The sequence below is a fragment of the Aegilops tauschii genome, chromosome 1 (assembly GCF_002575655.3).
Source record: "Aegilops tauschii subsp. strangulata cultivar AL8/78 chromosome 1, Aet v6.0, whole genome shotgun sequence".
Lineage (NCBI taxonomy): Eukaryota > Viridiplantae > Streptophyta > Magnoliopsida > Poales > Poaceae > Aegilops > Aegilops tauschii.
In genome coordinates, this window is record NC_053035.3 from 337,963,818 (window position 1) to 338,035,585 (window position 71,768).

At 46.4% G+C, this 71,768-nt stretch overlaps 3 protein-coding genes and 1 pseudogene across 4 annotated transcripts; 3 read left to right on the forward strand and 1 right to left on the reverse strand.

The window, feature by feature from the left end:
* The first annotated feature begins 10,478 nt into the window (after nucleotides 1–10,478).
* On the forward strand, nucleotides 10,479–19,334 carry LOC109737587 (diacylglycerol kinase 1). 2 transcript variants are annotated; one of them, XM_020296716.4, is made up of 8 exons: nucleotides 10,479–10,729; nucleotides 11,829–13,120; nucleotides 17,476–17,842; nucleotides 17,917–17,993; nucleotides 18,179–18,298; nucleotides 18,374–18,538; nucleotides 18,628–18,765; nucleotides 18,850–19,334. In XM_020296716.4, the coding sequence occupies exons 2-8, from the start codon at nucleotides 11,972–11,974 to the stop codon at nucleotides 18,997–18,999; spliced, it is 2,166 nt and encodes a 721-aa protein (XP_020152305.1). In that variant the 5' UTR covers nucleotides 10,479–10,729; nucleotides 11,829–11,971; the 3' UTR covers nucleotides 19,000–19,334. The 2 variants fall into 2 exon arrangements, with proteins under 2 accessions (XP_020152305.1, XP_020152306.1); XM_020296717.4 differs by having other exon boundaries at nucleotides 10,479–10,698.
* A 1,233-nt stretch (nucleotides 19,335–20,567) lies between these two features.
* Nucleotides 20,568–34,264, forward strand: LOC109737586 (threonine--tRNA ligase, mitochondrial 1-like; annotated as a pseudogene).
* LOC141031387 (uncharacterized) lies at nucleotides 33,702–36,549 on the reverse strand. Its single transcript, XM_073506210.1, has 4 exons — nucleotides 36,541–36,549; nucleotides 35,381–35,536; nucleotides 33,998–34,096; nucleotides 33,702–33,905 (listed from the first exon to the last, which is right to left on the reverse strand). The coding sequence occupies exons 1-4, from the start codon at nucleotides 36,547–36,549 to the stop codon at nucleotides 33,702–33,704; spliced, it is 468 nt and encodes a 155-aa protein (XP_073362311.1).
* A 362-nt stretch (nucleotides 36,550–36,911) lies between these two features.
* LOC109737585 (eukaryotic peptide chain release factor subunit 1-2) lies at nucleotides 36,912–39,264 on the forward strand. Its single transcript, XM_020296715.4, has 2 exons — nucleotides 36,912–38,779; nucleotides 38,910–39,264. The coding sequence occupies exon 1, from the start codon at nucleotides 37,345–37,347 to the stop codon at nucleotides 38,668–38,670; it is 1,326 nt and encodes a 441-aa protein (XP_020152304.1). The 5' UTR covers nucleotides 36,912–37,344; the 3' UTR covers nucleotides 38,671–38,779; nucleotides 38,910–39,264.
* Nucleotides 39,265–71,768: the final 32,504 nt, after the last annotated feature.

A 71,768-nucleotide genomic window follows, 5' to 3' on the forward strand; every position in this document is an offset into this window, starting at 1 on the left:
GTCCCCGGTAGAACAGCTCCGCGAGAGCCCTAGATTGGTTCCGCCAAGGTTCCGCCTCGTGGCGGCGGAGTCTCGTCCCGAAACCTTGCTTCTTATTTTTCTTCGGACGAAAGACTTCATATAGCAGAAGATGGGCACCGGAGGGCCAACAGGGGGCCCACGAGGCAGGGGCGCGCCTAGGGGGGTAGGGCGCGCCCCCCACCCTCGTGGCCAGGGTGTGGGCCCCCTCTGGTATTTCTTCCGCTCAGTATTTCTCATTATTTCCAAAAACAACTTCCGTGGAGTTTCAGGACTTTTGGAGTTGTGCAGAATAGGTCTCTAATATTTGCTCCTTTTCCAGCCCAGAATTCCAGCTGTCGGCATTCTCCCTCCTTATGTAAACCTTGTAAAATAAGAGAGAATATGCATAAGTATTGTGACATAATGTGTAATAACAACCTATAATGCAATAAATATCGATATAAAAGCATGATGCAAAATGGACGTATCATCACCTTCCTGGTAGTTTCTTATTTTCCTAATTTTCTTAAATATTCCAAAACTGATAAAAAAATATTTTTGCGGATTTTTCGGAGTCCGTTTACTTACCGTATCACGTACCTCCTCTTTGTTCACAATTCTGGAGTGTTCCGAAAGGTTTCCTTTATGTGTTCTTCCGGTGTCATAGTTTGGATAATATTGCTTTCAACATTAATGGGTGTACCTGAAATATAATGTTTTATTCTTTGCCCATTGACAACCTTCGGGTTAGTACCCTCGGCATTATTTATTTTGATGGCTCCAGATTGATAAACCTCCTCGATAACATAGGGTCCTTCCCATTTGGTGAGGAGTTTTCCTGCAAAGAACCTGAAACGAGAGTTGTACAAAAGAACATATTCTCCAACTTTGAACTCATGCTTTTGGATTATTTTATCATGCCATCTTTTAACTTTTTCTTTAAATAACTTGGCATTTTCATAAGCTTGGGTTCTCCATTCATTTAGTGAGCTAATATCAAATAACCTCTTTTCACCGGCAAGTTTGAAATCATAGTTGAGTTCTTTAATTACACAATATGCTTTATGTTCTAACTCAAGAGGCAAATGACAAGCTTTTTCATAAACCATTTTATAAGGAGACATACCCATAGGATTTTTATATGATGTTCTATAAGCCCAAAGTGCATCATCTAATTTTGTAGACCGATTCTTTCAGGACCTGTTGACAGTCTTTTGTAAAATTAATTTTATTTCTCTATTGCTAAGTTCAACTTGACCACTAGACTGAGGATGATAAGGTGATGCAATTCTATGGTTAACATCATACTTAGCAAGCATTTTACGTAAAGCACCATGAATAAAATGTGAACCACCATCAGTCATTAAATATCTAGGGACTCCAAACCTTGGGAAGTTAACTTCGTTAAGCATTTTAATAGAGGTGTTGTGATCAACACTACTAGTTGGAATAGCTTCTACCCACTTAGTAACATAATCAACAGCAGCCAAAATATGTGTATACCCATTAGAGGAAGGAAAAGGTCCCATATAATCAAAACCCCAAACATTCAAATGGTTCAACAGCAAGAGAATAATTCATAGGCATTTCCTGATGCTTACCAATATTACCAATTCTTTGACATTCATCACAAGATAAAACAAACTTACGGGCATCCTTGAAGTGAGTAGGCTAATAAAAACCAGATTGCAATACCTTGTGAGCAGTTCTATCTCCCGCATGATGCCCTCCATAAGCTTCGGAGTGACATTTATGTAGGATTTGTCCCTGTTCATGCTCAGGTACACAACATCTAATAATACCATCTACTCCTTCTTTATAAAGATGTGGGTCATCCCAAAAGTAATGTCTTAAATCATAGAAGAATTTTTTCTTTTGTTGGTATGTGAAGCTAGGTGGTATATATTTAGCAACAATGTAATTAGCATAGTCAACATACCAAGGAGTGTTATGAGAAACATTTATTGCAGCTGATTGTTCATCAGGAAAACTATCATTAATAGGTTGTGGGTCATCAAGAATATTTTCTAGCCTAGACAAGTTATTAGCCACGAGGTTCTCAGCTCCCTTTCTATCAATGATATGTAAGTCAAATTCTTGCAGCAAGAGAACCCACCTAATAAGTCTAGGTTTAGCATCTTTCTTTTCCATAAGATATTTTATAGCAGCATGGTCAGTGTGAACAATTACTTTAGAATCAACAATGTAAGATCCAAATTTATCACAGGCAAACAACACTGCTAAGAATTCTTTTTCAGTAGTAGCATAATTTCATTGAGCACTGTCTAGAGTTTTACTAGCATAATGAATAACATTTAATTTCTTATCAACTCTTTGTCCTAGAATAGCACCAACAACATAATCACTAGCATCACACATGGTTTCAAACGGCAAGTTCCAATCAGGTGGTTGAATAATAGGTGCGGAAATCAAGGCTTTCTTAAGTGTTTCAAAGGCTTCTACATAATCATCATCAAAAACAAATGGAACATCCTTTTGTAAAAGATTTGTAAGAGGCCTAGAAATTGTAGAGAAGTCTTTAATAAACCTCCTATAGAAACCAACATGACCAAGGAAACCACGAATACCTTTGATATCTTTAGTACATGGCATTTTCTCAATTGCATCAACTTTAGATTTATCCACCTCAATACCCCGTTCAGAAATTTTATGTCCCAAGACAATACCTTCATTAACCATAAAGTGGCACTTCTCCCAATTCAAGACAAGATTAGTTTGCTCGCATCTCTGCAAAACTTGATCAAGGTTGCTTAAGCAATCATCAAAAGAAGTTCCGTAAACGAAAAACTCATCCATGACAACCTCAACAATCTTTTCACAAAAATTAGATAATATAGCAGTCATACATCTTTGAAAGGTAGCAGGTGCATTACATAAAAGTCATACGTCTATAATCATAAGTTCCAAAAGGACAAGCAAAGGTGGTTTTCTCTTGATCAGGTTGTGAGACAGGTATTTGAGAAAAACCAGAATATCCATCAAGGAAACAAAAATGTGTGTGCTTTGATAATATTTCTAGCATTTGATCAATAAAAGGCAGAGGGTAATGATCTTTTCTAGTAGCTTTATTTAATTTTCTAAAATCAATTACCATTCTATTGCCAGTGACAATTCTTTATGGAATAAGTTCATTCTTATCATTAGGAACAACAGTAATACGTCCCTTAGGGACACAATGAACATGACTTACCCATCTACTATCAGCTATAGGATAGATTATACCTGCTTCCAGAAGCTTCAATATTTCAGTTCTTACCACTTCTTTCATTTTAGGATTTAAACGTCGTTGGTGATCAACAACGGGTTTAGCATCAGGTTCCATATTAATTTTGTGCTGGCAGAGAGTGGGACTAATGCCCTTTAAATCATCAAGAGTATACCCAATAGCAGCTCGGTGCTTCTTCAGAACCTTTAATAATCTTTCTTCTTCATGTTCTGAAAGGTTAGCACTAATAGTAACAGGATATATCTTCTTCTCATCAAGATAAGCATATTTCAAAGTGTCTGGCAATTGTTTTAATTCAAACACGGGATCACCTTTAGGTGGAGGAGGACCTCCTAGAGTTTCAATAGGCAAATTGTGTTTAAGCAGAGGACATTGTTCAAAGAAAATCTTATCTATTTCATTTCTTTCATGCATATGCATATCATTCTCATGGTCTAGCAAATATTGTTCTAGTGGATCAGTAGGAGGTACAACAATAGAAGAAAGACCAATTATTTCATCCTTACTAGGCAATTATTTCTTATGATGCTTCGTACTAAACTTAGAAAAACTAAATTCATGAGACTCATCACCAAAACTAACACCGACAGTTTGTTTCTCATAATCTATTTTAGCATTAACGGTGTTCAAGAAAGGTCTACCAAAAATAATGGGACAAAAGTCATCTTGTGGGGAACCAAGAACAAGAAAATCAGTAGGATATTTTATTTTCCAAGAGGTGTGATGGTGTCTCTATTAGCAAGTTTAATAGTAACATCTATGTCTTCTATCTCAGCGGGTGCTATATCATTCATAATTTCTTAATATAAGGTAAAAGGAATATCACTCACGCTAGCACCTAAATCACATAAACCATGATAATAGTGATCTCCTATATTTGTTCAGCTGGTTTAGGTGTTCTAATATAAATTTTATTGACCACAGTTGAAACTTTAGCATGTTTCTTCATCCTAACAGGGAATGGTGGGTTTTCAATATAAGCAGTAGGAACAACTGGATCAACATTATAGATAATAGTTTCATCTTTAGCTATTACCAATTCTTTAAATTCTTCTTTAATAGGTGGGTGATATTTGAACCACTTCTCCTTAGGGAGATCAACATGAGTAGCAAATGATTCACGAAAGGAGGCTACTATCTCAAAGTCAAGTCCATATTTAGTGCTAAACTTTTGAAAAGCATCGGTATTCATAAATTTTTTAACACAATCATACTTCAGCTTAATACCTGACTCTTTACCTTCGTCGAGTTCCCAATCTTCAGAGTTGCATTTAGTTCTTTCTAAAAGATCCGACCGGAATTCAATAGTCTTCTTCATAAAGGAACCAGTGCAAGAAGTATCGAGCATGGATCGATCATCATGAGAAAGCCGAGCATAAAAATTCGGAATGATAATTTCTCTTGGGAGCTCATGGTTGGGGCATGAATATAACATTTACTTAAGCATCCCCCAAGCTAGAGCGATACTTTATCCTTCACGAGGCCAAAAATTATATATGTAATTCTGATCACGATGAACTAGATGCATAGGATAATTTTTTTGGTGAAACTCCAATGTCAATCGATTCCAATTCCAAGATCCAATATCATTGCATAGCCTATACCATGTCAATATTTTTCCTTCAAAGATAAAGGGAAAAACTTCTTCTTAGCTTCATCTCCGGGTAAACCTGCAAGCTTAAATAATCTATAAATTTCTTCCACATATATCAAGTGCATATTAGGACGTTCGGTTCCATCTCCTGCATAAGGATTAGCTAGCAGTTGTTCTATCATACCCGAAGGAATTTCATAACCAATATTTTCAGTAGGTGTAGTAGGTTGAGGGGTAATTAATTGTGGTTCCGGTCGAGGTGAAGATACCCCGAACAAACCCCTTAAAGGATAGTTTTCCATAGTAACAAGTGACAGTAAATTTCAGCACGTAGTAATAATTTTTCCTTACCAAGAGCGCTTCACTCCCCGGCAATGGCGCCAGAAAAGAGCCTTGATGACCCACGAGTATATGGGATCAATCGTAGTCCTTTTGATAAGTAAGAGTGTCGAACCCAACGAGGAGCATAAGGAAATGACAAGTGGTTTTCAGTAAGGTATTCTCTGCAAGCACTGAAATTATAAGTAACGAGTAGTTTGATAGCAAGATAATTTGTAACAAGCAAGTAACAGTAATAGTAACAAAAGTGCAGCAAGGTAGCCCAATCCTTTTGAGGCAAAGGACAGGCCAAAACGGTCTCTTATGATAAGCAAAGCGTTCTTGAGGATACACGGGAATTTCATCTAGTCACTTTCATCATGTTGGTTCGATTTGTGTTTGCTACTTTGATAATTTGATATGTGGGTGGCCTGGTGCTTAGGTGCTGTTCTTACTTGAACAAACCTCCTACTTATGATTAACCCCCTCGCAAGCATCCGCAACTACGAGAAAAGTATTAAGAATAAATTCTAACCACAGCATTAAACTGTTGGATCCAAATCAGTCCCTTATGGAATAGCGCATAAACTAGGGTTTAAGCTTATGTCACTCTCGCAACCCATCATCTAATAACTACTCCACAATGCATTCTCTTAGGCCCAAATATGGTGAAGGGTCATGTAGTCGACGTTCACATGACACCTCTAAGGGAATTACAACATACATACCATCAAAATATCGAACACATATAAAAATTCACATGATTACTTGCAACAAGATTTCTCCCGTGACCTCAAGAACAAAAGTAACTACTCACAAATAATAATCATGCTCAAGATCAAAGCGGTATTAAATAGCATAATGGATCTGAACATATAATCTTCCACCAAATAAACAATATAGTAATCAACTACAATATGTAATCAACACTACTAGTCACCCACAAGTACCAATCTATAGTTCCAGTACAAAGGTTGAACACAAGAGATGAACTAGGGATTGAGAGGAGATGGTGTTGTTGAAGATGTTGATGGAGATTGCCCTCCCCAAGATGGGAGAGTTGTTGGTGATGATGATGACGATGATTTCCCCCTCCGGGAGGGAAGTTCCCCTGACGGAATCGCTCCACCGGAGGGCAAAAGTGCTCCTGCCCAAGTTCCGCCTTGAGATGGCGGCGCTTCGTCCCGAAAGTCCTCTCCTTATTTTTTCTAGGTGAAAATGACTTATATACCAGAAGAGGGGAACCGGAGGTGGGCCGAGGAGGGCACAACTCACCAGGGTGCGCCTGGGTTCCCTGGCGTGCCCAGGTGGGTTGTGACCACCTAGTGGGTCCCCTCTGGTACTTATTGGCTCCAATATTTCTTATATATTCCATAAAAATTCCCCGTAAAGTTTCAGCTCATTTGGAGTTGTGCATAATAGGTAGCCTAACGTAGCTTTTTCAGGTCCAGAATTCCAGTTGCCGGTATTCTCCCTCTTTGTGTGTACCTTGCATATTATGAGAGAAAAGGCATTAGAAATACTCCAAAAAGCATTATTATACATAAAAACAATATAAATAACAGTAGGTAAACATGATGCAAAATGGATGTATCAGGTGACGATGGGCGTGGAGGGCGTGGCAGACGAGGCGGTCAGCGAGGCCGTGGCGGACGCCGCCAGACGGGTGCGCCCATAGTATAGACGGCGCTGTGGCCGGAGGATGAGCTATTGTGCGATGCATGGTTGGCTACTAGCCTCGATCCTGTCCATGGCACGGAGCAAAAGGGTACAACCTTTTCGAGGAACATTCACATATGGTTCCATGAGCACAAGCATTTCGCGCCCTACTTCGACGCGTTGATCCGCAACCGTAAGTGGAATTCCCTCAACCATCGGTGGTACACCATCCAAGAGGCCGTCTCCAAGTATTGCGGGCACTTGAAGCATCTCACCGCACGGTGGCCTAGCGGTGCACAAATCACCGAGCAAGTAAGTTGATCACTAGCCGGATATGCTTTAGTTTCGTTCATCACTTGCCGGACATGTATTGTTTTTGTTGCTCACTAGACGGATATGCATTGTTTCACTTTGTAGCTTACTTGTGCTTGTGTGGTGTGCAAGAAATTGGAGAAGAAGTCATTTACCGTCATGCATTGTTGGTTGAAGTTGAATGGGCAACCGAAGTGGAACCTTTTCATTGCCAAAACCGCCGCCCAAGCCAACGAGGAAGAAACTGGTGACCCTACCGACCCAGCCCAAGAACCATCGAAGAAGGTTAGAAGAAAATTACGGGCAAGAAGTGGGAGGAGGAGAGGTTGAAGCAAGAAGGTGTGGCGGCCAAGCTGACGGAGAGGTTCGGGGAGATCTTGGCAAAGAAGGATGAGGCATGCATGAGGCGCACTTAGACATCAAGGAGGAGAGGAAGGTGGAGAGGTTGAAGCAGTTGATGGAGACGACAGAGAAGAAGATCAAGCTCAAAGAGAGGAAGGCGACGCTCGAGGTGAAGAAGGCCGCGCTCGAGGAAAAGAGGGTGAAGATCGTCGGCAATGCGGAGGACGCCAAGATGTTGACCTTGAATATCGACTCTTTGGACGCCAACGCTAGAATTATCATGCAATCCGTCCGCTACCGGATGTTGGGGTGGTAGAAAGATGAGTTGGCGGCGCCGGAAGATGAGGACGTGGCGGAGGCGGACGCGGAGGCTGCCTACGTGGCGGCGACGGCACCTCCTTGATCGGGGAGCAGCTTGCTGGGATGGCCGGTCCGACACGGCAGAATTGCACGGACTGTGGGACTGATGTTCTTTTGGATTCGGGCATATAAAAACTAAGCATATTTGCCTCTTTTTGTTTGTGGTCGGAGATGCGATCCGGTGCGTTGTGCGGATCAGCGTACGTTTGAATTTGAATTTGCTGGCGGACATATACAGGCTACGGTTGGATGGCGTCCTCCCGCATCTGTGTCCGCGAACTGGTCCCCCGTCCACGGACAGATGCGGGAGGAAATTTACGGTTTGTCGTTGGAGATGTCCTAAGGTAATATCTCTAAAAAAACCTAAGGTACTCTCTGCTTTGACCATCTTGGTATGTTTTATGTATATTAGAGATTGTCCTCTAACTGATGGGTATGTCATACAATGAAAATAGTGTGTCTTCTTGTGACAAGGAAACCCATAGTTTCTTCAAGTTCTCTGTAAAAAAATGAAGCAATTAGAAATAGCATTCGAGAGGATGAGCAACAATGTAAAATATGCTTCATGGCATTGCTAGATATAGCACAAACTAAGTTCTTTCGGGATAATATGCAGCCTTCAGTGTGATTCTTCTCCTTGTGCTGACATAATTTGTGCACATATAATTTTTCCAGCTGATTGATGAAGGAATTAATGTAAGGTTCACTATAAGAGCAACAGATGATCTGATTATGCTCTTGAGATGACTAAAGAACTAACTTGGCAAAATTTCTTCTATTTGGAATCTGTGATGTTAAATGAAGCCCTTACATGTGCCATGGATTTCAAACTAGCATGGCAGCTGTATGGATTGAAAGTTTCATCTGATGCCCATTGCATCAATTGATATTTTTTCTTAGTTGTAATCAGATTTCACTTGGCCATCCAAGAACTTATATGATTTGGTGGGGGGAGTTTATCTTGCACATGCACTGGTTATTTGTAATTTGCAACCCATGATGTGCAAATACCATTATTTATCTTCTATCTTATGGATTTGCAAAGAATTTGCAGAATCTTGTGGGGCTAACTTATTACAAACATAATTGATGCTGTTTGAACTGGCCCTCCTAAGGGTATTATAAATATAGTGTCACAAGGCTTGAGGGTGCATGATATCGCACCGGATCTCTACAATCGTGTGCGTAAAGGTGTTCGAGCAACTCAAACGGTGCTGGAGGCCCTCCAGAATGGGGCCTGGGCCTTGGATATCGGGCCGGACATTAACCATGCCTCCCTTGCGGAGGTGTTCGGCCTAAGGGAGAGAACGACGGCTATCCAGTTATCACCAAAGCTGGAAGACTCAATCACCTGGGCTTGGGAGGGAAATGGCTTGTACTTTGCTCGTTCGGCCTATGCAGACAAGTTCTGGGGCTTGCAAGTGGCCCCGTATGCGGAGGTGGCATGGAAATCGAAGGCACCAATGCAGTGTCGTTTCTGCGCTTAGCTTGCGGGAAGAAATAGATGTTGGACTTCCGACCGCCTGGCTCGTCACGGCCAACCACATCAAGCGGCGTGCCCATTTTGTGACCAAACCGAGGAGACACTAAATCATATCCTGCTTACGTGCATCCTGGCGCGAACGGTATGGCACATCTGCTTTTGGGAAGCCTGGATGGACGCCAACAGTGGACCAGGAGTTGGTGGACTTGTGCAACTCATGTCGCGCGACGAACCTTAGGGTTAAGGACATACATACCATTTTGTCACCAGTGATGTGGGAGCTCTAGAAGCACCGGAATGCGGTGATCTTTGATGGTGCGATGTCGTCGATTCACTCCGTGATTGTGGATGCTTGCTGGACTCTTGAAGGACGACCTGTCGCTCTTCTTCGGGTCCTTGGCTAGGTGGGCGGCATCGAGTAGCTAGTTTCCCGTGTAAAATCTAGGTGGATTGAGGGCTAGTTTGGTTTATGTCCACAGCTTGTTGCCTGGGAAAAAACGCTGCCTGGCGTGGACACGAAGAAGTCGAGAAAAGTTGCCTGACCAGGCCAGCCTGGGCATGATGTGTTTGCTTCACGTCCTCATCCTAGCATACAAATCAATCTTCTTTAAGCCCATAAATGATTGTTGGCCCACCAGAAAAACTATTGTTTATTTCCCAGGCTAGCACCAGGCGTCCTATTCTCCATGCCTGTCCCAGGCTAATGACCATGCCTGGGGTTGTAGCCAGGCTAATGAGCATGTCAGGAGACCCAGACCAGGCTAGTATTTTTTTATGCAGGACACGAACCAAACACCTTCCATCCTCCTCTCAGGCAGACTCCAGGCCAGGCAATTTTTTGTGTGGACTCCAACCAAACTAGCTCTGAGTGTCTTCGTGTAATTTGCATGTAAGCCACTGTGAATGGAGCTCTTTCCTCTCTCCCTCTTCCTCTTTAATGCATGATACACATGACTTATGCGTGTTAAAAAAAACATGTGTCGTCCTCGCATTGAGGTCTCACCTCACCGGATGGGAAAAGAGAGAGCCCCGGTCTCGTATTATTTTTTTCGGCTGCCGACATGCCTATCGATCGCGCGCTGAGGGCGCACAGTGGAACAGGACCCGCGCGATGGAGTTGCCGTGTCCGGCATACGTGGCCTTCTGGAGCGACACGTGTCGGCACCCGCCTCATTTCCCTCTGCCCGATTCTCTTCGCTTTTCTATTCATCTGCGGTTCCTTGCTGGTCTCCTCGAGTTGGCGGACAGAAGAAAAGAAGGAAACACGCCAGATTTCAGAGAGAGAGAGAGAGACAAGGAAACACGCCATGGAGTCCGGAGGGGAGACGTCGTGAAGTACTGAGTTTCGTACGTCGGCGGCGGTGGCGGCGGCTCGAGGGCAAGGTGGGTCGGAGCTTCTCGCCTGATTCATGGCGTAAGTTGATACGGGCTTTGGTATCGATTCCCCTTCTTTTTTTCAGTTCTTGCGGAAATCTCGTGCAGAGTTGGCGTCCTAACTTTATTTCAGCGGACCTATTTTATCAGAGTTTAGGCTTCCCCCCTCTCCCTCTAATCACAAGTTCGAACCCACCCGATTTGCTTTCTTCCCTTCAGACTCCAGTTCATGCAAAAATACGAACAGAGCTTTCCTGTACCCAAGACCAGGAGACGAGCGTTTGGAGTTACCCCTTTCAGAAAAATATGCTGAACATTTTTTCCATTTTTGTGCAGGGCATGCTTGATCGTATTACTCTTAATTTAGCACAGTTCTTTGTTTATTGGAAAAGTATCAGTTAATCAGTAGGTCGAATCAGTTAGCTGAAAATGACACTATAGGTCTCAACAAGTGTTACTTGCTGCCTAAGATCAGCAGTTTCCAATTTTCTCCTCAATTTCTGCAAAGAAAAGAAAGACGTTAGTTATTTAGATAAATAAAAACGTTGCACTAATAATTAGTTAAAAGAGTGGAACTAGGAAATAATCCTGTTACACTGATACAAGGTGATTTGGTCATTTTTTGGAACTTTTAATTTCAATCTGTACTCCACACTCGGCACTTCTAATACTGATTAAACAGAGAATTAACAGCTAGCACGAAACACGTTACACCAAAATAACCAACTTGTGTTTTCCACAATTTTGGTAAGTTTCATGTTATTTCTAAGAATGTTTTCCTGATCCCTTGACATAGAAACCGAATAACACGTGTCTTGCGATATGCTTCACTTGCAATGGACGTGCATTTGTAAATACCTTAACGTTTGTGGTCAAATTGTTCTCTTAGTCTTACTGTAAAGCATTCTTTTGTAAGACTGAGGTTTGCATTCATAAATTTGTATTCTGCCCACAGGGCATATTTCTCGGTGTAGCTAATAACCTGTGAGTCTGCACATACTTTGCTTTCATGATATTTGTACATGTTAATGGTTCTAAAATGCAAGCGTCGGCCGATTCTAGCGTTATCTTTCTGCTGTGTGTTGATTAATTATGTTCTGATTACCCGCAAAAAAAGATTAATTATGTTCTGATTGCAGATCATACTTTTGAGAGTTTATTAAGCATTTGCAAGGTTAAATGATTGACAATTTCGCTCAAATCAAGGATGTGATGCAGTTTCTTGTCATGATGTCTGTCCTCAGCTCAAGGTTCTAATTCAATTGGGCCATCAGCATCAATAATGGACTGGTTGAAGGAACAATTTGACATGTTTATGTTCAGTTTGTACAGTGAATCTCCTAATCCATCAGAATTCTGGATCCCCATTGCTGCATACCTCACTGTTGGTATTGTCAGTCTTTTGATGTTTTTGTACCTATTCTCGCTGTGGAGGCGAAAGATCAGTGTAAGCTGGATGAAAGTGATTGCCCGGTCAAAAAGGAGAAACTTCGAAAGAAATCAAAAGGTCCCTACTGCTGAACATATATGGTCTGCAGAATCTCTACTTCGTGCAAAAGGACTGAGGTGCTGTGTGTGCCTAGAATCTATTACACCTGCTCAGCCCCTTGGGACAGTGATAACATCAGAGAACATGGTTCACCGCTGTGATGTTTGTGGGGCCGCTGCGCACACTATCTGCTCTTCAAACTCTCAGAGGGACTGCAAATGTGTCTCATTGCTGGGTTGGAAGCATGTAGTCCATCAATGGACCGTGCTGTGGACCGATATAGCTGACCAGCCTGAAGAAGCTCAGTATTGTAGCTACTGTGAGGAGCCATGCAATGGGTCTTTTCTTGGAGGTCCAATATATTGCTGCATGTGGTGCCAACGGCTGGTGCATGTCGATTGCCACTCAAGCATGTCTACTGAGACAGGCGATGTTTGCGACCTCGGTCCATTCAGACGCCTAATTCTTTCCCCACTTCACGTCGGGGCCAAGAACAAGCCTGGTGGGATTTTAAGTTCTATAACTCAAGGTGCAAATGAGCTTGCGTCCACCGTGCGGGGACATCTTAGGAACCGAGGTAAAAGGCAGAAATATGATAAAAGATTGTCTTCTGACTCTATGGCTGGTGAGAGCAACGATGATTCATCAAGCAATACCGCACCATATTCTAATCAGAGGGCCAAGGAATTAAAATCAAATGTTGGCAGTGTTCAGAGGCATGCTGAGAATGAACATGATAGTAGCGAGAGTGATTGTAAAGAGGTCGTATCAGAACCGAGAAGACTCCATAATGATGACACAGGAGGAGCCAAACTCAAGTATGTGTTGACTGACCTGCCTGCTGATGCCAGACCTCTTCTAGTATTTATCAACAAGAGAAGTGGAGCTCAGCGTGGAGATTCTCTCAAGCACCGGCTACATTTCCTTTTGAACCCAGTGCAGGTCATGACACTTCTCACACTAGATCTGTACTTATGGCATAGTCATTTTGGTAGAACCAGGGGTCCTACCGGACTTGCTCCGGAGGTTGTAGGGGAAGGATGGAGTGGGACGGGGCGTTGATCGGGCGCCCCGGCGGCTGGGCGCCGTCGCGTCGGAGGGAGATGGCGGCGGCGGCTAGGGTTAGAGGCGGCTAGGGTTCCGGCTCCTCCGGGAGCCGGGCAATAGGGATAATAATATTCTTATTGCTTAATTCCAAAAAGAGTCTTACAGCCTATATTTATAACCTAGATAACTTGCATAAGAATTAACCTAAGATAACTTGCATAAGAATTAACCTAAGATAACTTGTGGGCTAAGATTGCCCGGTGGGCCTAGCTAAACCGGCCATAACACTTCTCCCCGCCTGCACAAACAGCTCGTCCTCGAGCTGTAAGGTGGGGAAGCGCTTGCGGAACTCCTCGAGGCGATCAACCAGCGTCAAACACCTTCTCGACAGCTGGGGCGGCCAGGTCGGCGGCGACGGTGTCCTTCGGAATGTAGTCTGCAACCTCCAGGTAGAAGAGTCGCGGGCAGGCATGGTCGGGCGTGTAGGGCTCGTCGCAGTTGAAGCACAACCCTTGGCGGCGACGCTCAAGTAGCTCGGCTGAGGTGAGCCGGCGGAACGGGCGCGCCGCGGTCGCGGCGAGGGGTGCCGCAGAAGCCTGCGCAGGCCGACCCTGCGCGGAATCCGGCTCGGGTAGCGACCCAACGGTCGGGGACGGTGATTCCTGCTGGATTGCCACCGCGCGGCGCTCGAACGCGCGGGCGTAGTACATGGCCGACTGGAGATCCTGGGGTCCCCGAAGCTCCACGTCCACGCGGATTGTTGGAAATATGCCCTAGAGGCAATAATAGATTGGTTATTATTATATTTCCTTGTTCATGATAATCGTTTATTATCCATGCTAAAATTGTATTGATAGGAAACTTAGATACATGTGTGGATACATAGACAACACCATGTCCCTAGTAAGCCTCTAGTTGACTAGCTCGTTGATCAATAGATGGTTACGGTTCCCTGACCATGGACATTGGATGTCGTTGATAACGGGATCACATCATTAGAAGAATGATGTGATGGACAAGACCCAATCCTAAGCCTAGCACAAGATCGTGTAGTTCGTTTGCTAAGAGCTTTTCTAATGTCAAGTATCATTTCCTTAGACCATGAGATTGTGCAACTCCCGGGTACCGTAGGAATGCTTTGGGTGTACCAAACGTCACAACGTAACTGGGTGGCTATAAAGGTGCACTACAGGTATCTCCGAAAGTGTCTGTTGGGTTGGCACGAATCGAGACTGGGATTTGTCACTCCGTGTAAACGGAGAGGTATCTCTGGGCCCACTCGGTAGGACATCATCATAATGTGCACAATGTGACCAAGGAGTTGATCACGGGATGATGTGTTACGGAACGAGTAAAGAGACTTGCCGGTAACGAGATTGAACAAGGTATCGGGATACCGACGATCGAATCTCGGGCAAGTAACATACCGATTGACAAAAGGAATTGTATACGGGATTGATTGAATCCTCGACATCGTGGTTCATCCGATGAGATCATCGAGGAGCATGTGGGAGCCAACATGGGTATCCAGATCCCGCTGTTGGTTATTGACTGGAGAGTCGTCTCGGTCATGTCTGCGTGTCTCCCGAACCCGTAGGGTCTACACACTTAAGGTTCGGTGACGCTAGGGTTGTAGAGATATCAGTATGCGGTAACCCGAAAGTTGTTCGGAGTCCCGGATGAGATCCCGGACGTCACGAGGAGTTCCGGAATGGTCCGGAGGTAAAGATTTATATATGGGAAGTCTTGTTTTGGTCGCCGGAAAGGTTTCGCGCATTATCGGTATTGTACCGGGAGTGCCGAAAGGGGTCCGGGGGTCCACCAAGGGGTCCACATGCCCCGGGGGGGCCACATGGGCTGTGGGGTGTGCGCCTTGGCCTATATGGGCCAAGGGAACCAGCCCCAAGAGGCCCATGCGCCAAGAGATAAGATAAAGGGAGAGTCCTAAAGGGGCAAGGCACCTCCTGGGGAGGATGGACTCCTCCCTGGCCGCACCCTTCCTTGGAGGAAGGGCCAAGGCTGTGCCCCCCCCCCCTCCCTTGGCCCTATATATAGTGGGGGAAGGGAGGGCAGCAAACCCTAAGCCCTGGCGCCTCCCTCTCCCTCCCGTGACACATCTCCCTCCTCCCGCAGCGCTTGGCGAAGCCCTGTTGGAATCCCGCTACTTCCACCACCACGCCGTCATGCTGCTGGATCTCCATCAACCTCTCCTCCCCCTTGCTGGATCAAGAAGGAGGAGACGTCGCTGCTCCGTACGTGTGTTGAACTCGGAGGTGCCGTCCGTTCGGCGCTAGGATCATCGGTGATTTGGATCACGACGAGTACGACTCCATCAACCCCGTTGTCTTGAACGCTTCCGCTCGCGATCTACAAGGGTATGTAGATGCACTCCTTCCCTCTCGTTGCTAGTAAACTCCATAGATTGATCTTGGTGATGCGTAGAAAATTTTGAATTTCTGCTACGTTCCCCAACATGGATGTGATCCGGAAGTCCACCGACAAAGAGGTCGGCCCGCTGCTGCGCCGTCACACCCGACGCATGGCATGCCAGGGCCTGGAAACGGTCGGCGTAATCCTGCACCGTGGAGGTGAAGGGAAGGCGGCCGAGCTTCGCCAGGCGGCTCCCGCGAACCGGAGGCCCAAAGCGAAGGAGGCAGAGCTTGCGGAAGCGCTCCCAAGGAGGCATGCTGCCCTCGTCCTGCTCGAGGGTGTAGTACCAGGTCTGGGCTGCACCGCAGAGGTGGTAGGATGCCAGCCAAGTGCGCTCCGACGCGAGCGTGCGCTGGCCACGGAAAAACTGCTCACACTGGTTGAGCCAGTTAAGCGGGTCCTCTGTGCCGTCATAAGTGGCGAAATCGATCTTGGCAAACCGTGGCGGCGTCTGGGTCGGCGCGCCATGGCCGACCGGCTCGGTGGGGCGGAGCAGTGATGATGACGGCGCCCGGTCAACGGTGGGGAGGCTGTCGTAGGCCCCCGCGGAGCCGGACGAGGCCCCAGACTGCAGCGTGGGTACCGGTGGGTCCCCGGCCTCTGTGTAAACTGGCGGTGGCGACGTCCCGGTTAGCCAGGCCCGGGATCGGGGACGGTGACGGCGGAAACCGGACCTGCTGGATCGGAAGTCCTCCCGGTGTGGACTGGCCCAGTCCGGAGCTGGGCGGCGGCGGTGGGAGCTGGACCGGCGCGGGCCAGTGCGACCACTGCGGTGCTGGGGCGGGCGCGGGAGGCGCGGGTGGCGCCGCGAGAACCGGCGCGGGCCACTGCGGCCAGGACGGCGCTGGGGCGGGCGGCGGCTGGAGCGACGGATGGGCCCCGACGATCGCCGCGGGTACCGAGTACCAGGGCATGTGCAGCAGCGGCGGGGGCCCGCCGGTGTAGCCCGCCTGGAACGGCAGCAAGGGCGTCCCGCTCGGGCCCGACGCGTTCTGGATCGGCCAGTGCGTCGCCGGGTGGCTGTAGGCGGGGGGCGCCGCCGGCGGGGTGGTGTGCGGGCCGGCCAAGTACAGGGAGATGCCCTGGACGGCCGTCACGAGGTCCCGCAGGGTGCTGGTCATCTCCTCCGGCGTGAAGACGGAGGTTGTCGGCGGCGCGGAAGTGACGGGGGCCGGCGGCGCGGAGGTGATCGGGGCCGGCGGCGTTGGGGACCCGGCAGTGGTCATCGGGGCGGTGGTGATGATGGGCAGCGGCGGCGTGGGTGTTGATGACGACATGATCGAACCCGAGTCTCTGGATACCAAATTGGTAGAACCAGGGGTCCTACCGGACCTGCTCCGGAGGTTGTAGGGGAAGGATGGAGTGGGACGGGGCATTGATCGGGCGCGCCGGCGGCTGGGCGCCGCCGCTTCGGAGGGAGATGGCGGCGGCTAGGGTTAGAGGCGGCTAGGGTTCCGGCTCCTTTGGGAGCCGGGCAATAGGAATAATAATATTCTTATTGCTTAATTCCAAAAAGAGTCTTACAGCCTATATTTATAACCTAGATAACTTGCATAAGAATTAACCTAAGATAACTTGTGGGCTAAGATTGCCCGGTGGGCCTAGCTAAAACGGCCATAACACATTTATTAGTGAACATTGTCATCGATCTGCTGTTTTCCTTTATTTACCAGTTGTGAATTTATGCTTACCAATTGAAAGGTCACTCCACTGTGGACATTTGTGATGCCATATATTAATCACACAACCCACCTTAGAAACTTTTGCTCAGATCGTTGCCATTTCCTTTGTGGCTAATGTGATGTATTTATTTTATTTAGGTGTTTGAGTTGAGTTCATCACAAGGGCCAGAAGCAGGATTATTGTTGTTCCGAAAGGTACCACATTTCAGAATACTTGTGTGTGGTGGCGACGGTACTGTTGGTTGGGTTCTTGATGCAATAGATAGACAAAATTATGCATCACCTCCGCCTGTTGCAATTCTTCCAGCTGGTACTGGCAATGATCTTTCAAGGGTTTTATCATGGGGAGGCGGTCTCGGTTCTGTTGAGAAGCAAGGTGGCCTCTGCACAGTTCTGCATGACATAGAGCATGCGGCAGTCACCATTCTAGACAGATGGAAGGTTACAGTAGAAGATAAGCAAGCAAAAAGTGTGCTTCTGGTGAAGTACATGAATAATTATCTAGGTAGGTTAGGTATGGATATTTGCTTTGTCTGCGCAGTTGATCCACAGAACTTATCTTTCCATGGTGACTGACAGGTATCGGTTGTGATGCGAAGGTTGCACTTGACATTCATAATCTCCGCGAGGAAAATCCAGACAAGTTCTACAGTCTGGTAGTTTCTTTACCACATGTAGCAGTCTCATACATGAAAAACGCTGATCAGGATATTTACATTGTCATCTTTTGGTGTCTAAACGTATTGGTGTACTATTATCTTAACAAAACCAAACGGTGTGCCTTGAGCCCTTCTCATTTTACAAGGTCATTTTCGTTACGCATTTCTCTTCTGTGTTTCAGTTCCTAAACAAGGTGCTGTATGCAAGGGAAGGCGCGAAGAGTATCATCGATAGGACATTCGCAGACCTACCTTGGCAAGTTAGGCTAGAGGTTGACGGAGCTGAGATTGATATACCAGAGGTTTAACCAGATGAATCTTGCGACTATTATACGTACCACCACTATTTATCATGCTAATGCATGTGAATGTTTCAGGATTCAGAAGGCGTCCTAATTGCGAACATCCCAAGCTATATGGGAGGGGTTGACTTGTGGCAAAACGAGGAGGAGAATCTCGACAACTTTGACCCACAGTCAATCCATGACAAGATGCTTGAAGTAGTTAGCATCAGTGGAACTTGGCACCTGGGGACGCTTCAGGTAAGCAAAAGCATTAGCGTATAACATTTTCGTCGGATAAGCAAAACGCTGGAGGATGGATAAACAACAAGAGAGTTGGATTTTATCAGGTTGGTCTTTCTCGTGCGCGGAGGATCGCTCAGGGCCAATTGATCAAGCTACGGTTCTCGGCTCCTTTCCCGGTTCAGGTGGACGGGGAACCTTGGGTCCAGCACTCGTGCACGCTGAAGATATCCCATCATGGACAGGTCCGGAACTGCCAGTCTGCGACTATGATGATTTGGCAAGTGCTCTGCTTTTTCTAACTCTGCGTCTGTGCTCGTGTCGTTCAGGCTTTCATGCTAAAGCGAGCAATCGAGTCGTCGCTTGGCCATGCCACCGCGATCGTCACGGACGTGCTTGAAAATGCCGAGACCAGTCAAGTGATCACGGCGTCGCAGAAGAGAGCCCTCCTACAAGAAATGGCCCTAAGGCTCGCGTAAATCCTCGCCGCGTTTGCAGGAGGCGAACGCCGCGGAGCATTGCTTGCTGTGGTTGAACCGCATCGGCGGGAGCATCTTGTCCTCGACGGTGGTATGAAACCCAGGAAGGCTGTTTTTTTTTTTTTGAGGCAGGCTGTTTTTTCTTTTTTGACATGCAGGAAGGCTGTTGGATGAATGTGCAAAGGGATATGTGCAGTGTGGTTGTTGTGTTGTGTGTACGTGATGTAGGTCTTTGTGCAGTCACGGAATACCACTGGGTGTTGAAGCTTGCAAAGGAAGATGATGTTCTTGTCTGATACTAGTATTTGCCCACGTTGAAACAATTAGAGCATCTCCAACAGACGCGCTACGGCGCGGCGTGCAATTTTTTTTTACAGCGCCGAAATAGCCCTTTTGGGCGCCGGACCACACTTTTGCTTCACCAGGTGCTGAAATTTTTTAGCGCGCCAAAGCGCCGCTTCAGCAGGCGCGGCAAAATAGAGCGTGCGCGCCCAGCACAAATAGTATTTCAATGTGGAACAAAGAAGATCAAATACACACAAAATAAATCGATAAAAAACAGTTCAATTATTATTACAACTCAAACAAATAATGAAACTTCAATACAACAAATAGTTCATGACCAATACAACAAATAATTCAATACAATACAACAAATAACAGTACAACAAACATACAACATCATGCGTTTTGCCATCCAATCCACGCCCACCACTCCTCGATTAGATCCTTCTGAAGTTCATCATGCGCTTCGGCACGTCGAATTGCATGATAGGAGGCAACAAAGCGGGCCACCCTCTCAACCCTCCCTTGCACTCGCGCGGGGTGTCCCAGCAACTTATACTGAGAGTAGTCCAAATCTTGCTCACGCTTGTTCGTCGACGGAACGGGGCGCCGAGGGACGGCCGCGGCGGAGGAAGCAGCGGCGGCCACCGGGGAAGAGGGGGAAGCGGCGCGCGCGGTGGGGAACGGCGGGGGGAAGCGCTGACTGGTCGCTGAAGAGGATGAGGAGGTCGCGCGCGAGAGTGGATATTTCAGATCCGACGGTTGATGGACATTCGCGCGGACGAGTCGCTGTACAGCGCGCGGTAGAGTATATTTACTCCTTCGTTATTAATCCGGAATTCCTGATTGAATATGCGTTGCCACTGCGCATTGCTGATTTTGAAGTTTTTCACATAAACAAGGCTAGTGGAGCACTTTCAGGCTTGATCTGTATTTGCTTAATATGTAGATGTTGGTTTTTGGTCTGTATTTGCTCAGTGAGACTTAATTGAGATAAGTATGCAAAGGTGAAACAACGATTAACAGGTAACAAAACGCATCCTTGGGGAATCCAACGATGCGGGATGGTCCAAGCGCAGCGACCGATCTACTCACGCCTATTACTGGCCTTATTATTGTTTTTTCGTAAAGACATGAGCAAATACGAGTCAATCTGTAGGCAGCAGTCAAGCTTGGTAATAGGAAGAGTGGCGGGCAAGTTTAGAGTAGCGCGCAAGTTTCGTAGCATGGTAAAGAAGCCCCTCTGTACAAGAACCAGGACACACTGCTGTGCAACCAAAACAATTAATCACCTCCATCGTTTGTGAGTTTGAGTTTCTATCAGAGGGCTCCACTTGAATCCGCGACGGCGACGGCGACGGCGACGAGATAGGCCCACCCTACGTACCCTGCGCCGGTCAACACCTCCTCCACCCCTCCGCCGCCGCAATGGGCGCGAAAGACAAGGCGCAGGCCCGGGCCCGGGCCCCGCCCCCCGCCGTCGTGCCGGACGAGGCGTACCTGGAGGCGGTGACGGGGAAGCGGGACCGCCTGTTCGAGCAGATACTGGACAGGCAGGCCCGCCAGCGCGCCCAAAACGGCGGCAGTCCCATCAAGTCAGTTCTCGATTGCTCTGTTTTGAGTGAGCGTCGTACGGTTATCACCCAATCTCTACCGAAAAAGCATGGACTGCGGGCATATGCTCTCTGCCTAGTACTACTGTACTAACATATTCAAGTCTTCTAATATAAGATCTTGAATCATACCTCTGATTAGCTTGTTAAACATTCAAGCGCACGCACAAAGTTTGTGGCAATATGGCTCTCCATCCTTTAGCTATATTGCGTTCATTTTTCGCATTGCTGGTCACCTCGTGCTAAGATGCAATTCATTGGTTTGAATCTGGTAGAATGCTTGTCTACTAAATTGATTCACTCATTTTCTTTGTTTTCGAAACTTTCTCAAATAACTACCTGTGCTGAACTAATCTAGCATCCCTTTTTCTAATCAATTCTTGTTTTATACTGTACATTTTAGATGAATTTCCCTAAAAGGTAGAGGATGATCCATGAATTAATCTAACCATCAACTAAAAAAACTCCTAGATGAAAACATAACAGAAAAGACAGAAAAACTCTTTGCTTTGGATCTAGGAATCGCCAGCTTCACGTGGCTGCAATTAGTGTGCTTTCATGAACGATACTGTATTATTATTTTCACTACGATGCTTCAGGATAACTTTGCATGATGGCACGGTCAAGGAAGGGAAGAAGTGGATGTCGACCCCTATGGACATCGCGAAGGAGATATCAAGCGGGCTAGCAGCTAGCTGTTTGATAGCTCAAGTGAACGGAGGACTGTGGGACATGACAAGGCCACTGGAAGGTGACTGCGAACTGAACTTGCTCACCTTCGATAGCAAAGAAGGGCGGGACACTCTGTGGCACTCGAGTGCCCACATTCTCGGAGAGGTGCGTTCAAAGCTTGTCCTTGTCAATTTATCTTTTGGTGAGTATAGCATGGTAAAATATAAAAAAACCCACAACCCCTTGGGGTTATCCTGCGCTTGAAAAAGAAGAACTAGGAAAAGGAAAAAATATAGCGATAGTTTTATTCTTCGTCGCCGTAAGTAAATACGTAACTAGGAATATGGAAAATTGCATTTTTGGAATTTGCAATAATGTGATGGGCGAACGACGGGAATTGAACCCACGCATGATGGATTCATAATCCACTGCCTTGATCCACTTGGCTACATCCGCCCCTTATCCAGCTAAAGGATTTTTTTTCTTTTTTCCATTGATCATTATTCTATTTATTCTGACCTCCGTACTTCGATCGAGATATTGGACATAGAATGCCACTCTTTAAAAAGGAAAAAAAAGAAATATAGTTCATTTTTCAATTCAATTTTTTCTCTAACCCAAGATGCACATACGCAGGCTCTCGAGCGTGTGTACGGCTGCAAACTATTTATCGGTCCTTGTACTGCGAGAGGGGAAGGTTTCTACTACGACGCCTACTATGACAATGCCACACTGAATGGCTCGCACTTTGGTCTCATCGAAGACTGAGCTCGAAGAGCAGTCGCGGAAAAGCAACCGTTTGAACGCATCGAAGTCTCCAGGGCCGAAGCTCTCGAGTTTTTCGCTGAGAACAAATTTAAGGTTGAAATCATTAATGAATTGCCCGAGGACAAGCCCATTACGGGGGTGTTTGGTTCAGGGACTTTTTAGTCCCAGAGACTAGAAAAAGTCCCTAGAAACCAAACGGGAGGGACTTTTTCTACAGGGACTAGAAAAAGACTCTACTAGAGAGTCTTTTTTGATTAGTCCCTGGGACTAGAAAAAGTCCTAGGACTTCTGAACCAAACACCCCCTACATTATATAGATGTGGTCCTTTGGTTGACCTATGCCGTGGACCGCACATCCCGAATACTTCCTTCGTTAAAGCTTTTGCTTGCCTCAAGGTAATTTGGTCTTCTTTCTTTAGCGAAGTTCTCATCTTGATGGGATTTAGTAGTATTTCAGATTTGAATGTACATGTAAATATTTTATAGGCTTCGTCCTCATATTGGAGGGGAAAAGCAGACCGTGAGAGCCTGCAGAGAGTATATGGGATTTCTTTCCCTCGTTCTAAACTTCTCAAGGTACATCATCATGCAATTTTCTCTAATTTCTACTGGGATCTTGATATGGAAAGTCAGATATGACTTGTTACTATACACAGAATAAGTACCTCGGACTTATCAAACATGGTAACAAAAGTCGAAACTGATTTCAATACCACTGTAGGCAGTTATTTGATCTGGTTTTAGATGTCAGCAGTGCAAGATAAGAGCGCAAGCTGAACTTGTTTCTTTGAATTGTAACTATACATTTCTAACGATTATGTTTATGCTCTCATTTTATGAAAACCTGTTATGTTTCACATACACTTTTATTGCTTGATAATCTGCAGGAATATCAATGTATGATGGAGGAGGCTGCGGAGCGCGATCATAGGTTATTGGGGGAGTCCCAGAAACTCTTCTTTTTCGATTCGCTTAGGTACCTTGGCATTCTTGATTAGATTTGTCTTTTTTATACTACTATTTTTCATTCCTTTTACATCTTTGGGTCATGGTCATGTGCTAGACCTTTGATTAGCTTCACCCCTGTGCAGCCCAGGAAGTTGCTTCTTCCTTCCACATGGTAAAAAAATAGTTAACAAATTGAAGGCTTTTTTGCGACAAAAATACAGGGACAGAGGCTACCAAGAGGTAAGTGTTCATTTGGTAGGTACTCCAAGTAGTGATCTAAAACGTCTTATATTACTTTACAGAGGGAGCAGTAAATACCTTTTCAGATCATTGACTGTTACATCTGTTTCCTTTGCTTATGTTCCTTATGTATTTGTTAGGTTGAGAGTCCAACTGTTCTCAAGATGAAGCTTTGGGAAACATCTGGGCATAGTGCGAACTACAAGGAGAACATGTTTGTTTTTGAGGTAAGCACCTGGTATGAACACATTACCGCAGGTGTGCTCGATGGAAGGCGGTATCGGGTAATAGAAGGAACTGGAAGATGGATATCGGGTTTTCTTGCTTGCTTTATTCATCTGGCCAAGTCCCCTTTACAGGGAGTAGAAACTATCTCAATAAGAGGAAACTTCTTGAAATATTTGATAAGAGGCTTCTAATTAAACCCAACGAAAAAAATAGCGTGCTACAAAATATAGCGTGGTCCTTCTTTAAATGCTACACAAGTTATAACGCGCTAATAGCGTGCTATATTTCAGAATAGCGTTTGCAAAAAAATGCCAAATATATCCAGAAATAAAGTATTTCAGTAACTTCAGACAACATCATAGAGAGACATAATTTAGCCATAGATAGGAAGCATAAATTTTAAACTGAATCTCAAACTTTAGTCAATCTATTCAACATATAAACTCTGAACATTGAGCACCGAGCCTATATCTACCATGCAGTAACCACCAAATAAACCTGCGTTGGCCTACATCTACTTTGAACGCTATAACGCTACACGCTACAACGTTATAGCGGCCTGTAGCGCGCTAATTACGTGAATAGCGCCGTAGCGGCCGAATTTGCTAAAATATAGCGTTTCCTTTCCGAATACGCTATAACGGCGCTATAACGCGGTTATAGCGCGCTATTTTTTTCGTTGATTAAACCACATTAGTAACTGAAAGAACACAGGTGGATAAAATAGAAGCCACAGCTTATCTCCAGCTCGACTTGCCACCATCAACTCTATCGTGCACACGCACTACTACAGAGCGGTTACTAGTAACGGGCCCGAAATGCCCATAGTGAAGAGCAGGCCAACCCGTCACTAGTAATCTGTCACTGGTACTTGCATACAAGTGACGGGCGGGCTTCAGCTATAAGGGTTTTTGCAGTAGTGACGCCCTGGTGGCCTCTTTTTCTGTAGTTCCGCGCCCACATAACGGCACATGCATGTAAAATGTTACTCCCTCCAATCCATATTAATTGTCGCTGATTTAATACAAATTTGTACTAAATCAGCGACAATTAATATGGATCGGAGGAAGTATAACATAATTGTAAGTATGACAGGAGATTTGTTTTGCACAAGTCACAGAATATATCACCATCAAGTTAGAGACTGTTATGCAACTGTAACTTCTGTTGACTTATATGTGCGCGTGCATGTGTATGTTAGGCGTATTTGTAGTATCTAAGGATGCTTATTTGTTTTATTATTGTGCAGATCGATGGAGAGGAGTTTGGTCTTAAGCCAATGTATTGCCCTGGGCATTGCATAATATTTAAGCACGAGACTCGTTCTTACAGAGGTGAGCTCCTTCTCTAATTTTAATTATGCTGTATATTTACTCCTTCGTTATTAATCCTGAATTCCTGATTGAATATGCTACAGAGTTGCCACTGCGCATTGCTGATTTTGGAGTTCTTCACAGAAACGAGGCTAGTGGAGCACTTTCAGGCTTGACACGCGTTAGAAGATTCCAACAGGTAAGGCTTAATGCTATCCCTTAAGTTGCTAGTTTCAACAATTTTAATTGCCAGTTAGCGTCTCACAATTTTATTTCTTCCATTATTTAATCATTTTTTTATATCATTCCTGCAGGATGATGCCCATATTTTTTGCAGAGAGAGCCAAGTAAGTTTGGTAGACATAGACCATGCATTTTTGTTAATATTCTACTCCCTCCATCACAAAATAAGTATCGCTGATTTATTACAAAGTTAGTACAAAGTTGTACTAAATCAGTGACACTTCTTTTGGGACGGAGGGAGTATTATTTAAGAAAGGGATTAAATTTCTTAGTGGAGATTGTACTCTTGTGTGTGCCATTTCCAGCAAATTCCAGTTCTTTTGCATATTCCCCACATAAAAGTGTTTGTTATGACTCTTTTTTTACAGTAGTTTCACTGTGGCTTGGATTTAGATCAGATGTTTCTCTCAGGTTGTATCACTGCCTACGTTTAAATAGAAGTTATTTCTTTGTTGCAGATCAAAGAGGAAGTTAAGAGTGTCTTGGAATTCATTAATTATGTCTACGGCATATTTGGGTTTAACTACGAGTTGGAGTGATCAACGGTAATCATATAATCTTATCTATATTTTGGGAGCATCTACAAACTATTTGGAACTTTAGATCTATATATATTTTCTAAACTTCAAAATGGTCGAGACACTAATTTATTTCTCCCATATTATGTGTGTGGAATTCTTTTAATTAATTTTCTTGTTTGTGGAATTCTTATCTGCTATCATAGTTATGTATCTAGAAAACTTGGGCCACATGGCCTATCCTACTTCTACATGTACCTAGTTAATAAATTTACATATTTACAACATTTAAATCTAATAATTGTTGTAGATTATTGATTAATCAATAATCTTGACATCTTACATTTGTTTTTTCTAGAGACCAGAGAAGTATTTAGGTGATATTGAAACCTGGAACAAAGCAGAACAACAACTGGCAGAAGCCTTGGATGAGTTTGGGAAGCCATGGGAGGTAACTTTAAGGGTCATTTTCCCTTAATGTTCGCATCACTCTGTGCTGCTAGATGTTCAGCATCTAGTATTTCCAGTATAGGAAAAGGGGGACTTTTCACTAAATTATTCTATAATTTCTAATTATACCTGCATTTGACCACTGCCCTGATTTCATGCCCCCAAAATATTTTCTATGATCACATTATTATGCTTTGGCTTGTCAATGTTGATTTCTTACTCAATTAAGTTATACTCTATGATTGTCTACAGTGGTATTAGAATAAAATTTAATGATGATATGCTTTATACAAGCGATTGGCATCTGATGAGCATCAACATATTTCACTCTGGCATAAATGTTGTTTTTAGTTTCACAGTTACTAATTTGAATATCTGTATATCTTTTAAGTCATATTATGGTTGAAATTCCAATTTGTATCTGCCTCACAATAATGTCTAAGTGCTATATCCCTATACCAAGAAACTGCTTGGACCTGACTGCTTGTTGGACCTTCAATCAGATTACTAAATTTAGATGTCATTGTGCAGATTAATGAAGGAGATGGTGCTTTCTATGGCCCAAAAATTGATATCGGTGTGTTTGATGCCCTCAAAAGAAAATTTCAGTGTGCAACACTTCAGGTTCTATAGTTCTTATGTATGTTTGCATAAACTGTAGACAATATTCTCTTTTCTAACCTTTAATGCCTGTTACAGCTGGATTTTGCGCTGCCTGTTCGCTTCAAGCTGACTTATGCAGCAGAGGAGGAAGCCAAGCTTGAGAGGCCTGTAATCATACATAGGGCAATACTAGGATCGGTTGAAAGGATGTTTGCCATTCTTTTGGAGCATTACTGCGGTAAATGGCCGTTATGGCTCAGCCCTCGTCAAGCCATTGTTTGCTCTATATCGTCCGATTCACTAGAATATGCAAAACAGGTAAATGGCCCTTGTGTGTTAGTTTGAAATCTGTTGGTGACTGTTTTTCCATTCGGTATGTTTAGCAGTTTGTCAGTATCTTAGCTGGTTCTCGTGGTAATCAATCAGCCAGAGTTTTTTTCTTTCGGGTTGAATGACAATCCGCTTCTGATGCACAGGTTCATGCTAAGATACATAACGCTGGATTTGATGTTGAAATCGACATGACTGATAAGAAACTTCCGAAGAAGGTAATTCTTGTTAGATGTGTATAGTCTCTTTTCGGTTTATCCCCATTGTATAAGGGGTTTTCTGCACTTTACCACACATGTATATGTATTGGCCTTTGGCCCTCAGTAAAGTTAGTTGCTGTTCATCCAACATGGTATCAGATGTTAGGTTCCCCTCTCTCCCGCACGCTGCAACTCCGTGCTAGCTTCTCTCCCGATTCCGGTCCTTCCCGTCGCGGATCCGGCTGCCCCGGCCCGGTTGCTGCCACCTCTTGCCCGGCCGGCCGCCCCTCGTCACGGATCCCGCTGTCTCTTCGTCCCGCCCTCCCCAGCTGCCTGTCTCGGCCGCCGTCCTTCCCAACCGGCAACTGCTCCGCCTCGTCGCCTCAAGCTCGTTCGGCGGCCGGCCGCTCCCTCGCGCCTCCGCTGCTGACCGGCCCGGCCGCTCCTCTCCTTCCCGCCGGACCCGCTTCCTGCTGCTGCCGCAGGTCCCTGGCCTCTGCTCGCCTGGCCGTGCGAGCGCGCCTGCGGGAGTGCGCGTGGGGGCTTCCCGCGAGCGGCCGCTCGATCCAGCGAGCGCGTGGGGGCTTACCGCGAGCGGGCGCTCGATCCAGTGAGCGATTGCTCGATCCCGCTTGATCTCGATCGGGATTTACTGTTCCCGTTGACTCCAAAAAAAAGACAGAAGGAGGGATATCTCAGTATGTCATCTTCGGGCTATGTGGCTGTTCCTCGCTGTTCGGTGATCTTCGATGGCACCAACTATGCTGAGTTTGTGGGCTTCATGCGCGTCCATATGCGTGGACTCCTTTTGTGGGGTGTTCTCTCTGGCGAGGTCCCTTGTCCGCCATGCCCTATTGCCCAGTGGCCCCAATCCCACCAGCGCCGCCGGTCCTTGCTGCTGATGCTTCTCAGGCTGACCGGGATGCCGCCAAGGCTCTCGATGATGCTGCGGTTGACGCTTATGATCAGCAGGTCTCCGCATATTCTGATGCTCTTTCTGTCTACCGGGATGATCTGTCTGCTTACACTCAGTGGTGCAATGATGATGCTCGGGTTGCTGCCGTTCTCACTGCGAGTGTCCTTCCTCAGTTTGCTTCGGAGTTTATGGGCCTCGGCACTGTTGCAGCAATGTGGTCCTATCTTTGTCAGCGCTATCAGCCCTCTGGCGATGCTCTATACCTCTCTGTGGTGCGTCAGGAGCATGCTCTTCAGCAGGGTGACTCGTCTGTTGATGAGTTCTATTCACAGTGCTCTGCCATCTGGCGTCAGCTTGACTCACTGAGGACAGTTGTTTGTGGCACTTGCCGCTGCTGTCAGACTACGCGGTCTAACTTGGAGTTTCAGAGGGTTCATGAGTTCTTATCTCGTCTCCGCTCCGAGTTTGAGCCCCGACGGGCTCACTTACTTGCTCGTGGTCGTGTTCATATCTCGGAGGTACTTGCTGAGCTTCGTGCTGAGGAGACCCGTCTTCGCTCTGCTGGGTTACTTGTGGTTCCTTCAGTGTTGGCCACCCGAGCTCCTGTGTCATCTGCTCGCCTCACTGCTCCACCACTCTTGCCCACTCCTTCAGGGGGGGTGAGCCGTCCTCTTTATGCTGAGAAGAGTACGTCGCGCCGTGACACTTTCTGTGGTTACTGCTCCCGGTCAGGTCACCCAGAGTCTGATTGTTGCCAGAAGAAGCGAGACCAGAGACGCTCCCCTTCCAGTGGCCCTCCTGCGTCTTCCTCGACTCAGTCACTCACTGACCAGGACATTGTACGCCTCAAGCGTCTACTTGCCTCCTCTGGCTCCTCGTCGACTGGTTCAGCTGCTGCTATGACTGCATCCCCTTCTACATCACCGCAGGCCTCTACATAGTCAGGTACATCCTCGTGGGTTCTGGATTCTGGAGCCTCCTTTCATATGTCTTCCGATTCTTCTGTGTTGTCTTCTCTCCGACCTCTTGATTCACCTGTTAATGTTCTTACCGCCGATGGCACACCTCTTCCTGTTGCTAGTCGTGGTCTTCTTTCCACTCCATCCTTTTCTGTTCCTAGTGTTTCCCATGTTCCTCGCCTTACCATGAATCTTTTTTCTGCTGCCCAACTCACTGATTCTGGTTGTCGTGTCATTCTTGATACCGACTCTTGCTCCATTCAGGATCGTCGCACCAAGGTTTGGTTGGTGCTGGCCCCCGGCGCCGTAAGTCAGAGGGCCTTTGGGAGGTTGACTGGCTTTGTGTTCCTTCCGCTGCCACCACTTCTGCCAACTCCCATGCTCTTGCTGCCTCTTCGTCTACGTCATTCCAGCAGTGGCATCATCGTCTTGGTCACATCTGTGGCTCTCGCTTGTCTACGTTAGTTCGTCAGGGCCTCTTAGGGTCTGTATCTAGAGATGTCTCCTTACATTGTAATGGTTGCAGACTTGGCAAACAGACTCAGTTACCTTATCCTACTAGTGAGTCTGTATCTCAGCGTCCTTTTGACTTAGTTCATTCTGATGTCTGGGGTCCCGCTCCCTTTGATTCGAAAGGTGGTCATCGCTACTATGTTTTGTTTATTGATGATTTCTCTCGCTACACTTGGCTCTACTTCATGAAATCTCGTAGCGAGGTTCTCTCTATATACAAACGATTTGCTGCCATGGTTCGTACCCAGTTTTCCACGCCCATTCGTACTTTTTCGTGCTGACTCTGCTGGAGAGTATATCTCTCAGCTGTTGCGTGGTTTTCTCGCGGAACAGGGTACTCTTGCCCAGTTCTCATGTCCTGGTGCTCATGCTCAAAATGGCGTTGCAGAACGTAAGCATCGTCATTTGCTTGAGACGGCTCGTGCGCTGATGATTGCTGCTTCCCTTCCACCCCATTTTTGGGCTGAGGCTGTTTCTGCATCCACCTATCTCATCAACATTCAGCCATTGACTGCTTTGCAGGGTGGTATTCCTCTGGAGTGTCTCACTGGTCGCTCTCCTGACTACTCCGCTCTCCGTATGTTTGGATGTGTGTGCTATGTTCTTCTTGCCCCCCGAGAACGCACCAAACTGACTGCTCAGTCGGTTGAGTGTGTTTTCCTTGGTTACAGTGATGAGCACAAGGGCTATCGGTGTTGGGATCCTGTGGGTCGTCGCTTGCGCATCTCGCGTGATGTGACTTTTGACGAGTCTCATTCCTACTACCCGCGTCCTTCTTCCTCGTGTTTCTTTGTGGACGATCTCTCTTTCCTTCTCCTTCCCGCTACACCCTGCTATGTGCCTCCTGTGTCATCTCTTTCTCCGGCACCTCTCATTTCTTCTCCTTCACCACCGATCCCATCTTCTCCATCCTCCTCCTCCACCTCTCCACCATCATCTCCAGTCTGTCGCCCTCTCTCACCGTTCCCTCTCCACTATACTCGTCGCCCTCGTTCTGAGGATGTCTCCCCTGACGCGCCTTCCACCTCTGGTGCACCTCTCCTCACGCCTCCCCCGGTTCACAACCTCCGGGCTCGGCCTTGCCCCCCGCCTGATCGCTACTCTCCTGCTCAGTATGGTCTTTCTGTTATTGCTGAGCCCACTTCCTATCAGACTGCCATGACTCAACCGGAATGGCAGCTTGCGATGGCAGAAGAGATTGCTGCCCTTGAGCGCTCTGGTACATGGGAGCTGGTTTCCCTTCCTTCCGGTGTTCGCCCCATCACCTGCAAGTGGGTCTACAAGATTAAGACACGCTCCGATGGTTCTCTTGAGCGTTACAAAGCTCGTCTTGTGGCCCGTGGTTTCCAGCAGGAGCAGGGACGCGATTATGATGAGACATTCGCTCCTGTGGCTCACATGACCACTGTCCGCACTCTCCTTGCTGTGGCTTCTGTTCGTCAGTGGTCTATCTCTCAACTTGATGTTCAGAACGCTTTTCTCAATGGCGAGTTGCGTGAGGAGGTTTACATGTAGCCACCACCGGGGTACTATGCTCCTGACGGTATGGTCTGTCGACTTCGCCGCTCCCTCTATGGTCTTAAACAGGCCCCTCGCGCCTGGTTTGAGCGCTTCGCCTCTGTGGTGACGGCCGCTGGTTTCTTGCCCAGTGATCATGATCCCGCGTTGTTTGTTCACACGTCTCCTCGTGGTCGGACTCTTCTCCTTCTTTATGTTGATGACATGATCATCACTGGTGACGACTCTGCCTACATTGCCTTTGTTAAGGCCCGCCTTCACGACCAGTTCCTCATGACTGATCTTGGTCCTCTTCGCTATTTTCTTGGGATTGAGATCTCCTCGACCTCTGATGGCTTCTACATCTCTCAAGAGAAATATATTCAGGATCTTCTCGCTCGAGCTGCTCTCAGTGATGACCGCACCGTTGTGACTCCTATGGAGCTCAACGTTCAGCTTCGTGCCTCTGATGGTGACCCTCTTCCTAATCCCACTCACTATCGTCACCTCGTTGGTAGCCTTGTCTATCTTGCTGTTACGCGTCCTGACATCTCCTATCCCGTTCACATCCTGAGTCAGTTTGTTTCAGCCCCCACCTCTGTCCACTATAGTCACCTCCTCCGTGTTCTACGATATCTTCGTGGCACGATCTCTCAGCGCCTTTTCTTTCCCCGCTCCAGTTCTCTTGAGCTCCAGGCTTACTCTGATGCTACCTGGGCTAGTGATCCCTCTGATCGACGCTCGCTGTCTGCTTATTGTGTCTTTCTTGGTGGCTCTCTTATTGCCTGGAAGACAAAGAAACAGACTGCAGTTTCTCGCTCGAGTACAGAGGCTGAGTTGCGAGCCATGGCTATGCTGACGGCTGAGGTGATCTGGTTACGGTGGTTACTTGAGGATTTTGGTGTGTCTGCTGCTACCTCGACTCCCTTACTGTCAGACAGTACTGGTGCTATCAGTATTGCGCGTGACCCGGTGAAGCATGAGCTCACTAAGCACATCGGTGTGGATGCCCACTTCGTGCGTGCTGCTGTGCAGGATCAGACTCTCGCTCTTCACTATGTGCCCTCTGAGTTACAGTTGGCTGACTTCTTCACGAAGGCGCAGACTCGAGCGCAGCATGCCTTTTTCCTCTCCAAACTCAGTGTTGTTGATCCACCATGAGTTTGAGTGGGGGGGAGGGGTGTTAGATGTGTATAGTCTCTTTTCGGTTTATCCCCATTGTATAAGGGGTTTCCTGCACTTTACCACACATGTATATGTATTGGCCTTTGGCCCTCAGTAAAGTTAGTTGCTGTTCATCCAACAATTCTATCACGCCTATTGGCATAAACTCTTTCTTTCTTTATTAGTAATTTTTAGTTACAATTTATTTCAGTATTTGAGTGGCAAGAAGGTAGTCTCAGTTATGTGGTGTAGTAGTTTTATTGTTGGATCTCATGGACCGTCCATCTCTTTTAGGCATTTATTTATTGTGCAGCTGCATGTTTACTTTATATCTCTGGCAGTTTAAGTAAATACAGCTTGTGCAGATCTCAAAACATAATAGTTCATGTATCGTTATGACCGGTTTCATTTTCAGGTATACGATGCACAGTTAGCCCAGTTCAACTATATTCTTGCCGTGGGCCCAAAAGAGGTGGAATCTGAAATGGTTTGACTTCTTCACACCCACTGTTGTCGATAAAAGCATTAGTTATGCCTTGTATGAGATTCTGAATTATATATGTGGATGGATGGCTCCTACTATTGCAGGTTACCGTCAGGGTGAGAGATAAGCGGGAACTCTCCACAATGAGCGTTGACGATCTCATCTCTCTGTTAAGGGACGAAGTAGCGGCCTATAGATAGGGCTGGCAGACAAGCTCGAAGTTCGCGAGCCTTTGAACTATGAGGACCTTTTAATTATGATGAAGTTTTAGATCCTTGTTGTATTGTACCGTGTCTTGAACGTCTGAGCCTTGACGTACTACATGACTTGAGGACCATTTTGGGAGTTTTATCGAGTTGGCCTGTATGAAAGAACAAAGCGTGTCCTGTTTTTACCAAGTCTATGAAGACTGGGCTACGTGCTTTGCTCGGTTGTCCTAGGCATCGTTTATACTCCTTTATAGCGCCCGCGTATGTACGGGGTTTCACCTGAAATAGAAGAACGCGGCAGACGACGGCCGGCGTGCGGCGTGACCTCGGCGTTGGGGAGCGGCGGCCGCTGACGGTGATTCCCTTTTACTTTACTGGACCCGCGGCCGAGAGCTGCAGAGATAGACCGACGAGCTGCTGCCGCCGCTGCTCTCCGGCCGCCCCGCGCAGGTTTGTTGCCGCGTCAGGCCCGTCCGCCCCTCCCTCCCCTGTCTAAACGCACAAGCTGTTCGGCGCAATGCCTCAGAAGACACATTTCCTTTCTTCACTTTATTGCTCTTTCAGATTCAGATAGATCGATCGACCGGAGCCATGCCTCTCCCTGCGAACCTTGTAATGGGGTCCGCCTTCGTCGCGCTCGGCGTCGCGCTCCTCGCCGGCTTCCTCTACGTCGCCGTCTGGTCCAAGGCCCTCGCGCCGAGCGACAACTGGTTCTTGCTCGCCGTTCAAAACGACAGGTACCATCAGTGATATCTCTCGCCTCACCTGGAGCACTGCTTCGCTTTGGTTTTGAGATTGCCGCGTTATTGCTCCGCCTGATCCGTTCATTGTTTTCCAGGTATTACTGCTTGCTTGTGCCCCTGACGGTCCCCGTCATAATCGTGGCTGTGTACCTGCATTGGCTGAGCATGAAGATGTTTAAGCATGCGTGAGGAGTAGCCGTGCTAAACAAAATCCATGTTGTTGAGAATCATCGTAGGCATCATGAGTTCATCACACTTAAGATTGCAATATTTTTTCTATATAAGACAAATTTCCTAGTGACTTTTTTCTTCTTTAGGGGAAACTACGTGCATTTTTTTTACCAGAAAATGGGCTTGATCATATTATAACTAAGGTGTGAGAGCATCTCTAGCCGATCCCTTATAATTTAACTCCTAAGGGCATCTCTAACCGATCTCCTATAATCCTTTAGTGGAGATAGTAGAGGCAAAATTATTCTTCTCAGCCCAAAAACTACCTCCCCACCGGCGCCGCCCCTACTCGTCGCAGTCATCACCGATGCCCCTGATCCCCGCTGGTATGGAGAAGCAAGACCATTCCACCACCCCGCCGGCTGCCATGGCCATCGACGCGTCGTTGCCCGAAACGACCACTGCACCGCTGCCCACGCCAAAAAATGTTGGGCACCAAAAACCTTCTTCGGGCCACCTCACCGGCAACCAGCGCCAATAGTAAGGTCGCTGCATCTCCGGTGACAGCAGGCCGCCATCCCGCTACTCCAACCGTCGGCAAGCGGGCAAGGAAGCCAATGGCGGCTGTGTCGGCGCTCGCCGAGGAGGTGGCAAAGAAGAAGGACAAGAAGGTGGCTCCAGTGCCTCATCCTCGTCCGGCGCCTTGAACCTCGTCTCTGACCACCCCTACGGCCACTCCTGTGGCGCGTCCAGCCGCCGCTGTCGACAACAAGGGCCGTGGCCGCCAAGTGGTCGATGAAATGCCATCAAGGTAAAAAATTGTCTTTTCATTTCGGTCAGTGCATTGTTTGGTATTGCTTCCAGATGGGACCACGGAAGAACAAAAACTTGCGACGGCGGAAAAAGTATTTCGGGTCGCTCTCTGTTGTATTGGGAACATTTGAGAATTTATAGAGGTGAAACTAGGTCAAGAGGTGCCACGAGGGACCCACAAGCCTGGAGGGCGCGCCTACCCCCCTAGGCACCCCCCGATCTTGTCGCTCCCTCGTAGCTCGTCTGGTCTTCTACTGAACCTTCTAGGGTCCCTTCTGGTTTAGAAAAAATTAATTCAAAGTTTTTTCTATATTTAGATTGTTTGATATTGATTTCCTGAAAATCTAAAAACAAGAAAAAAAACAACAACTGACACTGGGCACTAGGTTAATAGGTTTAACCCCAAAAAAGATATATAATTGCATATAAACATTCAAGATTGATATTATAGTAGCATGGAACAATCAAAAATTATATATACGCCGGATACGTATCAGGCACCTTCAGCTCCGCCTCTAGCTCGGGCTTGGGGATGCGGAGGTTGCCTTGCCGCGCGGATAGTGGTGTCAAAACAGCCCCGGGGGCTTGCACGCGGCGCGAGCCGACCACCTGCTCGTAGGAGTGGTCGTCCCACCGGGCGTGCCGTGCAACGACTTTCTTTTACGCCGGTGGGAACACACCCTCAAACCGCCAAAGACGGTTCAGACTGTCCTGCTCGAGGATCATCGGCCAGAGCATGTTGTTGACGCTGTAGAAAGGGTCGTCCCTCTCCTCCGGCAATAGCCTCACCTAGAACTCCCTCGTCCAAGCACGTATCCGGTCGAAGTCGGCCTCGGGGACCGACGACACCGAAATCCCCTCGATGCTAAGCTTCCACCCCGACGACAGTCGGATGTCCGGCGGCGTGACGCCGCCCAAACGGTCGAGCTCGTTCGCCTGCTAGATGATGAGGCTACTCCGCCCTCCTCCCCACATGGCCGACGCGACGACGTGGGCAGCGACTGTGTTTTAGGCTAGGGTTACTGGCGGTGGCGGCAGCGGCGGCGGCCTTCTTCTGGGCTCGGTGGCAATGGTGCAGTGCATGGGGGTGTGTGTGTGTGTCTGGAAGGAGAAGGGCGGTAGGTAGGACGCGCGAGTGGCCGGCTTAACGTTGTAATTAATGGCGGGTGCAACGTGGCTGACGGTGGCAGGCGGCAAGTGACTCGGCGCTTGTGGGTAAAATCCACGCCGGCAAGCGACTCAGCGTCTTATAGGTATCCATGTTGGCTTGCTGTGTGGGAAACTGCCGCCTCGTGCGGCGTGATTGATTGCTGACCACCCACATACGGTCGCGTACATGACGTGTATCGGCGAGCTCGAGCAGGCTACCAATTTTTTTTAAAGAGAGATCATAATGCACTTTATTATGAAGGGATAGAAAGATGTGTTTATGGATTGTAAAGAAATTGGAAAAGGAAAGACCTGACTGCAAATTGGAACCGGGAGGCGAACTCCGGATTTTGCTGGACCGGAAGGAGATGAATTCGATTTTGTTCGAACAAGAAAAGAATAAAAGAAAGAAGCTGAATTCGGTTCCTCTATGGCGTCAACCGCGCGGTGGGAGCGTGCCGCATGCCCGCATCATGTGCCAGGCCCCGGGGCTTCCAGAACGCTTTTGGTACCTCCGCCATTCCGCGACGGTACGCCGCCGTCGACCTAGACCGGGCAGACCGACGACGTCCTTGGCTGTGATAGCTACCTTGGAGGGCTCCCTGGCCGTTCGTGCCTGCCTATCCAGATGCCTGGTGGACGCCGTGTCGTCGCAGAAAGCATCCTAGTACAACTGCTGTCTTGCTCGGGTGGCGACGTTGCGGTTGCGCGGCTCGAAAATATCTCGGGGGCCATGACATGTGAAGATGCGCCAGGTGCTGCGTGTTGCTTGGGCGGGGCTGTACGACGCGTGGACACTTGGCTGAGCCTGAGCAGAGCTGGTTGGAAGAAACCAAACGAATTCTTTTCTTTGGAGACCTGGCTTGGTTGGTAGCCGGAACCCGGAAGGCACCCGCTTGGTGCGGCCCTGTGCGTTGATGTTCCATTTCTCTTCCTCTCATTCTCATGATCACGCGGATGCCCGGTGAGCGGGTGGCGCGTTGCCATGCGTACGCGTGGCAGCAGAGCATCGTAAAAACAAGAACAATGGCGTGCTTTCGGGAGAGTTCGCAACCATCTCCGCCACCTCCCCCTTCTCCTCCGTCCGTCTAAAAGGCGCAGGCCGGCACCAGTCTCCTGGGCACATCTATCCCACCAGTCCAAAGAGAGGCGTACTACGAGGGAGGGAGAGGCGCTCGGCTCGCCTGCGTGTGTCTCCACTTCTCGCGAGCCCGGCGTCACCCGCCGCCGGGCACGCACCACGCTCAACACCAAAGAAAATAGTGTAGGTCGTGTAGGCGAGGGCTAACCTGCAAATTAAACACTAGGCGATCAAGATGGTGGTGGAGGGACACGAAACCGACAAGAGCATCGAGATATGGAAGGTGAAGAAGCTGATCAAGGGGCTGGACGCGGCGAGGGGCAACGGAACGAGCATGATCTCGCTCATCATGCCGCCGCGCGACCAGGTGTCCCGGGTGGCCAAGATGCTGGGCGACGAGTACGGGACCGCCTCCAACATCAAGAGCCGGGTGAACCGCCAGTCCGTGCTGGCCGCCATAACCTCCGCCCAGCAGAGGCTCAAGCTCTACAGCCGGGTGCCCCCCAACGGGCTCGTGCTCTACACCGGCACCGTCGTCACCGACGACGGCAAGGAGAAGAAGGTCACCTTCGACTTCGAGCCCTTCCGTCCCATCAACGCGTCGCTCTACCTCTGCGACAACAAGTTCCACACCGAGGCACTGAGCGAGCTCCTCGAGTCCGACGACAGGTTCGGCTTCATCGTCATGGACGGCAACGGGACGCTCTACGGCACGCTGAGCGGCAGCAGCAGGGAGGTGGTGTACAAGTTCAGCGTGGACCTGCCCAAGAAGCACGGGCGGGGAGGGCAGTCCGCGCTCCGCTTCGCCCGCCTGCGCATGGAGAAGCGGCACAACTACCTGCGCAAGGCGGCCGAGCTCGCCACGCACTTCTTCATCAACCCTGCCACCAACCAGCCCAACGTCGTCGGGCTCATCCTGGCCGGCTCCGCCGATTTCAAGACCGAGCTGGGCAAGTCCGAGATGTTCGACCAGCGGCTGCAGGCCAAGATAATCAAGTCGGTCGACGTGTCGTACGGCGGGGAGAGCGGCTTCAACCAGGCCATTGAGATGTCTGTGGAGGTCCTGTCCGAGGTCAAGTTCGTCCAGGAGAAGAAGCTCCTTGGGAAGTACTTCGAGGAGATCAGCCAGGACACCGGGAAGTACGTCCTCGGCGTGCAGGACACCATGGCGGCCCTCGAGATGGGCGCGGTCCACACGCTGATCGTGTGGGAGAACCTCGACGTCAGGCGGTACGAGCTGAAGAACTCCGCCACGGGAGAGACGGTGGTGAAGTACCTCAACGGCGGCCAGGAGGCGGACCAGAGCAACTTCGTCGACGAGGCGACGTGCGGGGAGCTGGATGTTGTTGACAGGGTGCTGCTGCTGGAGTGGTTCGCCGAGAACTACCAGCAGTACGGCTGCAAGCTGGAGTTCGTCACCAACAGGTCCCAGGAAGGGTCGCAGTTCTGCCGGGGCTTCGGCGGCATCGGCGGGATCCTCCGCTACCCGGCGGACGTCGCCGCCTATGACGACGACGACGACGACATGCTGGATGACGACGTCTATGAAGACCTCGAATAGCAATCAACTGAAGCTTCAGTGCACACGGTCCGGGAGGAGCCTGTGCTGGCCACGACCGCGCCGGGACGAGACCCTGAAACATCCAAACGATCGGTGCAGGGGAAACAAGGTATGGTCCTCAGGTCCTGAAACTGACCATGGTTGATTCAGTTTCTGTTTGTTCTGCTTGATGTTGGATTCTTTCTTCTCTGTTCTTTCTGACTGACCTTAATCACATTCACAACGTGTGCTTTGAGCAGGAGGTGGAGAGAAGAGGATCTAAGCAATTGCGCAATCCAGATGTTGAGCCAGGCATGATGATAGCGTCGATGCTTTGGGGTTGAAAGGTTTCTTCCTCTCTGGATCCGTCCCTGGAAATTTGGTGATGCTACCAAGCAGCCGTTGCTGCCTTCTCTTGGTGCATCAGAGAATCCTTATTAGTCCTATTAGTTGCGAGTCTGAGTCACAGACTCACAGCGGTCGTCCTTCTATAATCTATATAATGTACTCAAGTGTCTTCGTGAGTTGCCTTATGAGCTTATATGCTACTACGGCAGCTGCTATGTTTGATCTACTTCCTGAAATAATGCTGCGTATGTGCTATGTTTGAGTTTATTTGTGAGATTTATTATTACTATGGTAAGACTCGAGTCCTATGTGGTACTTAGCATCTCTAGCCCTTCGCATCTCTAGCAGATTAGCAGATGCCCTAAACTTAATCCCTGAATCCTTCTTCCTATCCAAAATGTCAAAATTTTATTGAACTTTTGCTTAGCTAGCAGATCCTCTATAGTTTAATCTCCAAAATATCCGCCAAAATGTCAATTGTTTTGAGTAGTTTAATCTGAAAAAATCCCACTTCAAGTCTCACTCAATCCATAGGTAGATATGATGGACTCATGAAAAAAACCGCTCTCCTCTGACAAGACATGGCTTAGACGCAAGCTCAAGAGCACCTACCTCAGGCTTGCCTCCCTTGAGCATTCCATCCCGCACGAGAGATCAGGTCTCTCCTGGCTCCGCTGTGACTCCTCAATCTCCTACCTCAATGTTCACGCCTCGCACCGGAAATACCTCAATGTTCACGCCTCGCATCGGAAACAACTCAATCTTATGACTTCTCTTCGCTGGGACGATCAGCTTGTCACCGAGCACGACGGTATGGCCGAGGCCGTGTTTAACTACTTCTCTGACATCCTAGGCTCAGTCGGCGAGCACGCCTTCTCTATCAACCAGTCCTTACTGCGCGACGATTCCTTCGACCTCTCCGAGCTTGAGGCCCCTTTCATGGAGGAAGAAATTTGACGGGCCGTTAAAAGTGTGCCGACAGGCAAGGCATCCCGCCCAGATGGTTTATGGCCGAGTTTCTCCGCACATGTTGGGACATCATCAAGCACGACATATGTGTCTGTGAGGCGTTTGACAAGTTCTACACCACCAACGAGAGAGGCTTCTAGAAACTTAACGAAGAACTCCCTACTCTGCTTCCCAACCGCCCGGACGCCGAGGCCCTTTCCAACTACCAACCCATTAGCCTCATCCACCTCACTGCAAAGCTCTTTGCAAAGGTGTTGTCCCTATGTCTAGCGCCTAGACTTGGCGCCATGGTTTCGACCAACCAGAGAGCATTCATTGCCGACCGGTGCATCCACGACAACTTTCTGCTTGTCCAACAAATGGTGCTTCTCCTGCACAACCTCAAGCTACCACGCATGCTTCTCAAGCTTGATATTGTGCGGGCCTTTGACAGCGTCTCATGGCCCTTACTTCTCAAGACCCTTCAACACCTTGGCTTTGGCCAACGATGGCACGATTGGATCTCGATCCTGCTCTCCACCGCCTCCACGCGTGTCTTGATCAACGGGGGCATGCGCCCTCCCATTGGCCATGCTTGCGGCCTTCAACAAGGAGATCCAATATCCATGGCATCTCTAGCCCTTCGCATCTCTAGCAGATTAGCAGATGCCCTAAACTTAATCCCTCAAACCTTCTTCTTATCTAGAATGTCAATTTTTATTGAACTTCTGCTTAGCTAGTAGATCCTCTATAGTTTAATCTCCAAAAAATCCGCCAAAATATCAATTGTGTTGAGGATTGAACTTTGCTCAGCTAGCAGATTATCTATAGTTTAATCTAAAAAAATCCACTTACTTGAAGGATCTCACTCAATCCATAAATAGATATGACAGACTCATGAAAAAAAAACCCGCTCTCCTCTGATGAGAAGTGGCTTAGGCGCAAGCTCAAGAACACCTACCTCGGGCTTGCCTCCCTTGAGTGTTCCATTCCATGCCAGAGATCGCGTCTCTCCTAGCTTCCGTGTGAGTCCTCAGTCTCCTACCTCAATGTTCACGTCTCGCACGGGAAACAACGCAATCTCATGACTTCTCTTCGCAGGGACGCTATGGCCGAGGCGGTGTTTAACTACTTCTCTGACGTCCTAGGCTCAGTCGACGAGTGCGCCTTCTCTATCAACAAGTCCTTACTGCGCGGCGATTCCTTCGACCTCTCCGAGCTTGAGGCACCTTTCACGGAGGAAGAAATTTGGCGGGCCGTTAGAAGTCTGCCCACGAGCAAGGCACCTGGCCCAGATGGGTTCATGGCCGAGTTCCTCCGTGCATGTTCGGACATCATCAAGCATAGCATATGTGAGGCGTTTGAGAAGTTCTACACCGTCAACGGGAGAGGCTTCCAGAAACTTAACGAAGCCTCCTCACTATGCTTCCCAAGCGCCCAGATGTCGAGGCCCTTTCCAACTACCACCCCATTAGCCTCGTTCACCTCATTGCAAAGCTCTTCGTAGGGACACTACGTCTAGCGCCCAGACTTGGCGCCATGGTTTCGACCAATCAGAGAGCATTCATTGTCGGTCGGTGCATCCACGACAACTTTCTGCTTGTCCAGCAAACGGTGCGTCTCCTGCACAACCTCAAGGTGACACACATGCTTCTCAAGATTGATATTGCGTGGGCCTTCGACAACGTCTCATGGCCCTTCCTTCACGAGACCCTTCAACACCTTGGCTTTGGCCAACGATGGCATGATTGGATCTCGATCCTCCTCTCCACCGCCTCCACGCGTGTCTTGATCAACGGCCACCCGGGCCCTCCCATTGGCCATTCTTGCGACCTTCGACAGGGAGATCCGGTATCCCCGATGCTATTCACCATCGTCATCGACATCTTGAACTCCATGCTCATCTGTGCAGTGGAGCTTGGTCTCATCTACCGGCTGACCGCGCGGCATGCGGCCTCGAGCATCTCCTCTACGCTGATGACCTCATCATTTTCTGCCGCTCAGAACATCAGGACATCTTGGCCGTCCGCGAGTTGATACGCATCTTTGGGGTGGCCTCGGGGATTCACACTAACTATAATAAGTGCCCGGCCACCCCCATTCAGTGTGCTGCCGACGACATTGCGAACATTGCGTCCGAGATACAATGCCCAGTGAAGCAATTCCCGATTCAATATATACTTCGGACTCCCTCTGTCCATGCGCAAGCCATCTACCACAAGTCTCATGCCGATCATCCACAAGCTTGAGCGAAAATTGTCCATGTGGTGCGCCTCCTTCTGAAAGGATCGAGAAGAGGGGTTTAGAGGGGGTGATTAAGCCCTTAACAAGCAAAAGTGTCAGTTTTTAATTTCTTCAAGTTAACGTTGGTTTAGCACATGTTAAAGCGCACACAATACATTTCAAGCAAGCATGACAAGAGTATAGGCAGCAAAAAAGGTAAAGCATGCAAATTGCGAGAAAGTAGAGGGATGGGGTTGGAGTGTGCAAATGCAATGGAGACGCGGAGAATTTTTGGTGTGGTTCCGATAGGTGGTGCTACCGTACGTCCACGTTGATGGAGACTTAACCACGAAGGGTAACGGTTGCGAGTCCACGAAGGGTCCACGAAGAAGCAACCTTGTCTATCCCACCATGGCCATCGCCCACGAAGGACTTGCCTCACTCGGGGTAGATCTTCATGAAGTAGGCGATCTCCTTGCCCTTACAAACTTCTTGGTTCGACTCTGTTGGTGCAATATTTGCCCTCTTGTGTTTTGGAGATTGTTGACAGAAACATGCATGGACTAATTTGTTTGCTAGCCCACACAGAGAGAAATAGTCCATGCAGAATCGAAGAGAATGTTGTCTCCGGTGTCAAGTTCGAGGAACTTCACCGAAGAATATCTGCGTTGCAGAGAAGAATGAGCTACATCTATTGAAGACATGTAGGTGAAAATATTGATGTGAATGAGTTAGCCCCTAAAAAAATTATTGCTGACGTGAAGCAATTGATTCGGAGATTCTGTCTGAAGGAAAATGACTGCAGCGAATGGAAGTCAAAGACAAAGTGAAGACGTAGTATTCATTTTGTTGTTCTTCTTTCATTTATTTGAGTCATAGGACCTCCGTACTATTAAGAGCCGTACTATTAAGAGGGGTATAGGTTCTCGAAGCTTAGATCCGCCGTGATGCTTAGCCCAAAACCTATGAATGATGCGAGAGAAATCTCTTTATGCTTCGAATGATTACTTGGCAGCAGTAGACGTTGTTCTTCGTGCTGCAGGAGATATCTTTCAAACTGAGGAGTTAGCTTTACTTGCTCCGCAAGTAATGTTACCATTGTGCTCAATTTCCGACCGTTCGACTCGTGTCGGTCAGCCATTGGCTGCTCCACATGTCCATTTCGGTCATTTCCCTTCAAGGAAGGCTGCGGCTATAAATAGCCACCCCGCTCCAACGTTGTTCGTTGGCTGCTTCACTTGAGATTTCTGAGAAGATTGATTGAGCATCCCCTCTCCAAGTGATTTGAGTTTAAGATCCACCGAGAGAAAAATCAAGATCCCAAAACTTAGACGTTGGTTTAGCATCACAGTAGTTCTGAGTTAGAGTTCTTGTACATATTTCTCTTGAGAGCTGCGCACTCTCTAGACGGATAGGTTTCAGCTCGAGTGTTGAAGAGTTGTTGTCTTCACCGAGCTAGATTCAGCAACCAAGAGTGATTGTGGTTCGCGAAGGTCGACTGAAGGTTTGGAGATCGCCGACAAGTATCCACCAGGAGTGAAATCAACTAGAGTCTGATCAGCTCTTAGTTGAAGGAGAATAGGGTGAAGAGAGTTTATCTTCCGTGTTAAGTCACAACCCCTCCAACCAGACGTAGTCCTTTGGCAGAAGGGCAAACTGGTCTACCAAATCTCTTTGTCGCCATCGAGCACCACTGGTTCAATCTATTTCACCGTATTATCTTCAACAGTTTACATTCGTGCTCTGTGTCGATAATTTATCTAATCTATTGTTGTATGCGACATATCTTTCATCTTGATCATCTGTTATCATTAGTCACTTGCTCTGTTACCTTCTTCTCTTTCAGTGTAGTCATCTCATTCACTTACTCTGCTGCTCATACTTGTTTTATCTCGTGTGTATCTCTGTGTTGTTTTCATTCACCCTGTTGTAGGTCTTTCTCGTGGTTATCCATCATTCTTCCTCACTTTGTTTATCCCTCATGTTGTTGCATCTGTTTGCATATTGCATTACCATCGTCGTTGTCAAACCAGTGGTATCTTATACTCATACTATCACTGCTTCTTTCATTGATAGATATGTTCCTAGATAAAGTGCTTGTTTAAGTTTGTATCTGCCGAACCTTATTTCCGCTGCTGTGTTTGGGATACATTCATAACATTCGAAAGAATTTTTGAATCTCCCATTTACCCCCCTCTGGTCGATATACTCTCGGTCCTAACAATTGGTATCAGAGCAGGTACTCCCTGTCTCTGTTTATTAAAGGTCTAATAGCCTTGGAGTTTTGAGTATGTCGTATGCAGGTAGATCCTCGCACTCTGAAAGGTTTCCTATGTTCGATGGAAATGACTATCTCTACTGGAAAGAGAGAATGAGAATCAGACTTCAAGCCATCAATCTAGAACTATGGCAGATTGTGGAAAATGGATACACTATTCAGCACCCTGATGCTCCAACTTCTGATGACAAAGCTATGATGCGGCTGAATGCACAAGCAAATATATTATCTGTGCAAGTATCTCAAAGGACATATTCATTCGGTTCCGAACGCTCTGGAATGCCATAAAAATGCTCATGAAGAATTCATACTCAGTTAGAACAAGTTGCTAAGTCACAAAATGATTTTCTTAATGAAATAACAGTAGTAGTTTTGTAGTGATTGTAACGGCAGCAGAAACGAAAGTAACTTAGCAAAGATCAATATGTGAAAAGCATAGGCATTGCATCAGTGATGGATAATTGTGTTGGATGATATTCATCATATAAAAGTCACAACCTATAGTGATACACAATAGCTCCAATTCATCAATGTAATGTAGCACTACTAGGAAAATGCTTATAGGTAGGACATCAGTAGTAGCGCTGGAAAAGAACAGGCGCTGCTGCTAATTAGCAGTAGCATTGGTTCCAGGCAGCGCTACAAGTAATGCCATAACAGTAGCTCTGGGACCAGAAAAAGCGCTACTGCTAAGTGGTGCCCATCGAGCCCACCGACGCTAGCTGCAGTAGCAGTGCGGCCCAAAATACAGCGCTACTGCTAAGAACTTAGCAGTAGCACTTGGTAAGGCAACATCGCTACTACTATTGGGCCCCACTTAGTAGTAGCGCTGCTCTGGACAAGCGCTACTGCTAACCACAGTAGCAGTAGCGCTGTCAAGAATACATCGCTACTACTAGGCGTGGCTGCCACCTTTTCACCCACCCCTCCCCCTCCCCCTTCCTCCCCCTTTGCCCTCTCGTGCTTATAATAAGAACTTGCATTACATATTTTGTCTTACCCTCTCGTGGCAGCGAGGGCCATAAGGAAATCTAAGGGATATTAAGGCCTCCTTTTAATAGAGAACCGGAGTGAAGCATTAACACATGATGAATACATGAACTCCTCATACTACGGTAATCACCGGAAAGAATCCCATTATCACCTTGGGGTATGCGGATCATAACACGTAATAGGTGCATACAACTTGCAAGCTAGGATCAAGAACTCAAATATATTCGTGAAAACATAAAGGGTTCAGATCTGAAATCATGGCACTCAGGCCCTAGTGACAAGCATTAAGCATAGCAAAGTCATAGCAACATTAATCTCAGAACATAGTGGATACTAGGGATCAAGCCCTAACAAATTGACACGATTACATGACAAATCTCATCCAACTCCATCACCGTCCAGCAAGCCTACTGAAAGTGCAACCAATCCCTGGGTGGTTTTGGTAATTCATAACAACATATAGCTCATTGAACTAATATCCTTTTAAGTTGATTATTTCAGAAAGTTCAATGATTGGCATGGCATGGACTAGAGATGTGGACCGCTCAAAATGCTAAGGAAAAATATTGGCAAAAGCTCAAGACTCTTCATTTCTATCTTAGTGATCCAAGATCACATTGAGTCCATAGGAAAAGCCAATACTATTAAAAGGGGATGAGGTGTTGCTTAATGGTATACTTACTCAAAATGCTTAGTGATATGCTCCAAAGCCCTCAACCACTTTCTCAAATCCAAATATGTTCTAAACCTAAAGTCAAACTCGGCCCCACCGATTTGATTCACCCGGCGCCACCGAGTTCACTTGACATAGCCATAGCCACAAACCCTAATCAGTTCGGTCTCACCGATAGGGATCTCGGTCTCACCGAGATGGGATTGCAAACTCTCTGTTTCCCTTCGTAACGTTTTGGTCTCACCGAAATGAGTGATCGGTCCCACCGAGTTGGCATGGATAGACAAGGTTGCTTTTTCGTTGACCCTTCGTGGGTGGAGCCCTCCGTGGACTCACGCAACCGTTACCCTTCGTGGGTTGAAGTCTCCATCAACGTGGATGTACGATAGCACCACCTATCAGAACCACGCCAAAAATCTCCGTGTCTACATTGTGTTTGCCTTTCCAAACCCCTTCCTTTACCTTCATATGCAATGTTTTACATTCCGCTGCTATACTCTTGGGATTGCATGTGTAGGTTGATTGCTTGACTTGTGCTAAGTTGTTAAAATCTGCCAAGACTTAAAATTGGGAAAAGGCTAGATTTTTATTTGGTCAGGTAGTCTAATCACCCCCCTCTAGACCTACTTTCGATCCTACACCTACGAAGGAATTACTCCTTCCCGGTGGTGAGCATCATGAAATTGGTGATGAAGAATGGTTGGCGATGATGATGGCGACGAATCCCCCTCTCTAGAGCCCCGAACGGACTCCAGATCAGCCCTCCCGATGAAGAACAGGAGGTGGCGGCGGCTCCGTATCGAAAAATACAATGAAACTTCTCCTATTTTTTGTCGGGGAAAAGGAAATTATAGGCTTGAGATTATGGTCAGCGAGGCCACGTGTGCCCCACAAGGTAACAGGGCGCCTAGGGGGTGGCCACGCCCTATTGCCTTGTGGGCAACTAGTGGCCTCCTCCGGTGGATCTTCGCTCCAGTATTTTTTATATATTCCATAAAAACTCCAAAAAGTTTCGTCCAATTCCAAGAACTTTTATTTCTGCACAAAAAAACCAACACCATGGTAGTTCTGTTGAAAACAGCGCCAGTCCGGGTTAGTTTCATTCAAATCATGCAAATTTGAGTCCAAAACAAGAGCAAAAGTGTTTGGAAAAGTAGATATAACGGAGACATATCACACAACCACCCCCAGGCCGCGCCACCCAAGCTTGCGAGGCCCAAGGAGGTCCACTCCTGATGTCCTTATCTTATATGAAGCTATCTACCCTAGAATAATTGAGAGAGGAATTTCAGGACCAGCCACCGACGTTTCGAGGCAGAACTAGGGAAGGAGCACTTTTGCTCTCTGACAAAGCAATTCTGCTAGGGAAACTACCCTCCGAGAGGGGGAAATCGAATCATCATCACCAATGTTCCTCTCATCGTGGGAGGCTTCATCTTCATCAACATCTTCATCAGCACCATCTCATCTATAAACCCTAGTTCATTTCTTGCGCTCAATCTATGTATCAAACCTTAGATTGGTACCTGGGGGTGCTAGTAGTGTTGATTGCGTCTTGTAGTTGACGCTAGTTGGTTTACTTAGTGGAAATGATTATGTTTAGATTGTTGATTGCGTATTTATACCTACCGAAGATTTTCAATATTATGAGTTGTGAGTAGTTCTATTTGTTCTTGAAGACATGGGAGAAGTCTTGTTATTAGTAATCATGGGAAGTTGATCACCGTTAAATGTTTTGATATTATGTTGTGTTGTTCTTCCTCTTGTGGTGTTATGTGAATGTCGACTACATAACACTTCACCATCTTTGGGACTAAGGGAAGGCATCGTGGAGTTAGTTTATAGATGATGGGTTGTGGGAGTGACTGAAACCTAAATCCTAGTGTATGAATTGTTCTGTGAATGGTGTTTTAGATCCACATGTTTAATGCTATGGTTAGATTTATCATAGTTACTTCTCTTGTATTTGCGAATGTTTGCATGGAGGGTATAATCATAAGTAGGTGTTTGTTCAAATAATAATAGTACGTTAGCTTTGATCCACCCACACAATACTTATCAAGGCAATGAATGTAAGTCAATGAATCATGGTGAAAGTAACTTGACGATATTCCCGTGTGTTCTCAAGAGCATTTTAATCACTATAGGAAGTATCACCAACTTTTCCATAGCATAATTAAGGATTGGACCACTTGCTGCACCTTGTTCCTTTTGTTATTTGTTACTTGTACCAATTATCTTGCTATCAAAATTATCTTACATCACTTGCAGAGAATACATTACTGAAAACCGCCTATCAATCCCTTATGCTCCTCGTTGGATTTGACTGTCTTATCCATTAAAAGGACTACGATTGATTAGTTATACTTGTGGGTCATCAGTCTCCAATGTTGACAACAATAGATCGTTTCCAACATCGACATCAACAACATCGCTCCTATACCAGCTAACAAATAGTATGTTCATCGTGATCTGTTCATGTCTCTATTTATAGTTGTTGTTACATATGTGATGCTTCTGTGCATGTTTTCCTTTTTCATATACTATGCTAGATTGTTGCATGCTAGTTCTATTTTAGTCATGAATTATTTACTAGAATTAATCATGAATTTACCTAACATTCTAACATTAAAGGTTTTTAGGCAAGGGCTAGACATGCCCTAACCCTACAACTAAATTACTTTACCTCCTCTCTTTCCCTTCTGCCATAAGTTTAGCACCTCAAAATTGTGAGAAGAACCCCCATCCCAACTCAATTTTGAGCAGTAAAAAAACCTCCTCTAATCCTCTCTCTCCTCTCGCGAGTCCTCTTTCTCGGCTGGCAGCAACCACTGGCTTACCCCGTTGCGCACCTCCATGATAGATCTCCGTCGTATCTATAATTTTTTATTGTTTCATGCCAATATTATACAACTTTCACATATTTTTGGCAACATTTTATATGACTTATTGGACTATCATATTGATCTAGTGCCCAGTGCCAGTTCATGTTTTCTGCATGTTTTTGTTTCACAAAATATCCATTTCAAACGAAGTCCAAACGCGATAAAAATTTATGGAGAATTATTTTGGAACATATGTGATTTTTGGGAGGTGGAATCAACGCAAACGGGGGCCCACATCCACCACAAGACACCTAGGCGCGCCAGGCAGCCCAGGCGCGTGGTCGTGGGTTGTGCCCTCCTCGTAAGTCGGTTGGAGCTCTACTTCGGGCACAAGGAAGCATATATCCAGAAAAAAATCGTGTTAAAATCTCAACGCAATCGGAGTTACGGATCTCCGGGAATATAAGAAACGGTTTTCGTCCAAAAAAGGGCAACACAAAATAGAAGAGAACAGAGAGGGAGATCCAATCTCGGAGGGGCTCCTTCCCCGCCGCCGCCATGGCAACCATGGACCAGAGGGGGAACTCTCCTCCCATCTAGGGGGGAGGCCAAGGAAGAAGAAGAAGGAGGGGGGCTCTCTCCCCCTCTCTCCCGGTGGCGCCGGAGCGCCACCGGGGCAATCATCGTGACGATGATCTACTCCAACAACTTCGCCGCTGTCAACACCAACTCTCTCCCCCTCTATGCAGCGGTGTAACACCTCTTCTCCCCGCTGTAATCTCTACTTAAACATGGTGCTCAACACTATATATTATTTCCCAATGATATGTGGTTATCCTATGATGTTTGAGTTGATCCATTTTGTCCTATGGGTTGATAGATGATCATGATTGGTTTGAGTTGTATATTTTATTTTGGTGTTGTCCTATGGTGCCCTCCATGTCGTGCAAACGGAGGGATCCCCACTGTAGGGTGTTGCAATACGTTCATGGTTCTCCTATGGTGGGTGGCGTGAGTGACAGAAGCACAGACCCTAGTTTGGGGGTCATTGCGTATGGGATAAAGAGGACTTGATACTTAATGCTATGGTTGGGTTTCACGACCTTAACAATCTTTAGTAGTTGCGGATGCTTGCTAGAGTTCCAATCATAAGTGCATATGATCCAAGTAGAGAAAGTATGTTAGTTCATGCCTCTCCCTCATATAAAATTGCAACAATGATCACCGGTTTAGTTATCGATCACCTAGGGACAAATGACTTTCTTGTTGACAAAATCTATCCACTTTTATTGTCTTGCATTTTACTCGTAGTTTTATTCTCGCAAAGTACTCATACTTTTATTCTCGTAAAATAGTTTCATACTTGTTTTGGGTAAAGCAAACATCAAGTGTGCGTAGAGTTGTATCTGTGGTCGGTAGAACTTAAGGGAATGTTTGTTCTACCTTTAGCTCCTCGTTGGGTTCGACACTCTTATTTATCAAAAAAGGCTACAAACGATCCTCTATACTTATGGGTTATCAAGACCTTTTTTTAGCGCCGTTGCCGGGGAGCAATAGCGTGGGGTGAATATTCTCGTGTGTGCTTGTTTGCTTTATCACTAAGTAGATTTTTTTTGCTCTTGTTTTCTATCTTTAGTTATGGGTAGGAAACGCAAAATACCAAAAAATAGTTGTACCTGCTAAACTAAGGTTGAAGAACCACCCAAAATCTATCATACTGCTGACGCTTGCTACTTGTATCATCTTCGATCAATTTTTCTCGTGCTGAAAACCCAACTAGCTTAGTTGAGGGAAAATCATTAAATGAGCATGCTTATTTTGTGTGACACCGCTTATCTCGAAAAGGGAAACTTTTATGGCATCATATTAATAGTTTGTATTGCCATGCTTTGAATTTATGCGAAATACATGATTTTAGTTATTGTTCTGAAGACCCTAAAAAACACCTTCCCTTCCAATGTGAGTTTAAGGATAATGGAATTTTATCTTCTTATGCCAAGGGTGTTTATAATTACTATGATATTGAACAAATTGAAGAATTTGTTGCTTTTAAGGGTGGTTATGAAATTGCTTCTTTGATTGAAAAGTATGATGCTACTCTTTACAAATCTGAAAATTTGGCCATACTTAAATATTGCTATGAAAATTATTCTTCTAATGCTTATATTAAACCATATATTGAGGACTTCTCCGCTGTCCAAGAAGAGACTAATATTTTGCAGGAGTCTATGGAAGAAGAAATTGATGAAACTATGACCTCATTGGATGAAAAAGATGATGAGGAGAGCGAAGAACAAATGGAGGAAGAACGGATTAACTACCCGTGCCCACCTTCTAATGAGAGTAACTCTCCAACTCATACATTATTTAATTTCCCTTCGTGCTTACCGAAGGATGATTGCCATGATAATTGCTATAATCCCATTGATTCGTTTGATACATCTCTTTTTGATGAACTTGATGCTTGCTATGCTTGTGGCCATGATGCCAATTTGAATTATGCTTATGGAGAGGAACTTGCTATAGTTCCTTATGTTGAGAATGAAATTGTTGCTATTTCACCCACACATGATAGTCCTATTATCTTTTTGAATTCTCCAAACTACACTATATTGGAGAAGTTTGCACTTATTAAGGATTACATTGATGGGTTGCCTTTTACCATTGCACATGATGATTTTGATGAATATAATATGCATGTGCTTACTGCTCCTACTGAAGGAAATGTGCCCTAGAGGCAATAATAAAGTTGTTATTTATATTTCCTTATATCATGATAAATATTTATTATTCATGCTAGAATTGTATTAACCAGAAACTTAGTACATGTGTGAATACATAGACAAACAGAGTGTCCCTAGTATGCCTCTACTTGACTAGCTTGTTTATCAAAGATGGTTATGTTTCCTAGCCATAGACATGTGTTGTCATTTGATGAACGGTATCACATCATTAGAGAATGATGTGATGGACAAGACCCATCCGTTAGCTTAGCACTATGATCGTTTAGTTTATTGCTATTGCTTTCTTCATGACTTATACATGTTCCTCTGACTATGAGATTATGCAACTCCCGAATACCGGAGGAACACTTAGTGTGCTATCAAACGTCACAACGTAACTGGGTCATTATAAAGATGCTCTACAGGTGTCTCCGATGGTGTTTGTTGAGTTGGCATAGATCGAGATTAGGATTTGTCACTCCGATTGTCGGAGAGGTATCTCTGGGCCCTCTGGGTAATGCTCATCACTATAAGCCTTGCAAGCAATGTGACTAATGATTTAGTTGCGGGATGATGCATTACAAAACGAGTAAAGAGACTTACCGGTAACGAGATTGAACTAGGTATGGTGATACCGACGATCGAATCTCGGGCAAGTAACATACCGATGACAAAGGGAACAACGTATGTTGTTATGCGGTTTGACCGATAAAGATCTTAGTAGAATATGTAGGAGCCAATATGAGCATACGGGTTTTGCTATTGGTTATTGACCAGAGAGGTGTCTCGGTCATGTCTACATAGTTTTCGAACCCGTAGGGTCCGCACGCTTAACATTCGATGACGATTTGTATTATGAGTTTATGTGATTTGATGACCGAAGGTTGTTCTGAGTCCCGGATGATATCATGGACATGACGAGGAGTCTCGAAATGGTCGAGAGGTAAATATCGATATATTGGAAGGCTATATTCGGACATCGGAAAGGTTCTGAGTGATTCGGGTATTTTTCGGAGTACTGGAGAGTTACGGGAATTCGCCGGGGGAAGTAGTGGGCCTTAATGGGCCATACGGGAAAGGAGAGAAGGGCCTCAAGGGGTGGCCGTGCGCTCCCCATGGGCTGGTCCGAATTGGACTAGGAGGGGCCGGCTCCCCCCTCCTTCCTTCTCCCCTCTTCCTCCTTCCCTTCCTTCTCCTAGTTGGACTAGGAAAGGGGGAAACCTACTCCTACTAGGAGTAGGAATCCCCTCCTTGGGCGCGCCCCTTGTGGCCGGCCCTCCTCCTCCTCCCCTCCTTATATACGGGGGAGGGGGGCACCCCATAGACACACAAGTTGATCTGTAGCCATGTGCGGTGTCCCCCTCCACAGTTTTACACCTCGGTCATATCGTCGTAGTGCTTAGGCGAAGCCCTGCGCCGGTAACTTCATCATCACCGTCACCACGCCGTCGTGCTGACGAAACTCTCCCTCGGCCTCAACTAGATCAAGAGTTCGAGGGACGTCACCGAGCTGAACATGTGCAGATCACGGAGGTGCGTGCGTTCGGTACTTGGATCGGTTGGATCGCGAAGACGTTCGACTACATCAACCGCGTTACTAAACGCTTCCGCTTTCGGTCTACAAGGGTACATGGACACACTCTCCCTGCTCGTTGCTATGCTTCCCCTAGATAGATCTTGCGTGATCGTAGGAATTTTTTTGAAACACTACATTCCCCAACACCTACTTGCAATTATTATGAGAGATGACTATATCTCCACATCTCTATGTTTCTAACACGATAAAATTACAAGAAACTTCTTATGCTATGTATTGGCCTTTACTTGATGTGCATGAATTGTTCTTGTATGACATGCCGATGCATAGGAAGAGAGTTAGACTTCGTCATTGCATGGTATATGTTGCTTTGTGCTCACTACTAAATGCCAAATCATTGCTAATTAAATTGGCTTTGATATACCTTGGGATCCGGGTGGATCCATTACTTGAGCACTTTATGCTTAGCTTAATGGCTTTAAAGAAAGCACTACCAGGGAGACAACCCAGAAGTTTTAGGAAGTCATTTTATTCTGTTATGTGCTTTTATAAAGTTTAAAAACAAAAAAATATAGAGGGGAACTTAAAACTTCACAAAAGAAAAGTGAAAGTGAGAAAGACAAGCACCATGGAAATGGGGGATATCATTGAACCATGTTCATGCCCATGGAAACTTTGTGAATCTTGATTACAGAAACTTTTCAACAAAAATAATTATCCCCTTGTACAAATCCATTGTATTATAAAAATAATGTGCCAAGATTTGCCTTTAGGATGATTAGATTGCTTGTTGGTAAGTGCGGTGCAAAAACAGAAACTTTGGCTGTAGTGCTTGATTTTACATTTTTTTGCTGGAACTTCAAAAGTTTCTGAAATTTTTACACAATATTTCTACGCAAGTATTTTATTCTGTCCTAATGTTTGAGAATTTTTGGAGTTACATAAGTATGGTAGATGTTCAGATTTCTACATACTGTCCTGTTTAAGACAGATTCTGTTTTTGATGCATTGTTTTGCTTGTTTTGATGAAATTATCGATTCTATCGGTGGTATAAGTCATGGAGAAGTTGTAGTACAGTAGCTGCAATGCAAAAGAAAATATGGATGGGTTTGCAACAGTACTTAAAGTAGTGATTTGCATTATTATACTAATGGATCTCACCAGTTTTCTGTTAAGTTTTGTGTGGATAAAGTGATCAAAGATTGAGGAGGTCCCGATATGAGGAGAAGGAGGAGAGGCAAGAGCTCAAGCTTGGATATTCCCAAGGAACCCCAAGTAAATATCCAAGGAGACTCAAGCGTCTATGCTTGGGGATGCCCCGGAAGGCATCCCATCTTTCTTCAACAAGTATCGGTATGTTTTAGTTTTTGTTTCGTTCATGTGATATGTGTAAATCTTGGAGCGTCTTTTGTGTTTAGTTTTAACTTTTCTTTTATGCACCATGCTGGTATGAGATAGTCCATGGTTGATTTATAGAATGCTCATTGCACTTCACTTATATCTTTTGAGTATGGCTTTATAGAATGCTTTATGTGCTTCACTTATATCATTTGAAGTTTGGATTGCGTGTTTCTCTTCACATAAAAAACCGTTATTTGAAGAATGCTTTGTTGCTTCACTTATATTTGTTAGAGCATGGTCTTTTGTAGAAAGAATTAAACTCTCTTGCTTCACTTATATCTATTTAGAGAGTCAACAGGAATTAGTCAATTGTGTGGTTAGTCATGAAATCCTACATAAAACTTATGGATCACTGAATATGATATGTTCGATTCCTTGCAATATTTTTGCGATGTAGATATGGTAATATGTGGGAGATACTAGTAGATGGTTGTGGTTTAGTAGGAATATTGGTGCTAAGGTTTGTGATTCCCTATGCATGCACGTAAAAAGTCCATAGTTATGCAACTAAGTTATATCCTACCTATGGTGCATTATTCGGTGTTAGTTACATTCAATGCACATTTATGGTTGTTTTTGTTTTTTGGTTGGTTTCTTCTCAATCTATTTGCTAGCCTCCATTTGTACTAAGCGGGAATGCTGCTTCTGCATCCAACTCCTTAAACCCAAAGTTGTGTCATATGAGTCCACCATACCTACCTATATATAGTATTCACGTGCCATCCCAAGTAAATTTGCATGTGCCAACTCTAATTATTCAAAATAAATCTCTATTTTGTGTGCCCTTACCGCTCATGTGGCGGCAGGGGGTGGCCAATGTCTTCCATGTTTAGGAGAGTTATTCTCACGATGAGTGTTTATTCACTTGTCATTGCACGAGAAAGTGGCAGGTAATAGGGATGCCCAGTCCCACAATGAATCAAAAGTAATAACAACAAAATCCCTTTGAAAGTGTTGATATGGAAGGCACCCATGTGTACGGCTAGCCATGGATTGTGAAAGAATGGTAAAGGAAATGATCTTTATTTTCAGTTTGGGAACCGCCTATAATGCGTCTAGCATGGAAGATGTTGGGAACTCTCGGTCATAGCGTTGACAGGAAAAGCATGCCTCCCAAAATATTTTTATCGCTAATTTAAGCTTTGAGCTCTGGCATCTCTGCAAATCTCTTCTTCCCTCTGCGAAGGGCCTATCTATTTACTTTTATGCAATTTTTATTTTTACTTTGAGTCTTCAGCTTCTCTTATAAAGCACCAAGTGGGGGCACTATGGCCATACTTGTGCATTGGATGTATCTAATATTGAGTGTGTTTCATGAATGGATCAATGATTGAGCATAACGGGCTAGAGATACCTTTCTTTAGTGTTGATATTTTGAAAGACATGATAGTTTGTTGGGATGCCTGAGTATTGATGTCTTTATGCCAAATTATAGACTATTGCTTTGAATCACTTGTGTCTTAATATTCATGCCATGATTAGATATATGATCAAGATTATGCTAGGTAGTATTCAACATCAAAAATATCTTTTTTATCATTTACCTACTCGAAGACGAGCAGGAATTAAGCTTGGGGATGCTGATACGTCTCCGTCGTATCTATAATTTTTTATTATTTCATGCCAATATTATACAACTTTCACATATTTTTGGCAACATTTTATATGATTTATTGGACTAACATATTGATTCAGTGCCCAGTGTCAGTTCATGTTTTCTGCATGTTTTTGTTTCGCAAAATATCCATATCAAACGAAGTCCAAACACGATAAAAATTATGAAGAATTATTTTGGAATATATGTGATTTTTGGGAGGTGGAATCAACGCAAACGGGGGCCCACAGCCACCACAAGACAACTAGGCGCGCCAGGCAGCCCACGTGCGTGGTGGTGGGTTGTGCCCTCCTCATAAGTCGGTTGGAGCTCTACTTCGGGCACAAGGAAGCTTATATCCGAAAAAAACGTGTTAAAATCTCAGTGCAATCGGAGGTACAGATCTCCGGGAATACAAGAAATGGTTTTCGGCCAGAAAAGGGAACGCGAAACAGAAGAGAACAGAGAGGGAGATCCAATCTCGGAGGGGCTCCTGCCCCTCCGCTGCCATGGCAACAACGGACCAGAGAGGGAACTCTCCTCCCATCTAGGGGGGGGAGGCCAAGGAAGAAGAAGAAGAAGGAGGGCTCTCTCCCCTCTCTCCCGGTGGTGCCAGAGCGCCGCCGGGGTAACCATCGTGATGGCGATATACTCCAACAATTTCGCCGCTGTCAACACCAATTCTCTCCCCCTCTATGCAGCGGTGTAACACCTCTTCTCCCCGCTGTAATCTCTACTTAAACATGGTGCTCAACACTATATATTATTTCCCGATGATATGTGGTTATCCTATGATGTTTGAGTAGATCCGTTTTGTCCTATGGGTTGATAGATGATCATGATTGATTTGAGTTGTATATTTTATTTTGGTGTTGTCCTATGGTGCCCTCCGTTTCATGCAAATGGAGGGATCCCCGATGTAGGGTGTTGCAATACGTTCATGGTTCTCTTATGGTGGGTGGCGTGAGTGACAGAAGCACATACCCTAATTTGGGGGTCATTGCGTATGGGATAAAGAGGACTTCATACTTAATGATATGGTTGAGTTTCATGACCTTAATGATCTTTAGTAGTTGCGGATGCTTACTAGAGTTCCAATCATAAGTGCATATGATCCAAGTAGAGAAAGTATGTTAGCTCATGCCTCTCCCTCATATAAAATTGCAACAATGATGCCGGTCTAGTTATCGATCACCTAGGGACAAATGACTTTCTTGTTGACAAAAGCTATCCACTTTTATTGTCTTGCATTTTACTCTAGTTTTATTCTCACAAAGTACTCACAGTTTTATTCTCGCAAAATAGTTTCATACTTGTTTTAGGTAAAGCAAACATCAAGTGTGCGTAGAGTTGTATTAGTGGTCGAACTTGAGGGAATATTTGTTCTACCTTTAGCTCCTTGTTGGGTTCGACACTCTTATTTATCGAAAAAGGCTACAAACAATCCCCTATACTTGTGGGTTATCACTCCACCCTGACGAGTTCCATAGGCCGGTCGACCACCCCTTATCGCCGCTCTTCGCCATCCCAGCTACTTGAATCACCTCCTCTCTTCATCATCGTGTATATATATTTTTATCGTGTATTTGAGGAAATGTTATCACGTTTTTTAACACACTGCAGATGCAGACACTCATACATACGCACATACACTCGCCCCTGTGAACACACACGCATTCCATACCCGTATGAGCACCTATGAGAGACTCCCATTGAACGAGCATCACTGGAAGCCTGAAATAAATCCAGAAAAATAAGAGCACTCGTGTCTAGGACTTGAACCCTGGTGGGCTGGCTCCACCACAAAGAACCTATGAGTTAGGCTCATTACGCGTTATCACGTATTTTCATCATGTATATATTGATACATATACAATTTTCCTTGTGCCTTTCCGAAATAAATTATCACGTATTTGAAAAATTAACATTAAATATTTCAAAAAGGTCGTGTATTCGAAGCATGTCCATTGTATCTAAAAAAAATATCTATCACGTATTTGAAAATTATTCATCGTGTATTGAGAAAGATCATATTTGCAAATTGTTCATGGTGTATTATAAAAACATTTCATAATGGATTTGTAGAATATTCACGTCGTATTTTATGACAAAGTTCTTTAAAAAAAACTTCATATATATGAAAAATGTCCATCACGTAATAAAACAATTCTTCTATTCTTAAAGTTTATGCATTTTTAAAAAATTGAAAAACATTATTTGAAACCATATTTGTCGTGTATTTGAAAAACAAATCAACATATATTTGAAAAATGTTCAACTTGTATAAGAACAAATAACAAATTTAGCAAACCTTATATGAAAAATAATCCTCGTGTATTTTGAAATTTTAGATGCGTATTATGTATTTTTCAAAGAAATTGAAATATTTATGTTTTCAAAAAAGAATAAAACTAAAAAATTATGCATCATGTCTCAGATATTAAAAAAGCATGTATTTATTAGATAACATATTTTTAGGGAACTTTGCATATTTTCTACCTATATGAAAATATGGATTGGAGGGAGTACATAGTTGATGAATATTTTCTACTAATTTTGTGCTAAACCAGCGTTAATTAATATGGATAGGTGGGGGTACATAGTTTATCTTTCGGCAAATGTTCTCATTTACCCCGTTTTTGTATTTTAGCCGCCGCTAGGGCTTGTGTGCCGAGTTCATGAAAGTTTTTCAGCTGGTTTTTAGCTTTGCTCATAAAAAACTGGTTTTTCGCTTTGCTAAAAATGAAAAATAATAGGAAGAAAAACCCAAAGCCGAATAAACAAATTGATAAGGAATAAATAAAAATATAAAATGAAGAAAAAAGTAATGAGAAAAGAACTGGAAACCAGAAGAGATATATAGGTCTTCTTTAGAGCATGTACAATCACAAGTTGCAAATGTGAGCCTCAATACGTGCGCGTCCGCAGACAGCGTCGGGTAGGTCCTCATTTGTCTGCATCTACAACCACACTCCCATATCTTAATACCTAAATTCATGCAAATCTATGCACGGCAATCATATGACGCAAATTTATCATAAACTCAATGATACAAAGGCAGTGTAGCAGGAATAAATTGATTACATGTCAAAATCAAATACGTAGTTGATACACAGATAAGCGATACACGAATGATGCCTTCAGTTGTGGTGATCATTGATCCTTTTCTTCATGCGGAGAAGCCACTTCTTCCCTTTATTATCCAAGAGGTTGACGTCCTACAACATGATCCTCGACTCCTCAACCTCTCTCTCGCAAGCCGCAACTTCTATGGGTGTGTTTGGTTGCTTTCGCTGCCGGACCTGGCTCAGAGGGGAAAAACGAGCCAGGCCGAGCAGGGCCTGGGTAAGCAAAAACATGATAAAAAACGTAGATGACCACTTTATTGGTTGCCTGCATCGAGGGTCTTGTCATCGAGATGCAATTTTTACCCGGCGTTTGGTTGCATACATGCATATGATTACCAGCGTTAACAACAAAACTTAACAGCCATTAGGTTGGGCTTGACATTTCGTCAAACACTTTGAGCGCGCCGGAGCTTCCACTGCCCATCGTGCCCACCACCAGCTCCCAGCGACCGTGGATGCGCCCGACTCGCCGCCGTGGCCGCGCCCGGCTCGCTGCGGTCATGGACGAGCTTGAGCACGCCGTTCTTGAGGATCTAGCTATGAGAGCCGGCCTCTTTTGGCAATTGTTCAGCCAAACACACACACCACACGCACATGATGCACTCGGCCATCACCATGGCCAGCAACAGCGGCGCGCAGTGAGCAGGTAGCTGCGGCATCTGCAGTAGCTTGCAAAGAGCAGCAGCGGCAGCAGCTTGCAAGGCAGCGCAGCGGGCAACAATAGCAAGCAACAACAGCACAGTAGCAGGCATGCATACATCATCTGCTCGCTGTGCAGGGCTGACCTGGCCGGGTGGACACCGCCGTGGAGCAAGCGCGGGAGGCCGATGGAGGAGGCGAGGGGCTGTCCTGGCCGGCCATGGCGCGGGGGAAGTGTTGGAAATATGCCCCAGAGGCAATAATAAATGGTTATTATTATATTTCCTTCTTCATGATAATTGTCTATTGTTCATGCTATAATTGTGTTATCCGGAAATCGTAATACATGTGTGAATACATAGACCACAACGTGTCCCTAGTGAGCCTCTAGTTGACTAGCTCGTTGATCAACGGATAGTCATAGTTTCCTGACTATGGACATTGGATGTCATTGATAACGGGATCACATCATTAGGAGAATGATGTGATGGACAAGACCCAATCCTAAGCATAGCACAAAAGATCGTGTAGTTCGTTTGCTAGAGCTTTTCCAATGTCAAGTATCATTTCCTTAGACCATGAGATCGTGCAACTCCCGGATACCATAGGAGTGCTTTGGGTGTACGAAACGTCACAACGTAACTGGGTGACTATAAAGGTGCACTACGGGTATCTCCGAAAGTGTCTGTTGAGTTGGCACGGATCGAGACTGGGATTTGTCACTCCGTATGACGGAGAGGTATCTCTGGGCCCACTCGGTAATGCATCATCATAATGAGCTCAATGTGACTAAGGAGTTAGCCACGGGATCATGCATTACGGTACGAGTAAAGTGACTTGCTAGTAACGAGATTGAACAAGGTATTGGGATACCGACGATCGAATCTCGGGCAAGTAACGTACCGATTGACAAAGGGAATTGTATACGGGATTGATTGAATCCTCGACATCGTGGTTCATCCGATGAGATCATCGTGGAACATATGGGAGCCAACATGGGTATCCAGATCCCGCTATTGGTTATTGACCGGAGAGGCGTCTCGGTCATGTCTGCATGTCTCCCGAACCCGTAGGGTCTACACACTTAAGGTTCGGTGACGCTAGGGTTGTAGAGATATTAGTATGCGGAAACCCGAAAGTTGTTCGGAGTCCTGGATGAGATCCCGGACGTCACGAGGAGTTCCGGAATGGTCCGGAGGTGAAGAATTATATATAGGAAGTCCAGTTTCGGCCACCGGGAAAGTTTCGGGGGTTATCGGTATTGTACCGGGACCACCGGAATGGTCCAGGGTGTCCACCGGGTGGGGCCACCTATCCCGGAGGGCCCCATGGGCTGAAGTGGGAAGGGAACCAGCCCTTAGTGGGCTGGGGCGCCCCCCCCTTGGGCCTCCCCCTGCGCCTAGGGTTGGAAACCCTAGGGGTGGGGGGCGCCCCACTTGCCTTGGGGGGCAAGCCACCCCCTTGGCCGCCGCCCCTCCTCAGATGGGATCTCCAGGGTGGCCGGCGCCCCCCAGGACCCCTATAAATAGTGGGAGGGGGAGGGAGGGCAGCAACAACACAGCCCCTGGCGCCTCCCTCTCCCCCTGCAACACCTCTCCCTCCCGCTTGTGCTTGGCGAAGCCCTGCCGGGATCCCCGCTACTTCCACCACCACGCCGTCGTGCTGCTGGATCTCCATCAACCTCTCCTTCCCCCTTGCTGGATCAAGAAGGAGGAGACGTCGCTGCTCCGTACGTGTGTTTAACGCGGAGGTGCCGTCCGTTCGGCGCTCGGTCATCGGTGATTTGGATCACGACGAGTACGACTCCATCAACCCCGTTCACTTGAACGCTTCCGCTCGCGATCTACAAGGGTGTGTAGATGCACTCCTTCCCTCTCGTTGCTAGTATACTCCATAGATGGATCTTGGTGATGCGTAGAAAATTTTAAAATTCTGCAACGATCTCCAACAGTGGCATCAGGAGCCAGGCCTATGCGTAGTTACTATGCACGAGTAGAACACAAAGCAGTTGTGGGCGTAGATGTTGTCAATTTTTCTTGCCACTACTAGTCTTATCTTGTTTCGGCGGTATTGTGGGATGAAGCGGCCCGGACCGACCTTACACGTACGCTTACGTGAGACAGGTTCCACCGACTGACATGCACTAGTTGCATAAGGTGGCTAGCGGGTGTCTGTCTCTCCCACTTTAGTCAGAACGGATTCGATGAAAAGGGTCCTTAGGAAGGGTAAATAGAAATTGGCACATCACGTTGTGGTTTTACGTAGGTAAGAAACGTTCTTGCTAGAAACTTATAGAAGCCACGTAAAAAAACTTGCAACAACAATTAGAGGATGTCTAACTTGTTTTTGCAGCATGTGCCTTGTGATGTGATATGGCCAAAAGGATGTGATGAATGAGATATATGTGATGTATGAGATTGATCATATTCTTGTAATAGGAATCACGACTTGCATGTCGATGAGTATGACAACCGGCAGGAGCCATAGGAGTTGTCTTTATTTTTTGTATGACCTGCGTGTCATTGAATAATGCCATGTAAATTACTTTACTTTATTGCTAAATGCGTTAACCATAGAAGTAGAAGTAATCGTTGGCGTGACAACTTCATGAAGACACGATGATGGAGATCATGGTGTCATGCCGGTGACGAAGATGATCATGGCGCCCCGAAGATGGAGATCAAAGGAGCAAAATGATATTGGCCATATCATGTCACTATTTGATTACATGTGATGTTTATCATGTTTTGCATCTCATTTGCTTAGAACGACGGTAGTAAGTAAGATGATCCCTTATAATAATTTCAAGAAAGTGTTCCCCCTAACTGTGCACCGTTGCGAAGGTTCGTTGTTTCGAAGCACCACGTGATGATCGGGTGTGATAGATTCTAACGTTCGCATACAACGGGTGTTGACGAGCCTAGCATGTACAGACATGGCCTCGGAATACACGCAATACACTTAGGTTGACTTGACGAGCCTAGCATGTACAGACATGGCCTCGGAACACGGATGACCGAAAGGTCGAGCATGAGTCGTATAGAAGATACGATCAACATGGAGATGTTCACCGATCTTGACTAGTCCGTCTCACGTGATGATCGGACACGGCCTAGTTAACTCGGATCATGTTTCACTTAGATGACTAGAGGGATGTCTGAAACCAAGCTGAAAGATGATGGCAGCAACTATACGGACTGGGTCCGAAACCTGAGGATCATCCTCATAGCTGCCAAGAAAGATTATGTCCTAGAAGCACCGCTAGGTGAAGCACCCATCCCAGAGAACCAAGACGTTATGAACGCTTGGCAATCACGTGCTGATGATTACTCCCTCGTTCAGTGCGGCATGCTTTACATCTTAGAATCGGGGCTCCAAAAGCGTTTTGAGAAACATGGAGCATATGAGATGTTCGAAGAGCTGAAAATGGTTTTCCAAGCTCATGCCCGGGTCGAGAGATATGAAGTCTCCGACAAGTTCTTCAGTTGTAAAATGGAGGAAAATAGTTCTGTCAGTGAGCACATACTCAGAATGTCTGGGTTACACAACCGCTTGTCTCAGCTGGGAGTGAATCTCTCGGATGACGCGGTCATTGACAGAATCCTTCAGTCGCTTCCACCAAGCTACAAGAGCTTTGTGATGAACTTCAATATGCAGGGGATGGAAAAGACCATTCCTGAGGTATATTCTATGCTGAAATCAGCAGAGGTGGAGATCAAAAAGGAACATCAAGTGTTGATGGTGAATAAAACCACTAAGTTCAAGAAAGGCAAGGGTAAGAAGAACTTCAAGAAAGACGGCAAGGGAGTTGCCGCGCCCGGTAAACAAGTTGCCGGGAAGAAGCCAAGGAATGGACCCAAGCCTGAGACTGAGTGCTTTTATTGCAAGGGAAGTGGTCACTGGAAGCGGAACTACCCCAAATACTTAGCGGACAAGAAGGCCGGCAACACCAAAGGTATATGTGATATACATGTAATTGATGTGTACCTTACCAGTACTCGTAGTAGCTCCTGGGTATTTGATACCGGTGCGGTTGCTCATATTTGTAACTCAAAACAGGAGCTGCGGAATAAGCGGAGACTGGCGAAGGACGAGGTGACGATGCGCGTCGGGAATGGTTCCAAGGTCGATGTGATCGCCGTCGGCACGCTACCTCTGCATTTACCTACGGGATTAGTTTTAAACCTCAATAATTGTTATTTAGTGCCAGCTTTGAGCATGAACATTGTATCTGGATCTCGTTTAATTCGAGATGGCTACTCATTTAAATCCGAGAATAATGGTTGTTCTATTTATATGAGAGATATGTTTTATGGTCATGCCTCGCTGGTCAATGGTTTATTCTTGATGAATCTCGAACGTGATGTTACACATATTCATAGTGTGAATACCAAAAGATGTAAAGTTGATAACGATAGTCCCACATACTTGTGGCACTGCCGCCTTGGTCACATTGGTGTCAAGCGCATGAAGAAGCTCCATGCTGATGGACTTTTGGAGTCTCTTGATTACGAATCATTTGACACGTGCGAACCATGCCTCATGGGTAAGATGACCAAGACTCCGTTCTCCGGAACAATGGAGCGAGCAACCAACTTATTGGAAATCATACATACCGATGTGTGCGGTCCAATGAGTGTTGAGGCTCGCGGTGGCTATCGTTATGTTCTCACTCTCACTGATGACTTGAGTAGATATGGGTATGTTTACCTGATGAAACACAAGTCTGAAACCTTTGAAAAGTTCAAGGAATTTCAGAGTGAGGTTGAGATTCAACGTGACAGGAAAATAAAGTTCTTACGATCAGATCATGGTGGAGAATATTTAAGTCACGAATTTGGTACGCACTTAAGGAAATGTGGAATCGTTTCACAACTCATGCCGCCTGGAACACCTCAGCGAAACGGTGTGTCCGAACGTCGTAATCGCACTCTATTGGATATGGTGCGATCTATGATGTCTCTTACTGATCTACCGCTCTCATTTTGGGGCTATGCTTTAGAGTCTGCCGCATTCACTTTAAATAGGGCTCCATCAAAATCCGTAGAGACGACACCGTATGAATTATGGTTTGGGAAGAAACCTAAGCTGTCGTTTCTAAAAATTTGGGGATGCGATGCTTATGTCAAGAAACTTCAACCTGAAAAGCTCGAACCCAAGTCGGAAAAATGCGTCTTCATAGGATACCCTAAGGAAACCATTGGGTATACCTTCTACCTCAGATCCGAAGGCAAGATGTTTGTTGCCAAGAATGGGTCCTTTCTGGAGAAAGAGTTTCTCTCGAAAGAAGTGAGTGGGAGGAAAGTGGAACTTGATGAGGTGATAGTCACCCCTTCCGAACCGGAAAGTAGCGCAGCGCGGGAAGATGTTCCTGTGGTGCCTACACCGACTGGGGAGGAAGTTAATGATGATGATCATGAAGCTTCGGATCAAGTTACTGCTGAACTTCGAAGGTCCACAAGGACACGTTCCGCACCAGAGTGGTACGGCAACCCTGTCCTGGAAATCATGTTGTTAGAGAACGGTGAACCTTCGAACTATGAAGAAGCGATGGCGGGCCCGGATTCCGACAAATGGCTAGAAGCCATGAAATCCGAGATAGGATCCATGTATGAAAACGAAGTATGGACTTTGACTGACTTCCCCGATGATCGGCGAGCCATAGAAAATAAATGGATCTTTAAGAAGAAGACAGACGCGGATGGTAATGTGACCATCTATAAGGCTCGACTTGTCGCTAAGGGTTATCGACAAGTTCAAGGGGTTGACTACGATGAGACTTTCTCACCCGTAGCGAAGCTGAAGTCCGTCCGAATCATGTTAGCAATTGCCGCATTCTATGATTATGAGATATGGCAAATGGACGTCAAAACGGCATTCCTTAACGGCTTTCTTAAGGAAGAATTGTATATGATGCAGCCGGAAGGTTTTGTCGATCCTAAGAATGCTAACAAGGTATGCAAGCTCCAGCGCTCCATCTATGGGCTGGTGCAAGCATCTCGGAGCTGGAACATTCGTTTTGATGAGATGATCAAAGCGTTTGTGTTTACACAGACTTATGGAGAAGCCTGTGTTTACAAGAAAGTGAGTGGGAGCTCTGTAGCATTTCTCTTATTATATGTGGATGACATACTATTGATGGGAAATGATATAGAATTCTTGGAAAGTATAAAGGCCTACTTGAATAAGTGTTTTTCAATGAAGGACCTTGGAGAAGCTGCTTATATATTAGGCATCAAGATCTCTAGAGATAGATCAAGACGCCTCATTGGTATTTCACAGAGTACGTACCTTGACAAGATATTGAAGAAGTTCAATATGGATCAGTCCAAGAAGGGGTTCTTGCCTGTATTGCAAGGTGTGCAATTGAGCACGGCTCAATGCCCGACCACGGCAGAAGATAGAGAAAAGATGAGTGTCATCCCCTATGCCTCGGCCATAGGGTCTATTATGTATGCCATGCTGTGTACCAGACCTGATGTAAACCTTGTCGTAAGTTTGGTAGGAAGGTACCAAAGTAATCCCGGCATGGAACACTGGACAGCGGTCAAGAATATCCTGAAGTACCTGAAGAGGACTAAGGATATGTTTCTCGTTTATGGAGGTGTCGAAGAGCTCGTCGTAAAGGGTTACGTCGATGCTAGCTTCGACACAGATCTGGATGACTCTAAGTCACAAACCGGATACGTGTATATTTTGAATGGAGGGGCAGTAAGCTGGTGCAGTTGCAAGCAAAGCGTCGTGGCGGGATCTACATGTGAAGCGGAGTACATGGCAGCCTCAGAGGCAGCGCAAGAAGCAATCTAGATGAAGGAGTTCATTACCGACCTAGGGGTGATTCCCAATGCGTCGGGCCCGATGACTCTCTTCTGTGACAACACTGGAGCTATTGCCCTTGCCAAGGAGCCCAGGTTTCACAGGAAGACCAGGCATATCAAGCGTCGCTTCAACTCCATTCGTGAAAGTGTTCAAAATGGAGACATAGATATTTGTAAAGTACATACGGACCTGAATGTAGCAGATCCGTTGACTAAACCTCTCCCTAGAGCAAAACATGATCAACACCAGAACTCTATGGGTGTTCGATTCATCACAATGTAACTAGATTATTGACTCTAGTGCAAGTGGGAGACTGTTGGAAATATGCCCTAGAGGCAATAATAAATGGTTATTATTATATTTCCTTGTTCATGATAATTGTCTATTGTTCATGCTATAATTGTGTTATCCGGAAATTGTAATACATGTGTGAATACATAGACCACAACGTGTCCCTAGTGAGCCTCTAGTTGACTAGCTCGTTGATCAACGGATAGTCATAGTTTCCTGACTATGGACATTGGATGTCATTGATAACGGGATCACATCATTAGGAGAATGATGTGATGGACAAGACCCAATCCTAAGCATAGCACAAAAGATCGTGTAGTTCGTTTGCTAGAGCTTTTCCAATGTCAAGTATCATTTCCTTAGACCATGAGATCGTGCAACTCCCGGATACCGTAGGAGTGCTTTGGGTGTACCAAACATCACAACGTAACTGGGTGACTATAAAGGTGCACTACGGGTATCTCTGAAAGTGTCTGTTGAGTTGGCACGGATCGAGACTGGGATTTGTCACTCCGTATGACGGAGAGGTATCTCTGGGTCCACTCGGTAATGCATCATCATAATGAGCTCAATGTGACTAAGGAGTTAGCCACGGGATCATGCATTACGGTACGAGTAAAGTGACTTGCCGGTAATGAGATTGAACAAGGTATTGGGACACCGACGATCGAATCTCGGGCAAGTAACGTACCGATTGACAAAGGGAATTGTATACGGGATTGATTGAATCCTCGACATCGTGCTTCATCCGATGAGATCATCATGGAACATGTGGGGCCAACATGGGTATCCAGATCCCGCTGTTGGTTATTGACCGGAGAGGCGTCTCGGTCATGTCTGCATGTCTCCCGAACCCGTAGGGTCTACACACTTAAGGTTCGGTGACGCTAGGGTTGTAGAGATATTAGTATGTGGAAACCCGAAAGTTGTTCGGAGTCCCGGATGAGATCCCGGACGTCACGAGGAGTTCTGGAATGGTCCGGAGGTGAAGAATTATATATAGGAAGTCCAGTTTCGGCCACCGGGAAAGTTTCGGGGGTTATCGGTATTGTACCGGGACCACCGGAAGGGTCCAGGGTGTCCACCGGGTGGGGCCACCTATCCCGGAGGGCCCCATGGGCTGAAGTGGGAAGGGAACCAGCCCTTAGTGGGCTGGGGCGCCCCCCCTTGGGCCTCCCCCTGCGCCTAGGGTTGGAAACCCTGGGGGTGGGGGGCGCCCCACTTGCCTTGGGGGGCAAGCCACCCCCTTGGCCGCCGCCCCCCTCAGATGGGATCTCCAGGGTGGCCGGCGCCCCCCCAGGACCCCTATAAATAGTGGGGGGAGGGAGGGCAGCAACAACACAGCCCCTGGCGCCTCCCTCTCCCCCTGCAACACCTCTCCCTCCCGCTTGTGCTTGGCGAAGCCCTGCCGGGATCCCCGCTACTTCCACCACCACGCTGTCGTGCTGCTGGATCTCCATCAACCTTTCCTTCCCCCTTGCTAGATCAAGAAGGAGGAGACGTCGCTGCTCCGTACGTGTGTTGAACGCGGAGGTGCCGTCCGTTCGGCGCTCGGTCATCGGTGATTTGGATCACGACGAGTACGACTCCATCAACCCCGTTCACTTGAACGCTTCCGCTCGCGATCTACAAGGGTGTGTAGATGCACTCCTTCCCTCTCGTTGCTAGTATACTCCATAGATGGATCTTGGTGATGCGTAGAAAATTTTAAAATTCTGCAACAATCTCCAACAGGAAGCGCTCGCGCCGCCGCTCTTCGGCATCGTCATCCGCGGCAGGGGGGAGGCGAGGTGCGTCCGGTCCAGCCCGGCCTCGCCGCTGGACTACAGCACCGGCTCCGCCTCCCTTCGCTCCGGCGCGTCCACCAGCGGCGGCGAGGACGGCGCCTTCTACTCGCCGTGGCACCGCCGCGCGGCCACCGCACCGCCGACGACGACGAAGGTGCCTGCCGCTGCCCCCTGCTTTGCTTTGGGTGGATCCGCTCTCCCCTGCTCCCATGGCGGACGGGATCGCATTGGATGGAGTAGAGGGAGAGAGAGGAGATTGAGGATTAGGGAGAGAGAGAGAGAGAGGGATTAACTCGAGACACACGTCTCCAGAGAGCCACCCACGTGCACCTCGAAGCATCGCTCGGGCCTGCCGATTAGGCCGTTCCCAACTGGCCAGGCCCAGGGGTGCTTTAAGAACCATGCTATGCGGGCTGAACAGTGTATGTAGGCAACCAAACAACCAGGTCCAAAAAGATGCTGCATCGCGCGGGCCTGGTTGGGCTCGATGCGGGCAACCAAACATGCCCTATTTCTCCAGCTTAAGACCATGCATTGTTATCGCTTGTTCATGCTCCCATTTTGCAATTTTATCTTGCCTCTCCAATTCGACTTTATTCTTCTCTCAGATCAACCTCTCCCGATCGAACTCCATCTTCTCCCTTTGTACGTCAATGAACATCTTATACCTTTCCTCCTTCTTCACCTCCTTGGCGGAGAAATGCCCATCCAAGTGGCAAACATTTTGTTTGTCACGCATTCACACGCCATCCTCTCCTCCCTCTTGTTCCCCATCACCTGTCAGTTTCTCTACGGCACAGTTGCTTGCATGTCCGCCCACATTTTCTTCTTCCTCCTCATCTAACCCAATTGATTGAGCGGAGCTAGACCCATCCTTTTTGTTCATCTTCTTTATGTCATTTTCAATATCCTCAAGGACGGTCTGCCACTTGGGTTCCTGTTCAATTACTTCCAACAATGTGATAAAGTGATGCCTTCTTCTCCACTTGATGGTACAATGCCGCCACCAAAGTTGCATGGATTTGAACTCCGATGCTGTTTTTGTTCCATCCAACACTTGTTTAAGATAACCAATAAATTTGCTCATGACCACTTCGATGAGTGACCATCTACGTTGAAGAGCATGGGACACGGTTGGTAATGATTGGATGTGGCTTCACATAGTGTTTTTGCTCATGCTAAAGTTTGCGAATTTTTTCCAATTTTCTCCTTTTTACTTGGTTCCACATATTGGATCCATGCTCGTGTTACACCAACTTTCACACAACAAAACATCTTCAAATTGTGTGAATGCTGGGCCTCTAGGCTTCACTACTTTCACACCAACTCTCTTCGTTGTTTTAGTGCATGATGTTTGCCCAAATTCAAACACCAAGGAATTGGTAACCACCATGGTAAATTGCAAACTCTTGACCATCATTTATCATGTCATGCACTATTTTTTCCTACAATATGCATCACAATTTAACTTTCGTCCTACAAGTTTGATCTGATGGTATGTGCAACAAAAGAATTTACGAATGCAAGTAGGAAATGAGCAAATTGTACCTGGCCTTGGTCGGGCGCTCCATCGAACAACATGTGGGCATGCCAAAAGCAGGCATTGTCCGATGTCGCCCGATGCATTCAGAGTTGTGGTGAGTTGGTTATCGTGGATGCATTGGGACAGATTGCGAGAAGCTCAACTCTGGGATGCCCGTCCAAACTAGAAGGGCGGAACGGAGTCGGTCTCCGCCAACAAGTAGTTTGACCCCGGGACCACAACCTTCTGATTGGTGGCTATCGCGGCAAAGTCCATCCATGTCCTTAGAACCGGGCACGAAGGTCATCTCAAGACCGCCACCTCTGTATCTGCCTTCGCTGCCACCTCACACTCGCACTATCTCCCGTGACACTCCTTTCGGGCAATGTTCTCCGTCTTGCAATGAACTGATAGGCCGGGGAGCCCGACTGATTCCACCGAGGCATCATCCATGGCCATTACAGCGGGCAGGTTTGTCTACGACACATCAGCGGCGGCGGACGAGGACGGCGAGCAAGGGAGGAGGTAGCGGCTACGTGAAGGCAGAAAACATAGGACGGGGTGGGAGGGTTTCAGTCGAAGTTGTGGAGGAGAAGTCAACTTTGAGAGGATTTTGGGATGGGTCTTGTTTGTCGGAACTGATGTGACGGGCGTGTCCGGGGTTCCCCATATCCGCCCGAGATATGGGCCGGATATGGGGAGTGTCATCCAATTCAGGCATTTGGACCGGATTTTCGAGATCCGGTTGGGTGCGGTTTTTGCGCCCGGTCAGTGAGCGAGCAGTTCACCCAAATGTTTAGAGAGAATATGTGGCGTTCAGTTGTAGATGTTCTTATGGTTTCTTTAGGGGTGTTCCCTTGGGCGGATATTATTAAACTTCAAATCACGGTTACATCAGGGATAATATCAAGGATAATAAAACTAGGCATATCACCATCCGAATTATAAACAACATTTGAATCATAGGTACGCCTAGCCAGATTATGTGTCACCCTACTTACATCTCTAGGACAATTATAAAAGCTCACTAAACATATTCTTCTCATCATTTGGAAATAGTATGCAACACTACTGCAGGATGGGCCAAACGCGATACTACGATCAGAGACCCTTCGAAGAAACTGTGTGCGATGCCATAATCACAAACGGTGGTGTAAAAACCCCGTCAAAAAAGGTGCAAAACATTTGCGATGACAGATGCATCAAACACGGTTCAAAATTTAGTTGTGTGTGCGATGCAGGGCATACGGTTCAGCTCAATTAACTGTTTGGGATGAGGAGGAACAAAAGAAACGGGCAGCCAGATGAAGGCGTGTGCGATATACATCATACGGTTCACTGGGATGAATTGTGTGTGATTAGGCAACACAATGAAAACGGTTCAACTGA

Coding starts and splice junctions, on each gene's coding strand:
- LOC109737585 (XM_020296715.4), top strand. CDS start 37,345: ATGGTGGTGGAGGGACACGAAACCGACAAGAGCATCGAGATATGGAAG.
- LOC109737587 (XM_020296716.4), top strand. CDS start 11,972: ATGGACTGGTTGAAGGAACAATTTGACATGTTTATGTTCAGTTTGTAC. Junction 18,539..18,627: donor GGCACCTGGGGACGCTTCAG/GTAAGCAAAAGC, acceptor GGATTTTATCAG/GTTGGTCTTTCTCGTGCGCG. Junction 18,766..18,849: donor AGATATCCCATCATGGACAG/GTCCGGAACTGC, acceptor CGTGTCGTTCAG/GCTTTCATGCTAAAGCGAGC.
- LOC141031387 (XM_073506210.1), bottom strand. Junction 34,097..35,380: donor AGCTAGAGGCGGAGCTGAAG/GTGCCTGATACG, acceptor GATTTTGTTTAG/CACGGCTACTCCTCACGCAT. Junction 33,906..33,997: donor GTCAGGGGCACAAGCAAGCA/GTAATACCTGGA, acceptor GTGAGGCGAGAG/ATATCACTGATGGTACCTGT.